At 39.5% G+C, this 57,617-nt stretch overlaps 1 protein-coding gene and 2 long non-coding RNA genes across 7 annotated transcripts; all 3 read right to left on the reverse strand.

Annotated features, from left to right (window-relative positions):
* Positions 1 to 11,289: 11,289 nt before the first annotated feature.
* On the reverse strand, positions 11,290 to 18,281 carry LOC145442413 (uncharacterized). 4 transcript variants are annotated; one of them, XR_013916064.1, is made up of 5 exons: positions 17,002 to 18,281; positions 14,645 to 16,876; positions 12,777 to 12,912; positions 12,621 to 12,714; positions 11,290 to 11,744 (listed from the first exon to the last, which is right to left on the reverse strand). It is a non-coding gene; the product is annotated as an uncharacterized LOC145442413 (long non-coding RNA). The 4 variants fall into 4 exon arrangements; XR_013916067.1 differs by adding an exon at positions 13,193 to 13,327 and having other exon boundaries at positions 14,645 to 18,208; XR_013916066.1 differs by adding an exon at positions 13,193 to 13,327 and having other exon boundaries at positions 14,627 to 18,208.
* A 1,475-nt stretch (positions 18,282 to 19,756) lies between these two features.
* Positions 19,757 to 36,607, reverse strand: LOC145442655 (uncharacterized). 2 transcript variants are annotated; one of them, XR_013916110.1, is made up of 11 exons: positions 36,373 to 36,606; positions 35,584 to 35,664; positions 33,797 to 34,003; positions 32,291 to 32,387; positions 31,052 to 31,317; positions 30,342 to 30,412; positions 26,255 to 26,365; positions 24,301 to 24,443; positions 21,984 to 22,115; positions 21,270 to 21,347; positions 19,757 to 20,075 (listed from the first exon to the last, which is right to left on the reverse strand). It is a non-coding gene; the product is annotated as an uncharacterized LOC145442655 (long non-coding RNA). The 2 variants fall into 2 exon arrangements; XR_013916111.1 differs by lacking the exon at positions 24,301 to 24,443 and having other exon boundaries at positions 36,373 to 36,607.
* Positions 36,608 to 37,521: 914 nt separating this feature from the next.
* Positions 37,522 to 54,978, reverse strand: LOC145442571 (glutathione reductase, mitochondrial-like). Its single transcript, XM_080320520.1, has 8 exons — positions 54,393 to 54,978; positions 52,934 to 53,073; positions 52,012 to 52,141; positions 50,083 to 50,179; positions 48,889 to 49,048; positions 47,166 to 47,301; positions 42,000 to 42,116; positions 37,522 to 37,852 (listed from the first exon to the last, which is right to left on the reverse strand). Exons 1-8 carry the CDS (start codon positions 54,903 to 54,905, stop codon positions 37,724 to 37,726), a joined length of 1,422 nt encoding a protein of 473 aa, XP_080176646.1. The 5' UTR covers positions 54,906 to 54,978; the 3' UTR covers positions 37,522 to 37,723.
* Positions 54,979 to 57,617: the final 2,639 nt, after the last annotated feature.

The raw sequence follows: 57,617 nt of genomic DNA on the forward strand, positions 1-57,617 counted from the left end.
GGATCATTCGCTGACAAAATACAGTGTATTTCGCTCTTGATGTCATGTGATTGAGGGTCAAGCTCACAGCACAGAGACACTATAAATATGCACAAACGGAAAGCTGGATATTTCGAGTAAACTTGTAACAATACAAGTAAATCTTCGAGATTGTCAAGGGCATGCTCGTTTAGTGCAGTTGAATGTTTATGCTGCCAGCTCCATGCATAGAGTAGCCCGCAGTTGAAAGTCAATAAATTGAACCAAAGATGTTATAATGAAGTGAAAATTGCAATATATGAAAAAGGTTCACAGTGCAGAACCTACCAAGGTTCTGTTGTGAACGCGAACCTCAAATTTTCCGAGGTTCACACACAGAACGCGAACGTGAACCTCACGTTCACATCATCCCTAGTGTTTACTTACTATTCTTCAAAATTACAATGAAATGTCGGGCTTGGCCGTCTGAGTCTCGAGTCATATGATTTTGTCAGAATCATAAGCAATGACCCAGATCCGAGTCAAATCATTACACAGATTGACTCGAGTCGAGTCATTTCCTTATTTTGAGAAAATGACTCGAGTCAAGTCGAGTCATCAGAAAATCGTTGTTCTGTATCTCCAAGAAGCTGTTCGAATTACAACAATTACGGTTTTAAACAATGTGATACGTGTATTTGAATCAAAGTGCCCTGCCGTGATCACAGCCATAGTTTACATATGACATCAATATCATACCTGCATTCAATTTCACAGATATTGAACCATATTTTCTATTTATCTTAGCTATAGAAAATGACAATAAAAGTCGAGGGGCAAATCAACGAATCGTTGCTCGGCAGCGCGCGGATCGCAAACAATACACCCCAACGATTCGAGAGACCGAAATCCAGCGATGACATTACAATAAAGAACAGAAACCCTATAAATGAGTTTGTCAGCTCATCCGTGGGAAACCATGCCAAATTGGAACCTATTAAAGAGACACCGGAGCCGTCCAAAATCCCAACCAAGCAAATCCCAGACCGCAGAGAGACCGGCTTCACAGGCCTGTCGACATCGGCAACACCTGCTTTATGAACTGTATCTTACAATCGCTGGCTAACCTGAAAGAGTTACGCGACTACTTCCTGACCGGTCGGTTTCGGAAGGATTTGAATTACTCCAACCGGCTTGTTACTGGGGGCGTTCTGGCGGATAAATATCACACAACGCTAAAACTCATCTGGTCCCAGTCATTCGAAACTTACCCGCCTTATGAGTTGAAAGCTGTCGTTTCAAAGCACGCATCGCAATTCTCCGGCTTCATGCAGCACGACGCTCAAGAATTTCTGGCCGTTTTTCTGGATTTATTGCACGAAGACCTGAATTGGGTCGCTGACAAGCCCCTTTTCGAGACGCCCGATCTCAGTAATTTTTCGGACAAGGTCATCGCGGAAGAACTATGGAAGTTGCACAAGTCCCGCAATGACTCGTATATAGTCGATTTATTTCACGGTATGCTAAAATCAATACTGACTTGTTCGCAGTGTGACAAATGATCGACCACTTTCGATCCATTCGTGTTTTTGTCAGTTCCCATTCCGCACGGGAAAATGAGAATCGGTGTTACGTTTTGCGGTGAGGAGACGGGACCTGCTACGTTTGACGTGCTGGTTTCGGGTACAGAAACGGCGTCACACCTACTGGCGGCAGCAAGCGTCAAATATAACGTTCCGTTTGAGAGTTTGAAATTGCTCAACATCACTTCGACTTGCGAATGTGAGGAAATGTCAAAAGCGTCATCTCTGTCATACTGTCGCTACGCAACTTTCATCGTGCTACAAAATGAACGCATGTCAGGCGACGTAGATACACGTACAGTCGTGGTTTTACAACGCCAGAACACGAGGGACGTATGCCGGAATTGCGACAAAACCGCGAAAGAACATAACGTAAAAGTAATGAGGTGTAAGAACTGACCACAAACAACGAAAACGCAGGGAATGTAGGTATAGCTATCACATACCACAATTAGGGGGAATAGGTATTGCAGCCGAACACAGCATAAAGGACACAAACAACGACAATGCAGCCTATGGAAGTAGCTATCACATACCACAATTTAACGTAGCTATGGATGGAAAATACATAACAGCTTAAAAAAACGTTGAAGGCGTTGATCAGAGAGAGGACGTAGTTTATTTTTGTCCTTGATGTTTTTGCGGCATATACACCGACTCATGATACACATACACACGATCTGCGCATATGCATACCATGAGTGCATGATGTGCATATGCCGCCGGACAAGGAAGTGCAGATATAGCCTTTACGACTTTCTAAGTCATGCACCACCCCTCCATGCTATTCCAATAATGCATGAGCGCCAAGCAGGGCAGCCATGGATACCAGTGTTACTAATCAGGTATTTGGTCTGACTCGGCCGGGAATCGAACCCACGACCTACCCGATCAAGAAGCCGGACGCTTAACCATTACGCTATCTTGTCGGCCACAGCTACTTAAGTAAGGGAATGTATTGGCTCTGCACTACGTATTGGTCGTCGTTACCATACAATTCCTACAAGACAAGAATGTTGTATTCCGAAATCGATAGCGCGTTTCACTGCGCTTCGATTGTCCAATTGTTAGCGAATAGTGCATGAGGCAAATTAGTTTGCGCCTCACCTGGCCATTGTTTCTCTGCGATGGCATTCTCTGTAATAAAGCCGAATATCACCTTCATTGGTGATTTTGAGGGGGTTCTGGTGCTCTGACACTGTTAATATTTGGATTTTCGGAATCAGTGTGACGATAGCAATTGATTGATACCAGTTATTATGAATTCCGAGTTATTTATGATGAATTGCATCGTCGCAGGTGAGGCACGACACGTCCATGCCTCACCTGTGCCTCACCTTTCCTTTCGCGCTGTATTTTTGAATAATAATTATATAAATTGATGATGTTGGCTGAAAAATAGGTTCAAATTTAAATATTTATGAACATCGATGTAAAACACCAATAATCATCGACTCATCAAGGGTTTTCACAATTTTCACTTACTCACCCAGACGACAGGTGAGGCACTGCCTCACCTGCCTCATTGGACCGCACGTCACTGGCTATCCCCGATAAAGTACAGAACGTGGGCACCAAACCGTGTAATCATTTGAATAGACTTAATCCTGAGGCTTCCAATGTAAAAGTACCCAGAGAGAAAGACACAGAATTGGCGTGTTGCTCACACTACATCAATTCCAGTCCAAACGCAGATTCCTACACCGATATGGATGTGTTGGATTGAATACTTCTGTAAAGTCACTTGGTATTTATTAGGGATTTTAATATTTACCGTATTGTGGTCTGCCTTGGTGTACTTGCTTCATCGGGTGACGAATTTCATTGTTTTTATATGAAATGGTTTCATTGAGCGAATAGAACTCGTAATGTCTCGAAATGTGTCGGTGGGGATCTGGAAATCCACGTGTTCTTTGAAGGGGAGTGTTTTCTTCTAGAGTGATCTTCAAAGTAGAACTTAGTTTTATTATCACAGCAGGCGGCTTAGCAAAAGGCTGGTACCAGGTTTTGCATTACCACAGCTGAATTTTAGCCAGGGGCGGTCGATAAATTCCGCTTTACTTGGGTGCTGAAGTAGCTATGTACTATACTATGTAGCAGTGTACTATACTACTACTATGTATGCAGTTATATTTTTGACCAATATGTTTTAGCCAAAACTACATACATTTCTGTGTGCAAAGATTGGTTTTGCGATATGTTTGCAATGCTGATATGAGTGAAATTGTCATAGCTACAGGCAATATAGCATGTGTGTGTTACGCAATTGGCCAATTTACGTCAAACGCATCATGCAATCCTGAATGTAACCTTTGACCATCTAGATTTTTCTACTGCAATGTATACTAGTGCCATACAGGTATATTTATAGAAGCATTTTTCCTGGTTACAATCGTCAAATTTTTAGCGGCTTTGAGACGACTCGAATCGTGACTTGACCAGATTAAACTTGATTAGATGACTTGACTTGAGTAACTTTGCAAAAATAATTTGACTTATTAGAGTTACAAGAGTGTGCATCAACTTAATTTCAAGTAGGCTACTCGGTGTCAACAAAGTCGCTGTCCCTCAAAAGTAATGGTAAAAAAGTATTCACAGTAATTTTCTAATTTTGTAGAAGTAGCGATCTACAAGTAGTTAAGAAATTTATTCGATACATGTTATGTTCATATCAATGTCTATTGACTCGAAGAACTTTTAGCGTGTCTGTTATCACGATAAAGGACACAACAAAGTTAGATTCAAAACAAGATAGCTAATGATGACGTAATAATGTAGAATGCGTAAACAGCATGAATGGAAACTGAAGAATAGCAACAATGCAGCGTATAACAGGTGTTTGGTCTAGGGATGGTGTGAACGTGAGGTTCACGTTGGCGTTCTGTGTGTGAACCTCGGGAATTTAGAGATTCACGTTCGCAAACGAACCTTGGTAGGTTCTGCACGGCGAACCTTTTTCATATATTACAATTTCCCACGCCATTATAACATCTTTGATTGATATTTATTGCATTTCGACTGCGGGCCGCTCCATGCATAGCACTGGCAGCATAACAAAATCAACACTAGACTAGCATGCATAATTGCATATGACAATATCAAAAATTTTACTTGCTTTGTTACAAAGTTTGCTCGAAATATCCAGTTTTCCGTTTCTGAATATTTAGTGACTCTCTGCTGTGAGCTTGACTCGCAATCACACAATATCAGGAGCGAAATACTATAGATAACTGACCTACGGTTAGATGCGCATCACATGATTCACGGTCGAGTGATGCTGCAGTCGCAGATTTGTTGTCGCTTCATAGCAGAAAAAGCAACGTAATTGCTAATCCCATAGATGACGACCCGAGCGCTCAAATTTATTAGAGTTGGTATTATTCAAAAGCTACAGTCGCGTTGATTCTGATAATATACATTACATTTTCATCAAGGCAATGGAACCACCCCGAAATAGCCTTCAAAGTCTGAAAATCGGCATTGTTCTAAACAATCGCTACGACGCAGCACAGTGACAATAACGATGGTCCTTGCGTGGTTGCGATTGTTTACAACAATGCCGATTTTCATACTTTGAGGGGTATTTCAAGGGGTTCCATTGCCCTGATCAGATTTTGATCTATATTATCAGAATCAGCGCGACTATAGCTTTCAAATAAGACCAACTTTATTAAATTTAAGCGCTCGGGTCGTCATCTATGGGATTAGCAATTACGTTGCTGTTTCATGCTATGAAACGACGACAAATCTGCGACTGTAGCATCACTCGACCTTGTATCACGTGATGCGCATCCATCCGTAGGTTAGCTATCTATAGAAATACGCTGCAGTTAGCGAATGATGCTTATCCAACCAATCAATGAAATTCATATAAAAAATACACCATTGTCTAATGCAGTGGTTCCCAACCTTTTTGTCTTCATTCCCGACTTCATATTCCTGTCTTGGCAATCTGAACCTCAGAAGATAAATACCATCCCGCAGGAAAAAAATATATGCCCGTGAAGAAATACCAATTTGAAATTGTGTGCGTCTTTTAGTTTAGTTCGCATGGGCGATTCTATATTTTTTGATATAGCAGACAGGAGGTAACGAAATAACATCATGCTACGGAGTCATAACTACGGGCCCTACAATTTCCAAGACACCTCCCTCAGCTCTACCTGTAAATCTGATTACGTGAGCAGAGAGAGGATAAAAATTGATAGCAAGATATATGAAATTCCCGATCATATTGACCGATTCCATAATGTATTATAGAAATTTTTCGCGCTTAGCGCGTTTAGGCGAGAAAAACTGACTCAGTAAACGGCCCCCAAAGTAGATGATAAGTAGCGGTAAACAGCGTGTAGCCTGAGGGGGTCTGGGGGTGAATCCCCACACAAGTTCGATTTATCATCATATGGGGGGGGGCAAGACCAACGTTTTTTTGGGGGGGGGCAACGAAGTGCTGTTACGGCCCTGATTACACCTCACATGGGCCAAATACGTGATTATGACGTCATGAATGATGGAACTTGAGTACAGGTGGTACGCGAGCACTGCATAAAACCGCTAAATGGTACGTGGGTGGAAAAAGGTTGGGAACCACTGGTCTATAGGAATAGATATCTTGTTTGAGGCCAAGATCGGCATCATTCCTGGTTCGTGAACATCACCCGCACCTCAACTCCTTCCAACGGGTCCGCCCGCCCGAAGATGTTTAAATATTGTTTACGGGCCCTAAAGTTTCCGGTAAATCTGATAACGTGAGCATAGAGGACAAGAAATTGATAGTAAAATATGCAATTTCCGATCCGATTGTATCATGAATTATCAAAAATTTTCGTGCATGGCGCTGGCTCACTAAACAGTGCAGTTAATTTCGTGGCAAAAGCGAACACTGTGATGAGGGGGGCGGTTTATCACCCTATGACAGGGGTTCTCAACCCGCGGCCCGCGGGCCGCATGCGGCCCGCAGACGGTTGTTTTGTGGCCCGCGACATCTTTCATTACAAGCGCAATTGCTACTGGCACGATATTGTTACATATTACTTTAGCTACTTAACTTTCTTATCGCACCGTCTCTGTCTCGTTTGATTACTCATTCGTTGACGTGTTCTGGTTTCTTGATATGTGCTCGCGTGTAGATTGTTATTGTTTTGAATCAATTTTCGGCTGGACTCTGGTTTAAGACAATTCTGTTGTGTTGTAGGCCTACACTTTTAAAGTGTTTCACTCACCGCGAATGGTTTGAACAGATGCAAGAACAAGGAATGGTAAATTAAACGGCGGAACTTGGTTTGTAACTCAGAGTGAAACAATCAATTTGGTTTCTCAGATATAAATGGAAAACCGATTTGACATATTTGTCGAAGATCAGTTGTCGTAACGAAGCGTAGAAGCATAAAATTATATCACGGCAGTTTCTTCTGAAGTTATACGTATTGCCTGATGTTAGGAAAATTATTGCTAGCTAGGTGTCAATCCCACCAATCCATATTTCGAGGCATTGTTAAAATTGTCGACGATGTTACAGAAGCATGGTTCGAAATTGCTCGGAATATCGCTAACTCCATGAAATCTGCCAGAGAACGTGTCAATTCAATAAAACTTTAACACACTGTGCGAATATTCCGGAAGTTAACAGCAAGGACAACATCACCTGACAAATTTTGAAGCTACATTTGTCTGATTCAACCGTGACCAGAAGAGTAACAGCAATGTCAGTTGATCATTCATCGCATCTTGTGAAATACGTTGCCGCGTAGCCTACTTTAGCCTAGCATCGGACGAACCCACTGACATTGCATAGCTAATTATCTGCTGGGTGCTTTTTATCAGAGTGGAAATGCTGGCAGGGCAAATGCGGGGAGGGGCCAGCGAAAAGCATCAACTTAACAAAGCTAACTTTTATCTGTATGACTATTGCGTCGCAGTGGAATCAAAGTGTATGAAAATTTTTCAATGTTTTCCGGCCATATCTTGGCCACTGTTATGTCTGTGTCATTAATTCAAAGTTAATCAGGGCCAATATATGGCTGAAAGAAGATGAAAACTTCACGTTAAGTCAATTTTCTCAAAATGTATAAAATGGACATAAGTCACTTTGATTCCATAGCGACGATTGGTGAAGGCCTCCAGTCATGGAAGGAAAGGAGTGGGGTTGATTGCTGGTTTGTTCATAAATGTCCCGAACGCCAGACTTCTTCTCATATCACTGAGAGCTCAAAGTGATAAGGACCTCTGTAACGAAAAAGTTACCGTAATTTTTTACTTGCCCACTCACGCATTGAAACAGAGAGTTCGGTTCTCTCTCTGGTTGGTGGAACGGTTTGAAGGTGCATAAACGACTTGGAAACTAATGCAATGCACGCTTAATGACGAGATATACTTGCGCCGCTGGAAGATAATTATTATTCTCACAAAAAAACTGCAAACATACGAACTCGGTCCATTAATGCTTTAGAATGCATAAAAATGTACCAAACGCCCGTGTACGACTGGTAAATAGGCTACGGTAGCCTAAATTTAATAGTAGCCCACAAATACATGAAAAAATAATGATCTGCGGCCCGCAGCGTCTTTTACTGTTAAAATGCGGCCCGTTATACAAGGGAAGTTGAGAACCCCTGCCCTATGAGAACCCAAAACGCAAGTTTTTGTATGTGTGCTGACGAACTGCGGCTTCGTTCCTGCCGACGGGTATACGCCCGAAGATGTTTAATTATTATTGGGCGGTCCCACGTTTTCAAACACACGTCGCTCAGCTCTACCGGTAAATCTGATTACGTGAGCAGAGAGAGGATCAAAATTGATAGCAATATATATGTAATTCCCGACCATATTGACCGATTCAATCATGAGTTACTGAAATTTTTCGCGCTTCGCGCGTCTAGGCGGGAAAGCTGACTCAGGGGAACGGACACCCAATGCAGATGTCAAATTGCCGCAAAAAGCGGATAGGCAAAGGGGGTCTGGGGGGCCCCCCAGAAGTCCGGTTTATCACCCTGTGGGGGGCCCAAGGCCAACGTTTTTTTTTGGGGGGGGGGGCTGACGAAGTGCTGTTACGGCCCTGTTTATACTCCCAATTTTATATAGTGCGGCGCGGATGGATTAATGTGTTGAATGCGCCCCGTGAGCTAAAAAGTTCGCCCACCCCTGCTTCTAGTAGTTTGGAGCCGCACCGAAAGCAATAACTTCTAAAACCGCACCGAGTAGAGCAGGGATGGGCAATTATTTTCCTTCGCGGGCCAAATGAGAAATATAAATACGTTGGCTGGCCGAGTGAAAAAATTTAGCTCTGTTCTCCAACGCATTTTAATTATATTTCTAAATTACATTGATAATAAATGCTGCTCAGTGAATGAGTTGATATTAGGCAATGAGGAAGTGATGGTTAATTAAAAAATATCTACTATAGCTATCATGATTCGAACCAATGTTAAACATGATACATATCAGCTATCTTTAAACACCTATCCACGTTCGTCTATTAAAACTTCAAAACAGTGGTTATCAAACTATTTTAGGCACACTTCCCTTTATGATAGTGAACAATTTCGCGCCCAGTTATCACGATATCACAAATATTAAAAAGTGTAACTGGAATGATACCAATCCCCACGGATAGTTTAATGGGATGGAATATGATATGGCTGTTGATAATAGAATTGTGGAATATCAAATTCGGACAATACACAGAGCAACAACTACAAGCTGGAGGTATATCGCGCGAAAAAATGTTCAATAAACTTCGGCTTCGCGCCACCCTTCTAGTGCTTTCAGGTCTCCCAGTTCGAGGACCGCTGCACTGAAATGTATATGCACTAGTAGTACAAAGCTTATTTTCCCGAGCAGTGTGCAGTAGGGTTAGTTCGGATATCAATAATTTTCACTATCCGGATAATGGATATATCCGGATATTTGAAATTTAGCTAACCGGTTAACCGGATAATGAATGGTAAGTGAGATAATCGATTTCACGAGGTCTGCATGAAATATAGATCGCAAAATCATTACGCAGTGTTAATGTAGATTTATACGTACACGCGCAGTACGAGCGAATACGAGAAAAATCACGCACATTTAATGTTCACTACTTCTGCAACTCGCTCCTTATAAAGTACACTGCATCAATAGCATTCTGTAGCCGGGACTGGAGTTTTGTAATGAGTCCACACGTATTAAATCTATATGCCCTTTCTGCTTCCATAAAATGGGCTGAATATACTAAGCAGCGCTTCCTTTTTGCCCATTCTTGTGTTTAGGTGTCCACTGTCCAGTACTGTAAGGACGAGTAGTTGATACAGGAATTGAGGCCGACATGATAGCTCGCTCTAATTCCTCCATGGGAAATTCACATGATCAGGCCCGTAGCCAGCGGAAAAATAAGAGGGGGGTGTTTTAAATAAAAGAGGGGGTTTCGATTTTTTTTTAGAATTTAGTATCGGAGGAAATTAATTACGCTTGCACGCACGAACATGTTTGCGAAATGCGAACATTCGATGTCATTAAGTTACGCGATGTCACTCATTAATCACAATCGCTGATCATAATAGTCTTACTGGCATATTGTCTCCAAGTCGCCAAGAGATAGGAGTCAACGCATGCCAGGCCCGAGACTCGATGGTTACGCCAGCGATGATATGATATCGTTCGTACCATGCCTATTGCAGATGCGATCGTGTAGGCCAGCGATAATATCGTGAGCACCAAGCCAATGCAGGTGTGATTATGTGGGCCAGTGATGGTATAAAGTCCATAGAGCCTATTGCAGATGTGATTCTGCCAGCGGAACTATATAGGCTTGTTGAAGACTCGAAAAATCAGGCCAGCAACGATAGCCGAGTCGCGGCAATCAATGACCTAATTTGGCGATCTTCACAGCGGGAGATTGCGTCGCGTTACACACTGCATTGACGTATCGCGCTAATTGGCGACACGGTTCTCGCTAATTGGCCGAGCGCAACACTGATAATACGACTTATTGAAGTTTCCTAAAAGTGTAAAACGCTTTATTACCGATACTATTTTATCCGGTTAACCGGCAGATTTATATCCGGATATCGGATAATGAAAAAACCTGCGGTTAACCGTTATCCGGATAATCCAACCCAAGTGTGCAGGATAGCCTTAATGTTGAGCGAAGCTTGCAGTTTTTCTGAACATCGCCTTCCCTTGACCGAGTTTTCTTTTTTTTTGCATGCCCGGTAATAGTTTGTGGGTGATAGTTATGATGAGTGATATAGTAATCGAGAGCACTGATTGACTGGTTTTACGAATTAGGGATTTGGAAACATATCAAGTCACAAATTGAAACACATACCGTTTAACGCGTATGTGACAATGTCAACAAAGAAGGTTTGAACTAAGCTATATGGAAAGAGTGATTGCTTGTGACTTCAATTTCTACTCACACTTTGCCTTTACATTGAATCTGGATTACGCATGCCAGGTTACGTAGGCAGCTTAATCGTGGCATATTAATGATCAGACTTCAAACTAAACGAATTTCCTGGCCATTTGATACAGCCTATGGTTTTGCTCAATCAAAAAGCAAGTTTTTTGTTTTGAATTCCAAGCAACCTTTCGCGGGCAGCACTTTGCCCAGGTCTGGAGTAGAGTTTCCTTTCACAAATCCTACAACTTTGTAGAGTACTTTCAGCACGACTGACCGTTTCCTGACCATTTCACCCTTTACATTTCATTCAATTCTTCACCACCAAATTTTAATCTCTTTGCAAACCCATGAGATTGAAGCCAAAAATGAAAGCGAACTGGTATATTTTCATATGGAAATGCTACATAATGGAAATCAGAAATTATACATTGAACAAAATCAGCATCATAGAATGACTGGATGACTAGCAAAATAGCTAGAAAATTTTTTCGCAACGTTAGGAGGAACCACCACTGGAATGTACAACGAAAAGATCAACGTTGCGTTCACCAAGGAGTAAACGATTTCGACCTGAACTGAAATACGCCCGAGAATATGTAAACGGTAGAGGAGGATGCCAAAAGCCATCTACACATGTCCAGTCCGACATAGTCGATTAGCATAATGTATCTAGGCTGCGTTAGATGTCGATCAGGATATGGTCCCATTCAGATATAAGATAGAGGGATGGTTTCTTTGCCGAGGAACATATCTGGTAATGGTTGTATTCGATTTCAGAAGATTCCTTCATCAGTTCAGTACGGAGGAAGATTTTCCAATGCCTTAAAAAAATATATGTGAGCAATAAATTCAAATAAGTATTTTTTTTACTATTGCCAAGTAATAAAACAGCGATATGTCACATTTTTGTATCTTGACAATCCCGGAGATTGTGCTTTGGTCAACACAGAACACTAAGACAAGAACAACCCATGCCGACGAATAAGCCGTACCAAAAACTACGGACCTTAGTATAACAATACATGGCTTGACATAACACAGCTCAGAGCCACTGGGTTGGAGGCATGGCTGAGTTTGACAAAATCACAATGAACGGTACCTATAAACAGGACCTGAGAAGGACTGGGGCATGATGATTCGAGTAGGCTACTCGAATCTGAACTGAGTACTAACTAATGATTTGAGTCAAGTAGTGAGAGATCATTTTTTTCGAGTACTGAAATGACGCCTCCCATGCTACAAAGAGTTGATTTATCAGCAAGAATATAGTTTCGATACCATTTTCCACTGTGGAAGGCTGTAAGCCTTGATTGGTCATATCGCAGCATACAAAACGTCTAGTAAAAGGCTACGCACATTGGTGGAGATGACATATTTGTGAAGTTGCGATCAACTCACAACTTTGTTACAAAGTGCAATAAAGAGCTACGGTCGAAACTTAACATATCATTACTCATACTGGCGTGACGGCATACTGAGTGATACCCGACGCTCAATACTTGAATCAGCATCGAATCCCTTATGTAAACGATTTTGCTCAGACCTAGTGAAAAATAAAGACGAGACCGCGCTTGTTTCAATGTACACAGCAACTTCTCTTAATCATGTGGTGTTTTGTAAAGATGAAATATTAATGAACCGAACGGATGGCCAGCGGCGCATACGCACGTCGCACAGCTATGATAAATTCACTGAACCTCCAGAATCTTGCTTTGGTGTTGTCCCCACAGACCATTCTAGCAACCTCGCCAGCACAGATTGCTCTGCCAGATGCCAAAATCTCATGCATGCCTACAAAGTACAAATTACGTAATTTGTTACTATAATTATTATTGAGAGAGATTATTTCATACCGGAAAACACGTGCCAACTCCTTTCTTACTCATGCACCTTTCTTCATATCTTAGGTCTCGGCATGCTTGTCTTAACGGAAGTCTTTTATACTCTTGGTAAATTGCAAGGTGTTCCATTGAATGCGATGACATCATCCTAAAATTCATCGGTGTATAGGAGGTGGGGATGAGCATATTAACAACAGAATTCAATTTTAACACACCAGATGCACGTAAAGCGTAATATTATCAATATCGCTAAATGTAGAGCAAGATTTATTTCAACATTACCAAGCAAAGTCAAAAGATGTTCTTTTTCGTTTTAAAACCCAAAAAGATATCCAGAATGATCATTTCTTTACAAATCAGTTGTGTGTTATAATAGATTCACATATGAATAGTTATAATAGTTATTATCGAAAGTAAATTTTTCATACCGGACAACACACGTTGACTTCTTTCTTACTCATGCACCTTCGTTCACCTCTTAGATTTCAGCATGCTCGTCTTAACCGAAGTCTTTTGTACTCTTGCTAACTCCATGGTGTTCCATTCAATGCCATGATATTATCCTAGAATGCATCAGGGTTAGGTGGTGGCGCTGACCACTAAGCATTAACAACAGGAATCAAGTAGAAAACGCCAAAGCATTAGAGAGTAATATTATCAAAATCACTAGTATAAAACAATGATGAGCAACTTCTTCAGTTGGCGGGCCTGATATGGGAAAGAGGTACTTGGCAGGCCGGATTCCCAAACAAATTCCGATGAGAAGTCAAAAGATGTTGAGTGTTCATTCTGTTTCGTTTCAAATTTGAAAAACATAACCAGAATGATCATTTTTTTTACATAGAAGGAAATCGTTTGGTTATATGTTATAATAAGAGCGATTTTTGTTGACATGACAAAATGAGTCAATATTTTGTCAAAATTTAATTGAATTGGTCAAAAAATGTCAAAATTGTATACAAAGTCAAAATTGTTTTGACCCCTGCATTTCATTTGTATCGTAGATTTTGCAATGTCAATGAACTCGTTATTAGATATTTTAAAGCTTGTAGCCTACTTTATAGGCCTACCGTTGTATACGGCCAATTGTCTGCTCATTGTGAATCATAAACGGTCAAATGAAACAAATGGGTTGACATGGTGTTATGGTCAACGTAACGTAATACCCTAACTGAAGCAAGACTGATTAGGCATTGCATGGTTTTTATATCAAGAAGCGCATGACATAAAATTGTGATTCAGACAACATGGTCAGAACGAAGCAACACGGCTTGTCAGCCAACAACTGCAGCTGTTGAACGTTTTTTCTCCATTCTTGGCAAGCTACTTAGTAAGGACAGAAGACACTTTCTAACCGAGAATGTAGGAAAGTATCTTTCGTCGTATTGCGACAAATTTAAATCATTTCTACCATAATACATTATGTAACTACTAGAATTCTTCATAGGCCAGATTTTGTTAAAATAAAGTTTTTTCATGCAAAAATTTGTCAAAAACGTTTTTTCAGGCCACACTACTTCGTAAAGACAGACAGTTCCAACCAGAAATGTAGATAAGTACAACACAATTTAAAATTTATGGGCGAAAACACCTAATTTGCATACGCGAGTCCAACACTAATTTTTTTTAGATTAAAAATGTCAAAATTTTGATTTTTTTTAGGTCAAAATCTTACGTTTTTGAGGTCAATCTTGTTACAATACATTCACAAATAAATATTCCATTATGTGTTCACCAAATGCATACTAATGACGGATGATACCATAGCTAACTGATTGATATCAATGGCGAGGACTAGCTATGTAATATAGCCATTGGAAGAACATAAAGTAGCGTGTAAACAGATCAAGAACAAATCTTACCATGGATAGAGTTACCACCTGATATGAATCATTCTGATTCAAATTGGATACCCGGTGACAGTGTTCTGAAAGTCTTTTTGAACTTATGATTCATCCTTGGTAGAGATGTGGTACGAAATCTTGAAATTAGTCTTCGTCATCTTCATATTTCCATGTTAGAGCACTAAAAAAATAACTACAGCAGCAAAACATGTCTTGACAAATAATGTTTGATATATCTCTGGTGAAGAGAAGCAATTCCAGCAAAATATCAGTATTTGAACAGAATAAGACTCTTACAAGCCCCATGTTTTGGTATGCCCAAAGAGTCGATCGAATGCTAATCTCTTTCAAGTTGAGAGGAAAAGGACACGTTATGGTATGCCCAAAGAGTCAACAGAGTGCCGAACTCTTTCACAAGCCCAGTGTCACGAAGAAGACACATTTTGGTAAGCGCAAAGAGTCAGCAGAATGCCAATCTCTTTTACAAGACCAGTGCCGAAAAGAAGGTGGCACATTTTGGCATGCACAAAGAGTAGACTGAATGCCAATCTCTTCTACAAGCCCAGGGCCGAGAAGAAAAGAACTCGTTTTGGTATGCCAAAGAGTCAACTGAATGCTGATCTCTTTTACAAGCCCAGTGTCACGAAAAAGACACATTTTGGTATGCGCAAAGAGTCAGCTGAATGCCAACCTCTTTTACAAGACCAGTGCCGAGAAGAAAGAGACACATTTTGGTATGCGCAAAGAGTCAGCTGAATGCCTATCTCTTTTACAAGTCCAGTGTCGATAAGAAAAAGACACATTTTGGTATGCGCAAAGAGTCAACTGATTGCCGATCACTTCTGCAAGACCAGTGTAAAGAAGAAAAGACACCTTTTGGTATGTATAATGAGATTTTTCAGTACTATCCTCTCATGCAAGCAAGGTGTTACAAGGAAAAGTAATGGAGCAAGGAATATTCAAGGCACCACTGCAGTATTTGAGTGTGTTGTGCCATAGTCTCCAAGTCAAGATTTATGAGGAACAGACACATTTTGGTATGCGCAAAGAGTCCACAGAAAGATAATCTCTTTTACAATCCCAGTGTTGAGAAGAAAAGGACACGTTTTGGTATGCCCAAAGAGTCAACTGACAGCCGAACTCTCTTGCAAGCCCGATGTCACGAAAAAGACACATTTTGGTATGCACAAAGAGTCGGCAGAATGCTAATCTCTTTTATAAAACCAGTGCCGAAAAGAAGGAGACACTTTCGGTTTGTGCAAAGAGTCGACTGAATGCCAATCTCTTTTAGAAGCCCAGTGTCGAGGAGAAAAGGACACGTTTTAGTATGCCAAAAGAGTCAACTGACTGCTGAACTCTTTTTACAAGCCCGGTGTCACGAAAAAGACACATTTTGGTATGCACAAAGAGTCAGCAGAATGCCAATCTCTTTTACAAGACCAGTGCCGAGAAGAGACACATTTTGGTATGCACAAAGAGTCAGCTGACTACCAATCTCTTTTACAAGTCCAGTGTCAATAAGAAGAATACACATCTTGGTATGCGCAAAGAGTCAACTGATTGGCGATCACTTCTGCAAGACCAGTGTTAAGAACAAAAGACACCTTTTGGTATGTACAAAGAGATTTTTCTGTCTCATTCTCAAATTCAAGCAAGGTGTTATAAAGAAAAGTAATGGAGCAAGGAATATTCAAGGCACCGCTGTGGTATTTGAGTGTGTTGTACCATAGTCTCCACATCAAGATTTATAAGTAACTGACACATTTTGGTATGCGCGAAGAGCTAGCTGCAGACTCGTACAAACTACTGGATTTTCAAAAAGCGCAAATAGAACTACAACTACTCACTTTTCAAAACTAGCAACTACAACTAAAACTAGAACTACTCAATTTTCAAAACTCTTAACTAGAACTGAAACTAGAACCAACGACATTTAAAAATGAATACACCGCACAGTACAGTGCAAACTTTCGACTTAGCCCGCCAACGTACTTTCTGCTTCTCATTCTCAGAAAATTAATTGCCAACCTCTGGCGTAGAGGTTCCCAAGTCCTTGAATGTTAAGACCCGTACTGAACTGGATTTCATTCTCCTAGGCAACACATTAATTTTTATTTTATCGGAAATATTATACCTAGAATCGACTTCTTAAAACGACGGGGTTTCGAGTTTGAAATGGGAGAGATTTCGACCCCAAAACTCACCCGTTGGGGACGCCACTGTTTGGACTGATGACTCAGAGCTAGTAATGGCTGCACGTGCACAAACCTCATTAAACAGCTTCTTGGAGGTAAGGAACATCAATATACAATTGACTATTGCTGACGATTACCCCTGATGAGTGTCAGCCGAAAATATTCGGGTTCATTTCAATATGAACATACTATTCAAACCTCATTAAACAGAACACCGGTATATCGATTCAGGCAAAACGACGGTACCTGCTTTCTATTTGTTCGGCAACTAATATGTTTTTCAAATGTGAAACTAGAACTAGCACTACTTACTTTTCAATATCCGCAACTAGAACTACTCACTTTTTGAAATCCACAACTAGAACTATTAAAAAAAAACGTTAGTCGACCATCAAGTCTGGTCAACTGAATGCTAATCTCTTCTACAAACCCAGTGTTAAGAAGAAACAGACACGTTTTGGTATGCCCAAAGAGTCAACTGAGTGCCGAACTCTTTTACAAGCCCGGTGTCACGAAAAAGACACATTTTAGCATGCACAAAGAGTCAGCAGAATGCCAATCTCTTTTACATGACCAGTGCCGAGAAGAGACACATTTTGTTATGCGCAAAGAGTCGACTGAGTGCCAATCTCTTTTGCAAGTCCAGTGTCGAGGAGAGAAAGACACATTTTGGTATGCGTAAAGAGTCGACCGAGTGCCAAACCCTTTTACAACCCAGTGTAAAGAAGAAAAGATACCTTTAGGTATATAAAGATACCTTTAGGTACATTTTTAATAAATCATGCTTACTCTCAATAACAGCGGTTCTCAAACTTTTTCAGACAAGCCCCCTTTATGATAGTGAAAAATTTCGACCCCATTATCATCATATCACAAAATGTAACCGAATGCTAGCAATACCAACAGATAGATAGTTTAATGGCATAGGTTATGATTGTTGATGAGAGGAATCTCAAATATAAAATTCCAAGTATAGACACAGCAATAAGTTTAAATTGTGGGTAAATCGAGTAGGCCTAGAGTGCGAAAAATATTTTCAGGTGACCACAGCTTCACCCGCTCGCCCTTTCCCCCAAGAGGGGCACGCCACTTAGTTTGAGAACGACTGCTCCAATTTAAAAATCTTATTTTTTTCTTCGTTTTTCTTATATATATATCGACTGTAGCAAGAAACCGAACACCAGCAAAAACAGAAAGATGCGAGCGTTGTACACTATTGAATGAGGTGTGACATAATACTTGGGGTGATAGTATCTTTTTCGCCGAGTCTTCGATTCAGAATTTCTTTCAAAATCTTCGGCACGCACTTGAACAACGTTCTTGATGCAGTGCTTGATGACTTTAGGTCACAGCTAAGTCGTAATGAAGAAGTGTTTTTGGAAATTGATTAAAATCAAAATTCATAAATATGAATGCAAATAATTCGACTTCTTGCATAGAGGGCAGTGGTTCTCAACACTTTATTCGACACGCCCCCTTATTGTCATATCAAAAAATATTAAAGAGCAACCTTGACCCTTTCGCCGCGGGTGGATCCTAGAGGATCCATGCACAGTTTTTCACAAACACGCTTCAATCAATTAACGACATCTTGCGTTGTAGGGGTCATAAACAGTTACAATGATCATCTATAAATAGCGTTTGTCGATAGGCATACGACCAGCTATATATAACCCATTGCCTTATGGCATAACCTGTTCAAAATGCAGATTGAATACAGAAAAACGTTTCCCACAAAATACAATGTGTAGCTCAGTTCGCCTGAATGAACGCTAATCTTATAATTCCTTATATCTTCCGTTCTACACGTCGTAAGCAGAGTTGTCGTTTTAGAGTAGTTGTTGATCGCAAGAGTTCATTGCAACCATAATATCGGGAATTAGTTGGATAGAACACGCTTCAAATTTGTGTGAAATAAAGCAATATTCTGTTACATGAAAAATGCCGCGCACGTATGAGCATTGCCGCATAAGGCCATATACATTCACTTACGATTGTCTTATACAGTTGAATGTTACACACATAGTCAGATGCAGTCCATAACACTTCAACAAGATCAGTATCACGAAGTTTGGTCTTATATAATTTACACGACGCCAGTGCTAAACACTGCAGACATGGGTGTGTAAGTTGGCGCGAGTGTATGGTACTCGCGCCTGTAATAACAACATCATACAGACAGTTGAATCATCCGTTTTATATGTTATACGAAGTTACTGTGGACTTCATTGAATAGATGTTGATCATATGCCCATATACTGACGAACCTGTATCGGACATTCGATGTGTAGAACACGTTTCAAATTGATATGAAATGAAGCAACAAGAGAAATCGCGCGCCTATGAGAAGTGTCAAACTAGGCAATATATTTACTTACGATGGCCTTGTGCAGTTGCAAATTGAACATTTTGTTAGTTATGTACGATCAATAGTATCTATAAGATCAGTAACATGGATTTGGACTTATATAACTGGACCAGGCAAAGCCAAATAAACACGAATTACATCGCGCGTTGCCTCTATCGCGATGACGTAATCAGCGGCGGCCGTGAGTAACGCTTATAACGAAAACTTCCCAGTCGCGGTGCGCTCGGCTGCGTAAAGATTTCAAGCTCAGTAATGTCTTGTTTGAATGCCGAAATTGATATGTAAGACAACCACGTGGTCATTCACCATGGGAAGGATTATGTATCACGTCATGTGAAAACGAAAAACAAATTTCTCTTTCACTTTTGAGAAATCGCGTAGACTGGTTTCAATATCATCGTCACCTCTCTCGCCTGAGCCTTCCGAGTAGCTCAGTTGGTTAGGCTGCTATTTCCTGATCACGGCGATATATTGGGCGTCGGTTCAAGTCCCGTTGTTCGCGTTTAATGAACTTTTTGGTTGATGCATTAAAATTTGGCCCGGAGGCCGACCGAAAAAATTTCCAGCTGGATATCTTGTTACACATAATCATGTGCAATGATAGCAAGTAGCTCATGAATATTTTAGGGTTTTGGTGCCTAATCCCTTTTTACTCACGTAATCAAAAGACATATGCTCATTGAGTAGCCCAAGTCCAATCCAGTAATGGAATAAATGATAGACCAATTAGAATATTCACAGAAAACTGTGGTACTAAAACAAACAATGTGATGTAAATACGTTAAAGCAGCTTACCTATATGGGTCAATGGCTACGCATCAAGGCTGCAAGTATCTGCAATCATTTCTAGTCAGTAGCAGGACTCATCTTTATATACCACTCTTCGGTCGGGGACCTTTTTCATCTGAAGAGCAATATTTGCCCATTTTTCTTTCCATTTCAACTCTCAAAGAGCAATACATGTCAATCAACTGTTACATCACAATTGAAAATTTGTGATGTCATGGTAGCACCTATACAATCTCACTACATGGGATTCATCGTGTTGCGCCTCATTTTATCTGTAAAAACTCGTACTAATCATGCTTGCATAACCTAATTTGAGCATGTGAACCTCGAGTTACGAGAACTTGGCTTTGTAATGATCCTCCTTTTAAATGCAGGAACCCATGATCACGTGCGTAAGTGGAGCCAAACATGGTCACTACAGCAGTATATACCTAATGTATGGTGTGTTACATCAGTGACGTGGGGTCGGGGGAAGCAAGTGAGTCAGTTCGTCACCTGTCGCCACGAAAATTGTGAAACCTTCAATTGCCATTGGTATTTTCTATCGATGTTCATGAATGGCCAAATTTTAAACATTTTCCTTCCTAAATCAGGCGATTTGCATATTTAATATTTGAAAATAAAGCCTGAAACGAGAGGTTATGCACCGACGGGCCAAGCTTCGCAGTTGATACCGTAATCCATCGTAAAAGCTTACAATTTATATAAACTGATAATAATAGAATGTATGATGATTAATTGCATGTCGCAACGATTCCGAAAATCTAAATACTGCTCGACTTCACAATTATCCAAGTATTTGGAGGAAACATATAACGCTACGTCACATGCCTACATATTATCGCCGGTAGTACAAAGCGACTTATCATTCAAGCTAGCTATGGCATTGTTTGATATTCGAGTTTGTAATTGAGAATGTCACTTATTCCACAGCAGTTCATTTCGCGCTGTAGATCAGGAAGACTGCATATTTAGTTGATAACTTCGTTGTCATATGGACGATGCCAAGTCTGCTATTCTCTTTCATCAATCAATGTATCGTGCAATCCAAGATTTCGAGTCGGGTACATCAAATTCGTGAGCGATATTGGTCGCCAGCGCGACAGCAACTTAAATTTGGGGATTTTGAAAAGGGGGGTTTGAGCCCCTAACCGTGATGACGGCAATTGTCTTTACCTCTCACAAGACATGTTTATACTGTCACGAGAATAATTATTTTGGTCGTGATGAAAATTAACTACCAAGTTGCTGCAATATTGATCAATTCAATTAATTCAATCAACTGCACAGAAACCAACTTCAAGCTCACCTTTATGCTGAACTTGTAGTGGACGGTCCTCACTATCTTCGAGTGACTAAGGGCTTCCAAGTATATGTAGTACACAACCTGTAATCAAGATACATATTCAAAACACCCCCCATCATGAAAATGGCTCGGTTCTAATTTTCTGATTGGACTTTTTGAAGAATATCAGGTCATTTTTCAAAGACTATGAACCACCAGGGATACGAAGTCAGAAATGAAGGTACCATTCGAAAGCAAGTTTCCGGCCCTAACTAATAAATTCACCTAGAAGTAAGTTTGAAATCTTGAAAAATTTATCAGTTTATAATCTGAATGTGACATAGGAAATCACACATTTCAGTATGGCAAACCAGCCCCACTACTCTCCTACAATATATGGACATGAAGAGCTTCTTGGAGGTACAGAACTTCAATATACAATTAAATAGTATATTCATATTGAAATGAACCTGAATATTTTCGGCTGACACTCGTCAGGGGTAATCGTCAGCAACTAGTAGAGAATTGGAAAGAACATTGTATATCAACTAGTTGCTGACGATTACCCCTGACGAGTGTCAGCCGAAAATATTCGGGTTCATTTCAATATGAATATACTATTTAATATATGGACATATAATAATGTATGCGATGACTGTACACTATAAAAAAAACAGAAATATGCCGGGGTTGTAAACTGTTAAAAGAGGTTTGACATGATATTTGGGTCGAATGTACCTTTTTTTCTGGACCTTCAATTGAGCGGTTCCTTCAAAATCTTTGTCAGATAACAAACTTTCTTCACACAATGTTGATGCCTTCTGGTGTCAGAGACCATTGTCAGAATGGAGAGGTCATTGCGAAAATTGTCTGTAATCAACATTGCTCAATATGACAACAGATATTTCTGCATCTTGTATATAACGGAAATCGCTTACATTTCATAACAACTGATGAGAGATAATATGGCATTATTTTCGTAATTGCCACGGCAAGAAACAAAATACAATCCTAAATTGATTTCACTATGCCGATTCTACTCACATTATCAAAATACATATGCTTACCGAGTAAATCCAATTCATCATTGGCATAAAAAATACACCCATTGAAATCTTCACCGAAAACCGCAACACTAATCCAGAGCAATTTCATGTGCATATTTCCTAACAGGTCGCAGTAGGATGCTATTTATCAAGTCTGAAAGTATCTGCCATTTCTTATATGAATTTCAAGAAATGAAGCATATATCAGTAAAAAATTTCATTTTTCATTTTTCATAAATCATGATATTCTAGGGATGTGTACCAAGCTAATATTGTGTCGTCGGAAGCTAAGTAGCGGTTATAACAAATTGTGCCTGTGTGAAAGGTGACCATGACCATTCACCACTTTTGATTGCAAGCCCTTATGTTACAACCGTTGAATCGTGAATAGGGCTATTATTTTTTGACATTTTTTGACATTACCAAAAACTACCGTAATTTTCCATGTATAATGCACAAAATTTTACCGATTTTTTCCCCTAAAATAGGGGGTGCGTATTATACATAGGTACAGCAAGCCTTGAAAAAAAATCTTTCGATCAAAAACTTGAAATCACACCTTTGTTCATGCTTGTTTAAATCGAGCATCACCTCTAGCCATTGGGCCCGGTAATTCGTATTATAGAGTGTAACGCGCCGCGAAATAGAGAAGTGTGTTGCCAATTAACGAAAGCGTGTTTCTAATTAACGAGAGTCGTCTGCAAAGCACGCGATCTCTTGCTGAGTTGGTTTGCCGTTTGTATGCGAGCGAAATTAGGTCGCTGATTGCTACAAGCGTGCGTGGCAATCCATGTTGATTCATCGCGTCAATGCCAGGCCTCAACAATCGCATACCCAAGAGGCCATGTGCGCAAGATATAATCGCTTGCGTAATCAGTCGCATCTCCAACAGGACTGGTGCGTCCGACATAACCGTTAGTCTGAGCATCTGTAATGTAATGTAATGTAATGTAATAGGCCACGTGCGCAAGATGTCGTGTGTCGCTAGCCTGAACTATCGCGTCGCCGACCTCACAGGCTTTGGCTACTATCTACTCTAGTTTAGAGGCAATGCCGTTAATTGTATTATGATTAGCGATCATTATGTCATGATTGTTCGACAGTGACATAGCAAAACAGAACAACATCGAATACTAAACCGCAACTATTCATGTACTCATGCACTGCGAATACAGGATGCGTACTATACATGGGTACAGGCTTTTTCCCAGAATATACACGTCATTTCAAGGGTGCGTATTATACATGGGGGCGCACTATATTCGGAAAATTACGGTAGTCAAAGTTATAGCGTTAGGTCAAAAAATTGTCAAAATTCAAATTGTTTTTGAAAACTGCATTTTATTGGTATCATAGAGGTTACACAGTCGGTGAACTCTTCATTTGATATTTTACACCTTGTCAAAAAAATCGCCCCAGTTATGACTAAAGCCGGACCAGCACCTTCACCGATAACAGATATTCAATGGATAAGACCAAGAAAGACGACATCTGCAGGCTACAAGATATATATCAATATTGTTACTCTAGCAGTCGTAGACTGTAGTTTTCTGAGTCCCTCCTACCATGTGACATCACGAAAATTGCTGATACTTCTACTTCCGACGGCCGATAATGATTGTTCTTTCAAAGTGTGATGTTGACCCGATATTCTGCCAGGCTCAAGTTAAAACATCGCACTAACTTGCATGAGGACTTTGTCAATTGTTTGCAGATTATTGTAGCATTAACGCTACTTACTATAGTCACGGATTCACGCTGTTCGGCCTACATACAGTAAGCAGAATTTGAATTATTCCAAGTCTCGTTTGAATACATCTAGTGACGGAGTCGTTTCTCAAAATGTCAAACTGCCATTATTTTTAAAGAACACAATTTGCCTGGGTGTTAAATGCAGATACATTTTTAAAGAATCTGCAGTCATTTTGTCCGGTCAAATTAACCAGCATTCATATAGCGACTTCACTATACGCAGGTTACTACATCAAGAAATAATATCCTCAACTCACTGACGAAGGATATTCTCCAAATCCATAAATGCTGAGTCCTTAAAATGGTGCGGCTGAGCGAAATTATGCATAGCTCTTTCCGTGTCACTTTTCACACACCAATACAGTGATGCTAGAATGTAGGCATCTCATGCAGACGTCGTCTGTCCACGAAAAACGCAGATGAAGTATTGAGCATTGGAAAATTGCTAACATTTGGCGAGCACAGAACCAGATCTAAATTGTGACCGTGATAATCAAAAAAAAATTCTTATCAAGCTTTGAACTGATTTTTTTATTCATGGTCAAGTTCAAAGTCATCAGTGTGGTAATTATAAAACCAAGGCACAGAACTCGTATAGCTTAATGGCAAAAAATATATATTCCCAATCCTATGAATCAGTGGTTCTCAAAGTGGGGGGCGTGAAAGCATCTGAGGATAGGCGTGAAGCCGCCTGAGAGAAATTATGTTGATACAACTCGGAATGAGTTCAATTTGTACTGAAACTTCCACGTTCCAACAATGAAAATAATCTTAATTATATTTCGATTTTAAATATCATAATTGTGTTGTACCATCCACACACTGATGCTAGATTTTGACTGATACCTGAACGTGCAATAATCAGAAGATGTCTCTGAATGAAGTGTAATGGTGATAGATGTGCCATTGGTTTATGATTTAGCGTATGGTTAGGTATGTTTGAGCTAAGCTCGGGTAAGGTAATATAAGGCATTAGGCACAAAAATCGCAAAAATATCCATGTGCTACGCGTTACCATTGCATATGATTATGTTCAAAAGAATACTTAACTGAGAAATATTACGTCCATCACTTTATGTATAGTCCGAATTCCCTATTTGAGAAAGTGTCTAACACCCAAAACACCTTCCATGCCAGCAAATATTGTATTGGAATTGCAAACATTCTGGATGAACTTTTAAATATTTTCTGATATCACAATCGCGATCACGATCAGTATCATCAAATGGGGCACGTCGGAAAAGGTTTTCTTTGTTTCTCTTGTATGCCAAGTTTCTGGTATCAGCTTGTGTAACTCCCAGAATTTCAGCACACGTGTGCATTGATTTAGTTGTGGCTAAAGCAGTTTTGAAGATGTTGGCCAATATAAGGTATTTTGGGTATAAAAAAATGTTGCAACCAAGTTTTCTCTATGTCCCCGAGGCCGTGTTTACGATGACGTATAATACATCTTTAAGACCACTTACTCGGAAGAGGTGTACAACAGTACAATACGAAATTAGGACAATTTAACAAAATAGGCTATTGATTTCAACCAGATTTTTATGGCAACGAAAAAATGAGGTTTCATTTTTGATCAAATATTTCGGATTTACATTGCAGCAGTGCCGGCCTAGCCAGCTTACTAATGCAATTGATGGCAAACTTGAACAAATAGCTAATTATAGTTGAGTAATTTAGGCTAATTAGAGCGATATGTCGGTAATCTAATTTTAATTTAAATTCATAAATGTTTTTCTTCCTCTAATTCTAAATCTAATCTAATCTAATTTCTGGTTTTCCTGAAAATGTTACAGAACTGTAAACCGGTAAACGTTTGCTGTACAGACATTTGCCATTCTCAAGCTTTTGAGAATGAACTCTGGTTTAGCGAGTTCGTGAATTCAAATTCCAATCTAATTTAGAAAAACCTGTATAGTCTTAATTTAAAAAAGCTGAAAATATTTTAGTCAGCCAAGTCTGCTTGACGATAGCGGTATCTCAAACTATGGCGTTATCTGAAGTTTGTTTGATTAATTGACACATTACATGCCAATTAGAATCATATTCAAATTACAAATACAGGTTTGTACAAAACTCGCTTCAAAACGCCAACCCTTTATTATTAAATCAATTCAATCTTCAACTCCATTCAAAATGTAATCCAATATACTCAACACCTTCAGAAGAGCTGAATTTTTCTGCTACATTGGCAGAAAGATGAAGGCTCACCTTCAAGCTGTCATTTGATAGAGACAACAATAGCAATATGTATGGGATGTCCCGGCCTTCGTAATCTTCCTTATCATGACGATATTCTTCCGAGTCAATGCAGTCATTGACCTAAACATAAAATCACATGTAAAGACACATATTGAAGAAAAGGTTTTTAGTAGTTATAAAGAAATATTTAAAAACTAGATATTGATCAACTAATACCTGAGGTCAAATTAGGTCAAAATTGTAGTGTTAGGTCAAAATATGTGAAAATTGTAAACAAAGTCAAAATTTTTTTACAACCTGCATTTCGTTTGCGTCGTAGATTTTGCACTGCCTGGGAACTTATCATTTGACATTTTACAGCCTGTTGCCTACTTTATATGCCTCCGTTGTAGACAGCCCATTGTCTGCACATTGTGACATTCAAATAAAACAAATACGTTCGCATGGTCTTATGCTCAACGTAGCCTACCGCAAAATCCTAACTGAATCAAGACATCGCTTGGTTCTTATAACGAGGAAGGATAGACACTTTCTACACGAGAATGTTGGACAGTATATTTCGTTTTACTGCAACAGATTTCTTTATTTCTACCATAATATGTGATGTAACTACTGGAGTTCTTCATAAGGTCAGATTTCATTAAAATCAAGTTTTTCGGTAAAAAATTTGTCAGTTTTTGAGTCAAAAAAGTTTTTTCAGGATAAACTTCTTCGAAAGGCAGACAGCTTACCATAAATAAAGATAAGTAGTAAATCTCTAACATTACCGTAATTTTCCAAGTATAGTACGCCCCCATGTATAATACGCACCCTTAAAATGGCGTGCAAATTCTGGGGAAAAGCCTGTACCCATATATAGTACGCACCCTGCATTTCAGTGCACAAATAGTTGCAATTTAGTATACGATGTCATTCTGTTTTGCGATGCCACTATTGAACAATCATTATACAATTACCGGCATTGTCTTTAAACGATAGTAGATAGCAAAGCCTGCGAGGCCGGCAGCGCGATAGTTCAGGCTAGCGACACGACATCTTGCGCACGAGGCCTATTACAGATGCGATTGGTCAAGCCAAGTTAGCCAACGGTTATGTCGTCCGCACCAGGCCTGTTGGAGATGCGACTGATTACGCAAGCGATTATATCTTGCGCACGTGGCATGCTGTATATGCGATTGTTCAGGCCTGTCGTTGACGCCATGAATTGGCGAGGATTGCCGCGCGTGTGCAGCAATCAACCAATTACCTAATTTCGCTCGCGTCAAAACGGCAAACCAATTCAGCAGACCGCGTGCTGTGCAGACGACTTCCGTTAATTGGCAACATGCTTCTCGTTTATTGGCCGCGCGTTACACTGATAATACGAATTACTGGGCACGATGGCTGTGAAATTGATGCGCGATTGGAAACAATCATGAAGAAAGGTGTGATTTCAAGTTTTTTATTGAGGGAGATTTTTTCACGGCTTGTTGTACCCATGTATAATACGCACCCCTCTATTTTAGGACAAAAAATCGTGAAAATTTTGCGTATTATACATGGAAAATTACGGTATGTGGAAAAACACCTGATTTGCATTCGTTAGGTCAAAATGTGTTCAAAATTAAGTTAACCAAGGTCAAATAATGTCAAAATTTTGATTTTTTTGGTCAAAATCTTCTATTTTCAAGGTCAAAAAAATTGCCCTACCAATAACTCAGGCCCACAAAAAAAATCAAAAGGCATCATATGCTAAATCGATACAGGGGTATGTCAGGGACGCTCAGTCCGAAAATGTTATCAGTTTGAGCCGAATTGGCACTAATTTTTCAGATATTGCTTCTTCCTACACAAACCATGAATATATCTCTTATATTGAGTAACATTGGTCATATCTAGCTTGTGAGGTAGCATAAGCCTCAGACTAGTTAATATCTTCCAACACTATCATAAGCACTGCAGTGTACCAAAGCGATGATATAGTAACTTTTATACTGAAAGACATGAATTAGAGGCTATTTTGCTGCATAGCCAGCTCACCCCAATTAGTACTCCATTTGAGCTGCAATAAAACAGAAAAATGACTGATATAACCTGCTCAAAGACAACATATTCTATTGAACTCAGGCTGTGTCCCACGTTAACATTTTCAGAAATTCTAATTCATGGGTGTTCAAGAATATTTTATAAAAAGGAGCGATACAGCAAGACGTAGACAGGGCCATAATGACTCGGATTTGTTTCGACATCTGTGACCGGTACACGATAAACACTTAGCCATTAAATATATGAGCTTTCACCAAGACAGCTTACAAAGAGTACCTTGGCACTTTTGGAGATCAATTCAAATGCTGGGGACCTCATGCAGTCTGCAAGCATTACACTGAAACTTTGCTCGTGTGGACTCGAGGAATTGAGTCAAATCGATGAAATTTGGAATTGCCGTTGTTATGCCCGAGCCAGAAAACCAACATGATGATTTTAAATTGAAAGAAGAGAGAAGGAAGAAGCAAAGTTATTGTAGTAGGAAATTTTGGATTTGAAAAGATACCTGAATTATCAACGAAATACTCACATAACTTCGCTTCTACCGGTTGGAATTGTGTTAAATTTGCTTTGCATTGTTTTTGTAGACAACGTATAAATTTTATGGGGAGGGGGGCAGTAAACTTTGAAAAAATTATTTTGAAATATTTTATAATAAATTCTAAATTTTAGATCTGTAACAGCTTCACGATTACCGGATGGAATTGATTGAAATTTGGTGTGCATCCTTCATTTATGCAACCGGACGACTTAATTACCTAGCAACCAAGATTGGAAGCTGTTAAAAAAATTTAATTTTCAAAAATTCACCAAAATATGAACAAAATGTAAGGTTGCATTAAAAAATGCAGCATACCAAATTCGACTCCATTCCAAGCACTGGCAGTTGTCCAATTCCAACGTCAAGTTTCGATCATTTGACAGAACGTACCGTCATATTTCTGGTGACCAATTCTGATCAAGCGCCGTGTACCAGGCAAGAAGGAAAAGCGACACTTCTTTATGTGTTTCATCTTGAAAAGGGCCTGCAATAGAGTTTAAGCAAAGACATCACAAATTGATATTAAAATCCATTATGAGACTTATTCGTCGAAAATTGGTAAGCCATAGTTAATATAATTTGCATATGAATGCTTGCCACATAGAACGGAGAGGAAATATGTTTTATAAGTGATAGTCAATATCTGGACCTTCTTTTGTCCGTTCAATGTGAATGATTATGAAACGTCACAAGCTTGTTGTAAGTTTCCTCAGAATTTATCCAATTGTTTTTTCCGTAATGTGGGAGTGTCTATATAGCAAGATAATTACTACTTATAAGTCATTATTGTCGGCGAATATCAATCATTTGAAGAGCTTCTTGGAGGTGCAGAACTTCAATACACAAGTATATTCATACTGAAACATTACAATAACAATCAATTTTCCATAGTTCCTCGTGGTCGTTCTCTTCTTCATTTAAAGGTTCTTGACTCAACCATTATAAAGCTGCTAAAGCCGATCCTCTATCGCCAGAAGGAACATCTCTACACGCTGGGAATCTTCCATTAGTGTTGTTTTGTCAATCGGCTGTTTTACAGCTGATTTTGTGTGCGTTGTACCGTAACCGTGCGTTGTTTACTGCCGCTCACGACTCTGTGTACTTGTCATTATTACGTCACAAAGACAAAATTCCTTCTGTATTTCGAACTTGGCTAACCTCATTTACTGGCGTTCACTCCTGAAGAGGGCCAGTCGAAAAGCTTCGACTGGAATAAATTTGCAATATGAACGTATTGTTTGCTGCAATAATGGTTATATTGCAGTGGATTCACGCTGTTGGGCCTACTGACAGTAACAATAATTTGAATATCCCAAGTCTCGTTTGCAGATGCCTAGGCCTGGGCCAAAGTTGTTCCTGATGTTGACAAACGACCAATTTTATTTTTAAACGACAAAATAGGCCAGCGGTTTACGCAGAATTAGTTGCAGATAATTTTCAGGTATTTTGTCAAGTACAATGTATCAGTATGCATATGGCGACCCCATTATATGCAGGTTACTACGTAAAGAAATAATATTATCAACTCACCGACAAAGGATATCATCGAAATCCATAAGCGCTGCGTCTTGAAATGGGTGTCTCAAGTAGACGCCATCTGTCTGGAAGAACATGCTGATTAAGTATTGAAAATTTGCAAAAATACATTTGGCGGGCATACAAAAGGCTGAAAATACTTCAAATAAAGTCGAATCAAGCTTTGAAATGAATTATAATTCAATTTCAAGTTCAAAGTCATTTTTGCAAACAGTTTTCTTCTTTTCAAAGCGCTCAACTGAGACAATTGTATACGCGAAGCACAGAGCACGTATGGCTGAAATTCGAAAAAGTGACGGTCTCACACCTCTAATAACGAAGTGTTTTATGGCAGACTTGTAAAACTTGAAAATTTTCAGTTTCTCCAAATTAGATTAGAACTACAGCTAAAAGTCTTTTCCAAATTAGAGTAAAGTAGGAATTCTAGTTAAAGTAGGTTACAAGATCTAAAATGTCAAATGAAAATTCACCGACAGTGCAAACGTCTACGATACAAACGAAATGCAGGTTGCAAAATAATTTTGACTTTGTTAACAAATTTGACAAATTTTTTGACCTTACGCTACAATTTCGACAAAATTTTGACAACTTAGGACTTGTCAAAAAAAATGGCACTAGTTCTGACAAATTCAATAAGTAATAAAGTAGAAACAGTAGGCCTAATAGTAATAAACAACTACTTGAATAAGTTGTGTATTATTTACCATGAAACCCAGTGGAGGGCCGGACCAACTTCCTTTAATCATCCTGAAGCTGCAAGTCCAAGGTACATGAGCTCGTACGATAGATGCTGTTGCGAAACGTTCATCCCGTCTGATAACCTGTGATGGTATACAGCGAGTTGGGGCGTCTACGGATAGCGGCTAAAAATATACTTAACTGGCAGTATAGCTGAGAAGCACGTCCTGGGTGACTAGCAGTTCCACAGACATTCATTGCCTTTTCCACGAGCTTGCGGAACAGCGTGTAACTTTTAACCAATGAAGAAATATTCATTAACAAGTGGACGTTAAATAGGGTGTAGAAGCTGCCAAGGACTTACGTTAATAAAATATAGTGAACTGAATTGTCAGAGTTGGAACGACTCGAGTCCTACTCGAGTCACGATGGCTTATTGATGACTCAACTTGACTCGAGTTATTTTTACAAATGCATAAAATAACTCGACTCGAATCAAGTCATATGAGTCGAAACTAGGACGGCCGAGAATAGCGACGTCACCACATTATTGGTATTACGTCTATCAGTCCTAATACTTGGAAAATAGCAGGGTTGTAATGACTCGACTCGAGATTTTCTGGTGACTTGACTTGAGTCATTCTCTTGAAAAGGAAAAATGACTCGACTTGTACTCGAGTCATTGCGCACGACTCGGACAAAGTCATATGACTCGAGACTAGGTCTACCAAGACAGGCATTTCCTTGTAATTTCGAAGAATAGTAAAGTTATCAAACCATTATGATTTCGTCGATCAGTAGTCAGGACCGATGCTTGAAAATGCTACCAGAAACTGTTAGAAGTGAGAAAAATTAAGATATTATCAATGCAAAGCAATCGATATCACCAACCAGAGTTGAAAAAAGTGGGTTTTACATGACAGTATCTGGGAAATGAACTGTCAACACAATGACTTGGACTCGGACTCAATTCAAAACACTATGACTCAGACTGAAAACTCTACTCCGTGACTTGGAATCGGACTTGACTCGGTGATGAATTGAAAATGACTCGACTTGACTCGAGTCAAAACTATAGAAGTGAGACTGACTTGTGACTTGGTTACAATCCTGCTATAGGCCTAATACGAATGCAAGCCATTTTATATCACTCGAGCAGAGTTGAAAGAGTGGGATGGACTGGAGTGCACTCAAAACTGAACTGTGAACACAATGACTTGTATGCAGATTCAAATTTGAAATTTGGATAATTTGACAAAAAGTACCTGGTGGCAAATATCGTTGCATTGTCATCATCAAAAATCGTGTCCCAGGCATGAAAGGAGAGTGATGCTTTTCCACGTGTTTCATCTTGAAAAGGGCCTGCGATAGAGTTTCGACAAAGACATTACAAATTGACAATATAAATATTCATGAGACTGATTCACTGGAAACTAGCCAATCTCACAGTTCAGTAAGATTGCTATTTTAAAATTGGCTGGCTTTAAATAGCCCTACTACTCAGCAAGTAAGAGGTTGTGGAAACCAGTCATATATATATATATATATATATATATATAATTATTAGGGTGAATTTTTGGACATTTCAAAATAAGTCAAAATTGTAGCGTTAAATTTTTTGATCGAAGTCAAAATTATTTTGCAACCTGCATTTCGTTTGTATCGTAGATGTTTGCACTATAGGTCAATCTATCATTTCCATTTCACATCTTTTAACCTACTTTATAGGCCTGCCGTTGTACACGGCCCATTATCTGCTCATTGTGAATCAAAAACAGCCAAATGAAACGAATAGATTTACATGGTGTGATGCTGAGCGTACCGCAATATCCTAACTAAACAAGACTGCGTGGACATTGGTTCTTATATCAAGAAGCGCATGATGAAAAATTGTGATGTAGACAACATTGTCAGAATGAAGCAACACGGTTTGTCACCAGCAGTGTACGCACAACTTCAGTGCAGGCAGCCAACAACTGCTGCTGTTGAACGTTCTTTCTCCATTCTTGGCAAGCTACTTAGTAAGGACAGACACTTTCTACCCGAGAATGTAGGAAATTATCTTTTCTTGTACTGCAACAAATTTTAATTATTTCTATCATAATGTGTGACGTAACTACTGGAATTCTTCATAGGTTGATATTCGTTAAAAAAAAGTTTTTTCATCTAAAAATTTGTCAGTTTTCAAGCCAAATAAGTTTTTTCAGTCCAAACTACTTCGTAAGGACAGACAGTTCCAACCAGAAATGAAGGAAATTAGTAGTGGAGTCGTATGATTGTAATTTTGAAGAATAGTAAAGTTACCACACTATTGGTATTTTGTTAACTAATACTGGTACTAGAAAATGCGTTCAGAAACTGTGAGCGAGGAAACTTAGTATAGGCCTATTATGAATGTGAAGAATTCAATATCACCGAGCAGAGCTGTAAAAAGTGGGCCTAACAAAACTTCAACTCGTAACTGAACACGTGAACAGTCCGCACAATCACTTGAACTCGAGTCATAACCGCCCACTTGGACTCGGTGCTAAATTGAAAATGACTCGACTTGACTCGAGTCAAAACTATAAAAGTGAGATTGTCTTGCGACTAGGACCCTTGCGACTTGGTTACAACCCTGTCGATACTTCCGTGAAACATGGTTTTTACTCCATGTCGATTTCGCGTCTACATTATGCACTGGGCAGATTTTTGCTAGTTCCAAATGCTTAGGGAAGCACCCTAGTTTGGAAAACATATTGGAACATAAGATATAGATTCATGTACTATACCTGCAAGGAGTTGATTTGGGATCTGGTGATGTCATGCTAATTTCCAGAACACAAGAGAGTAGATTATATATTCAACTTCTGCTGGTGGTGATGATTTGAAGAACGCGAACGTGCTGAACCTTGTGAGGTATGCTGTCGGACTGATTGCAGACGCCGTGTGGGATTTCGACATTGCATTGTCTTGCTCAGTCACCGCCACATTGATTTCTGAATCCAAAGCAATCTGGTTCAAGTAATAGATTAATGTTTGCACTGTCACATGCAGGGCGCATTATCAGAATTTGCTCATAATATCCAAGTAGAGGCCAATACATAGAAATCAGATATTCTTCAGTACGGACAAAAATTAGCTAATTTGAAGTAGTTGGCAGTTGAATCTAGACCACCGGTTCCTAACTAACCGTACGCTGAATTCGAATGAACATCAATTCACAAAATAACCGTCCGAAATTCATAACGATTAGATTACTTCAACGAACTTGTGCGGAAAATCCAGAATTACAGTAGCGTGCGAAATTCGCCAGTCCTTGCTGATACGAGCCAATATATCAATTGATATAATTTACGGTGGGCCGACGAGCTTACTCAACTCATCCTGTTGCCAGTCTAAGGATATTACCTCGTACAACAGGTGCCGTGTGATTATGTGTGCCACGGACACCGATTCAATGCTGTCTATTGAGGGCTGGTCAAATCGAGCATTAGCCTAAGCTAGGAAGCTTCAAGCAGTGTTGGGATCAAGTCACTACCTTCGAGTTACGAGTCATTTCGAGTCATTGCACATTTTGACTCGAGTCAAGTCAAGTCAATCGCTTTCGAAGGTGACTCGAGTCAAGTCAAGTCACTCGAATTTCGGAGTCAAGTCAAGTCAAGTCACGAGTCAAGTCACAATTCAAGTCAAGTTGCCTTTTCGAAGTATGAGGCATGTTTACGTCATTGCATTTTGCTAGCTGTCTGAAATACATATTGAGTGGTTATTGATTCTGGACCTATGAACGAATATAGAGTTAAATATATACGCAAGAAGGCGCTTTATTGATCACATATACGTAGAAATGCTCAACTACGTTAGTAATTGCATAGCCAGAGATTATAGTTACCAGCCAAAATAGAGAATAGAGAAACGAATTGATAAGATGTGATACATTACTCATTTACAAATTGATATGATACAATTCCAACCTTCGCACTATATTGGAATTCAATTTCAATAAAGCAAAAGGTTTGGTTAAGTTAAGAACAGAGAACAGAAATAGACATTTTGCTAAGAAATTACTTTACTATACTAGTTTACGACAACGTAAGCTGTAAGCTTCGATCACTTCGTTTGCGATCAATTTATTTGTGAGAGAACAATGGGGTCTCAGTAAAACGAACGATCATTGAATGATTGGTCGCTCTCATAGGTTACACCACTCACCAGCATTTCGCGTACAATCCGAACACATGCAAGATACAATGATTTTGATCGACATCGATTGCTTGATGACTCGAAATTGACTCGTGAATTTTGCTCCAAGTCACGAGTCAATCCGCATTTTTTATACGCCGAGTCAAGTCAAGTCAAGTCATTTTAGCAAAGTGACTCGAGTCAAGTCAAGTCATACGAAAAAGGTGACTCGAGTCTGACTCGAGTCAAGTCATGACTCGAGTCATCCCAACACTGGCTTCAAGATGTGCCAAGTATTTGAATGCCACTCATTAACACATTATACTTAGTAAGAGTAACTTTAAAAGTCAAAATACGTACACCTTTTTGTGACTTTATGAAAGATAATGCCACTTACACATCATCCATAATAACAATTTCGTGCTTTGTGTCCATGATCGTTTCATCGTGCTTTGTGACAATGCAGTCAATGCGCAGGCTAAAACATAGTAATGTCGTTGTCAAGAGTGACGGTAGCATTATGGTATGTGGTAAGCCTAACTGATTTGGACATAGGCATCATTGATAGGGCTACCATACGTCCTTCTTTGGAAGGATTTGTCCTCCTTTTTCAGGTTTTTGAAAATGTCCTCTGAGGACGCATAAATGTAAAATGTCAAATTTTTTGAGAATTTGTCCTCCTTTACAGCTTTTAGAGTCAAGGAATGGGCATAAATGGCGCTATATAGGAAATTTGTGGTTCGAACGAAAGAGACAACCTCAATTTTTTAGTCGTGAAAAATTCACCATTTTTTTCCGAATTCTACGTCTGATATGACCCTGATATGACCAATCAAAGTTTGAAGGCTTCCCTAATGGGGAAGGCAGTACACAAAGACAATGTCAAGCTGATAAAAACTCTTCAGTAGTGAGAGCGTATAGAGGTTGTTGCCTCAATTTGGATTTGAGTACTCGAATTATTGAGCTCATTCTCAACTACGGTATATAGTGCGTGCTATAAACAGATTCATATTCTGAAAGCGGTTCTAGAGTTCCACCCGCTCACCCCGTTAGCTAAATCTATAGGCTATATAGCCAAGAGCCTACGAGAACTGCGGCTTATACCGGTGCGCATAAAATCAGAAATAGTCGGGTGTTGCACTCGACTTGAAAGAGGTTTGATATATTACTTGCGCTATCACTGTACCTTTTTCCGTCGGCCTCTATTTCATCACATGTACGTCTGTCTACGACGATCGAACCGATTATTTCCTCAACAACTTGAATTTCCCAGCGTTAACTTCATTTGACCGACTATCGCAGATCAACTGGGAACTAGCGACCCACGTTCCGGCGTAAGTGATTTCAGAAATCAGCTGACCTGCTGAGACACTAGTGTTGTTTTATGGGTATTGGGTATTCATCCATGGCGATTGGCGAACATGCCGAGCCGACTTTATTAATCGCTTACGAAGTTATGAAATGCTATCGCCGACGTATACGAAAAAATTAATCCAATATACGTACCCTGATCTTTTCATGAAATTTTTCATAAATCAAGATTTCTTTTTAGACATTGACTATTCGTCAAGTACATTGGCGTGACGTCATGTACGTAGCGAATGGTGTGCTACGTCATAGTCGCTCGGAACGCAGTTTTACGCCATGTAAGATGTAACGTAACAGGCGAGTCCAAGAAGTGTGCCAGAACGATGGGCGGTGAGAAAACCCGGGCCAAAAGGGACTGCTCTTATGCTAGGGTTACCATATTTTGTAAATCCGAAAAGTGGACACTTTTTCAAAATCTTCAGACTTACAATATTGGAGTAAAATCCTGAAATAATTGTAAATTTTTCCCGACTTTGCAATCGGTTGACTATAAAAAAATGTCATCATTCCGGCTCAAATCCAAAATTACCGTCTTTCTATGAGACTTTCCGTGGGTTGACTATAAAAATGTCAACTTTTCCGGCTCAGCTCCCGAAATACCCGCACGGCGTTACTTCAGTGCTGATTTACTGTATCTCAGTCGAATTTTACCCCATATTTAGCCAATATTCTCAAAAAAGAGGACATTTGGGCGTCCTCCGAGGATACTTTCAATTAAGCCACAAAAGAGGACAGATCCTCTCAAAAGAGGACGTATGGTAACCCTACCTCTGAGGGACGAATTTTCAAAAAGGAAGACATTTTCGATTTCCTGAAAAAGGACAAATCCCCCTAAAAGGAGTATATACCGTATCCCTACCCAACTAGAAATGCTCTTTTCTTAAAATCTGCAACCAACTACAACTAGATAGATTCCTAGCTTGCTAAAGTTCGATCACGCTCCTCATTAACACCAGCTAACACAATATTGAAATTAACCCACATATATATAATGCGCGAGGGTAGTAATTGGAATTGCAAGAAAGATCAGAAACCATATCAACAATAACGTATCAAAAGGAACTGCATGATTACTAGGATGGCACTATATTTTCTAGTTTAAATCCGCTACGCAGGTACTAAATCTTCGACACAAAACGCCCTTTCCTGGACTCGGCAATCTGGTCTAGTCATCGCAGAGTGACAAGCTCCTCGGAAGAGGTGGGATGTATAGCGACGCAACTGTCGAAATCTTGTTTGGTGGCGCCCATCTTGATCGCGACGCCAAACCCTTGCAGCATTTCATCACAGCCGTTACCCTGGAATATAATAGAGATAAATAGGTGTGTAGCAAAATTGTAACCAAGTCACAAGGCAGGGTAATGACTCGAGTCCCTATTTTTTGACGACTTGACTTGACTACAGTCATTTTCTTGAAAATGAAAAATAAATCGACTTGGCTTAAGTCAATTTGTGTCTTGACTTGTACTCGAGTCATGTGACTTGATCCGAATCAAGTCACATGACTCGAGACTTGGTCTACCAAGAAAATCATTTCATTGTAATTTCGAGGAATAGAACAGTTATCACTAGGGCGTTTTTTTTTTTGACATGTCACAAAAAAAGTCAAAATTGTAGAGTTAGGTCAAAAGTTGACACTTTTTTGCAACATGCATTTCGTTTGTATCGCAGATTTTGAACTTCTATTTTATAGGCCTACCGTTGTAGACGGCCTGCCCGTTGTGATCATAAACATTCAAATGAAACAAATAGGTTGACATGGTGTTATGCTTAAAGTACCGCAATATCCTAACTGAAGCAAGACTGCGTGGGCATTGTATGGTTCTTATATCAAGAAGCGCATGATGAAAAATTGTGATGTAGACACCATTGCCAGAATGAAGAAACACGGTTTGTCACCAGCAGTGTACGCATGCACAACTTCAGTGAGTCAGCCGTTCTTTCTCCACATTCTCGGCAAGCTAATTAGTAAGGACAGACACTTTCTACCCGAGAAATGTAGGAATGCATCTTTCGTTGTACTACAATTTTTTAAACTATTGCTACCATAATGCGTGATGCAGCCTAACTACTGGAATTCTTCATAGGGCCACATTTCGTTAAAATAAAAGTTTTTTTTCAGGTAAAAATTTGTCAGTTAATGAGGCAAAAAGTATTTCATCAGGCCAAGCTACTTCGTAAGGTTAGTCAGTTCCAACCAGAAATGAAGACAAGTAGTACAATTCTAACATTATGTGGGAAACACCTAATTTGCATACGTTAGGTCAAATTTGGTCAAAATTAAGATTGAGGCGAAAAATCTCAAAAATTTTATTTTTTAGGTCACAATTTTCCGTTTATTAGGTAAACAAAAATCGCCCTAGTTATCACACTAATATCATTTCGTCTACCAGGACTGATACTTGAAAATGCTACCAGAAACAGTTAAAAGTGAGGAGAATAAGTATATTATGAATACGAAGCATTCGATATCACCTTGTAGAGTCGTAAAAAGTGGGTTTCCTCGGAACAGAACAGCAAACACAATGACTTGACTCGAAGTCGACCCCCTACTCACCGACTCGGTGGTGAATTGAAAATGACTCGACTCAACTCAAGTCAAAAGCATAAAAGTGAGATTGATTTGTGACTCTGAACCTGGCGACTTCGTTACAACCCTGGCACAAGGTTCACAAGTTTATTGTATTTTTATTGTTCAATTTTTTTTTTTTTTTTTTTGACGAAGTCAAGTTAAGTCATTTTCAATTAACCGCCAACTCTATGTCAATATTAAACGATTCGAGTCCGAGTCGCAGTGTTGTGACTCGAGTCAAAGTCATCATGTTCAGTTTTCAGTTCAATCTGGTTCAACGCCGTTTTTCAACTCTGCTCGAGTGATAGAGAATGTCTCTCATCCATAATATAGACATTTAACTCAGTCTTGAAGGGGCACTGCACTCTAAAAATGCTGTGGTCTCAAATTGAAGGGCAGAACGAAATAAAAATTTTGGCCGCAACCGTTACTTCAGAACGCCACCATAATGGAGCTGCAATTTATTGAAATTTCGATAGCAAGATAACGCTCCAGCAGTCACGCAGAGATTAAACTTTATATAGTTGTCGGCCGATGCTACGAAGGAAATATATCGTACACGCCCTATGTCCTAGGGAAATAGAATACACTTGGCCCAATTTTGACATAAATCTTCTGACTGAACATCTTCCGTTGAACGCGGTATCTAAACCATCTTGGCGACATATTTCCTTCATAACATCAGCTGACAACGATATAAAGTTTGATCTCTGCGTGACTGCTGGAGCGTTATATTGCTATCGAAATTTCAGTAAATTGCAGCTCCATTATGGTGGCGTTCTGAAGAAAACCGCTGCGGACAAAATTTTCATTTCGTTTTGTCCTTCAATTTGAGACCACATCATTTTTTGAGTGCAGTCCCCCTTTAAAACAGAGTCTGGCCTTATTTTTCTAGCATCACGACTGATAGACGAAATACCAATTATGTGGTAACTCACTATTCTTCGAAGTTACAATGAAATGTCTGTCTTGGTAGTCCTAGTCTCGAGTCAATACAAAAATTGACGCGCGTGGAGACATTTTCCGCATTTGAAAAAATGACTTGAGTCAAGTCGAGTCACCAAAATTTCGCGACTCGAGTCATTACAGCCCTGGTACTATTTCTAGCTGCAGTTTTGCATATTCGAAATCCCATTAGTTTGTACCAGTCTGGGTTCAACCGTAGATAGCTGACCAACAGATAGATGTAGGCTCCAACTCCCATCGTCATGCTTGCATACCGAGAGGTCTGCTGCTAAGCAATTGAAAAGCAGCATGATTAATAGTCCTCCAGCTGGCTACCCGAGCACTAAAACTTAGTAAAACTAGTCTTGATCGAAAGTTAACATCGCACTGATATCGAAAATACAGATTAAAGTCTTGTCAGGGTAATGGAATCACCCCGAAATAGCCCTTAAAGTATGAAAATCGGTATTGCGCCAAACAATCGCTCGATGCAATTGTTCATTGTTATGGTCATGATGCTGGAGTTTCCCGTGTTTCGGAACAATGCCAATAATGAGACTTTGAGGGCTATTTCGGAGTAGTGCCATTGCCCTGACTGAATTCCAGGGTTGTAATGACTCTCAAAATACCGAAATGACTCGACTGAAGTCCAAGTTGAGTCATTGCGCACGACTCAAATCAAGTCATACGACTCGAATCTCAGAAGACCAAGACCGATATTTAATTGTAATTTCGAAGAATAGAGAAGTAATCACACTGTTGGTGTTTTGTCTATCGGTCGTGATGCTAGAAAAATAAGGCCAGACTCTGTTTTAAAGGGGGACTGCACTCAAAAAATGATGTGGTCTCAAATTGAAGGACAAAACAAACCTATCGGTACTGTTACTTGAAAATGCGACCAGAAACTGTTGAAAGTGAGGAAAATTAGTACATTTGAAATCCGAACCATTCGGTGTCACTAAACCGAGTTATAAAAAGTGGATTAACAAGACTTTAAAGGGGCACTGCGCTCTAAATATGATGTGATCTCAAATTGAGGTGCAAAAAAAAAATTGGCCGCAGCCATTTTCTTCAGAACGCCACCATATTGGAGCTGCAATTCATTGAAATTTCCACAGGACCATCACACTCCAGCAGTCAAGCACAGATCGAACTTTATATCGCTGTCAGCCGATGTTATGAAGGAAATATGTCGTGCACGCCAAGGTGGTTTAGATACCGCGTTCAACGGAAGATGTCCAGTAGGGCTCTTCAAAAATGAATACACTCTTCTTTCTTAAAGAAATAGAATACACTAGGCCTGATTTTGACATAAATCTCCTGAGCATCTTCCGTCGAACGCGGTATCTAAACAACCTTGACGTGCACAACATATTTCCTTCATAACATCGGCTGACAGCGATATAAAGTTCGATCTCTGCTTGACTGCTGGAGTATGATGGTCCTGTGGAAATTTCAATGAATTGCAGCTCCAATACGGTGGCGTTCTGAAGGAAATGGTTGGGGCCAATTTTTTTTTTGCACCTCAATTTGAGACCACTTCATTTTTAGAGTGCAGTGCCCCTTTAACCTGAAAATGAGCATTCAACAGAATGGCTTGGTATTCGGGTCATAATACCATGACCCGAGTCAAAACCATAAAATTAAGATTGACTTGTGACTTGGAGCTTTGTGAATTGGTTGCAGCTCTGCGCATAGATTCTAATTCGTATTTTCGGAATCACAGTGACACTAGCTTTCGATCAAGATTACTTTTATTAAATTTTAGCTCGGATCGCCAGCTATAGGACTACCAATTTATGCTTCTTTGAGATCAGTCAGCAGTAAACCACTGGGTATTCAAGCGTGGCGACGGCAGTAGCGCATCTATCAGGAGGTTAGTAATATATACTATACACAGCAAAAGTTACTCCGAGAGACAAAATTACCTGCATATGGAGCCCGACAACTTTCTCGCCAGGCAGAGAGCAAACCAGCTTCATGAGGCAACGCGTCTTTCTTTCGGTCATCTGATGGTACATGGGCAGGAAATTGGTTTTGTAGATCTGATAAATCAATAATAACGGCATTGAAAAAGTGCCAAGTCACATTCGAACATACAATAAAGTAGGTTGCTAGCCAGTGGGTCGTTGTGCTATGTCAAACCAATGATGTCACTAGGCCAGTGCTTTTCAACCTGTGTGACGGTTCGCACTGGTGCGAATGAAAAAAATTGCAGTGCGAATGACGAGCATGGTGCGAACGGTGCGAATGAAAATTCCGGATGAGTGCGAATGACGAAGATGGTGCGAACGGTGCGAATGAAAATCCCGGATGAGTGCGAATGGAAATCGTTAATAATAATAATTGTTAATTTTTCTGACCCGGAATAATTCAAATAAACCTTATAGGAAATTCAAGGGCAGTGTAACTTTTGTTGTTGCATGCGACGCAATTGTAAAAACTTGTTCAACTTACAACGCACGACTAGTCGTAGCTCTCACAAGCCGTAGTGAATTAATATTTTCGAACTGTAATTATTAAGTAATCAAAAGCCTGGTTTGGAAGCTGCATGGTGTAGTGGCGGATATACCGTACCGTATATCAGCACGTCTGAGCCTTCGACAGGCTGGGAAAATGACGTTAAATTGACTTTCTGCTTACTTTCGCTAAAAAATCATCATACTTCCGTAATACCTGTTCGATTAGTGCGAGGTAATGATAGTAGTAAATGCCCTCATTACAGACTCCCATTTGCAGGTTACTGTAACGCAAGTTTTACCCCTTTAATGGTTATTGAAGTATGGACTGCAAAAGGTATAATTTTGGCTCGACATTCGACACAGTGCCAGAGCTAATATGTATGTAATATTTGTTTAATTTATGCAAAAATTCTGCTATAGTTTTTACAAATCCAAGGTCACGGTGTTGGGTACTGGAGCGAATAAGCGAGATACGCAGAAAATATGGTTTTATCATGAGAATTCATGATAACATTTGCCCGACTGGTTTTTCTGGAAAACATGGTCGAATACCGTTGGGATGAACTACTGTAGGGACTATGGATGTGCAACGAGCGAGTTCAGGTCTATGAGACTCGTTCATTTCGAGGGCAACCCCTTCTGCGTCGGGTCACATGACGACGGAAAGTTTTGGTCATCAAACGGCTGCTAAAGTGCGGTGCCAAAACATAATCGTCGACAAAACCTTGGCCAAAAAATGACCGATACTGCATAGATGGCCAAACCATTTGATATGGATATGCTCCATTGTCGGCACGGAATAGTCCCGTTCTTGCAACTTGAGTAGAGCAGGGCTGTCAAAATCAACTGACGTCGCGGACGGAATTCAACACTTCAGATCGCTCGCGTGCCGCACCTAAATTCGCCATTCCCAAAATACCTCAAAATCCATCCCTTATTTTTCATTTGAATACTCCATTAACCAGCGTATATACACAATAGTGTTTTATATTATATTACGGATCATAGGGGTTCTATTCTATAGCTGCACCTTTAATTCGCAAACAGTGGAATTGGCAATATTATGATGATTGGCGGATGAGTGAAGTTATAAGCCTATAAAGCAGTATGGCTCTAACGATTGTTTAAGTTGGCATATTTCTATGCTCCCTTCGCTTTAGTGATATATTGGCATCAACCCTGCAAATGCGTTGTGAGGAATGGAAACACGGACGTTGGAATTTGTTTCATAGTATTATATCGCGAATCGAGTTTCCTAGAGTCTGGAGACCTCTAATAAATATATTTTTCATGTAACTTGCATATCAGGATTCTTGGCGTTTTCCCATCTGCGAATAACTAGTCTTTGGTCAGTGAAATGAGTTCGCAATTTCTTGCCTTCTCCGAATTGGGTGTCAATGTCAGCGAACTGGTGATAATGGTGACTAGAAACCACAAAACCATAGTCTGGTGGTTATATTGTTACCTGTAAACATGCTCGACATGTGCTATCTTGAAGGACCATTTCATGGAGATATTTCCTACTAAAAATCTCAACATATTTTAGAAATGTTCTGGATATGACATGCATCTTTCAATCTATACTCAGAATTGCTTCGCGGGCCGGATGAAATCTCCTGGCGGGCCGTATGTTTGACACCCCTGGAGTAGACAGTAGTACAACTGCCACACGCAAAGGAATTTAATTCACCCTAATTTGAAATCGCGTGCGTCAGACATATTTTGTAGAGCTGTGTTGGATAGAATTGTGGTGTGAGCGTTCTGTTTGTCATACATGTCCGTTAAATAGTAGCATACAACTGTAATATTAAAAATGAATTCCTTTACATGGGTGAGGATCGGGTCGCGAGGTGCCACAAAAACTCAAATTTTGGTGGCAGTCTAAAATCTGCTTTAACGTTATTAAATTGTCATGAATTCTCAAGTTTGATTGAGCTAAAGAGCAGAACACTCAGTATCGTGAGTTTATTTGCTCTCACCACATACTCGCGAGACAGAAAATGGGAAATCGAAAAAAATGTGGAAGCAATGTTTCATAAGGTAGCGAGCTCTGATGTCCCTACTCTCCTTGATCATTTGGACCTTATTCCCCAAGTTATAAGGCACAAGCAGGTGGGTTTTTCACACTTTCGACATACTGGAGCCTCCTAGACCTTTTTGTCAGCTCTCAAAATCGATTTTTCTCCAGCAAGCATTTTTCACTATTGAAAAATACGCTGTATGTTGGATAGGAGTGCAGAACATACTTCAAGAACTGGCCATCAAAGCACTTGTAGAAGGGTTTAGTGAAATAGTTGAAATCAAAACGAGCGAAATTAGTAGCCTTTTTATTGTTTTTAATGAGACACTTAATAGCTTAAGATACACAGTAGCCAATTTGTTGCACATCTGAGCAAATAAATGTTGTCTTTTCATCTTATTTTTGTATAACAATATTCGGTTAGTTTGTGCGAATGAAATTTATTTTACAAAAAAAGTGCGAATGAAGCTGAAAAAGGTTGAAAAGCACTGCACTAGGCTATACAGCTCCAAACACGGTTGTAATGACTCGACTTCAGTCAATTTGTGTATGGACTCGACTTGTACTCGAGTCACTGTGCACGACTCAAACCAAGTCATATGACTCGAGACTAGAACGGCCAAGACAGACAGTCATTGTAACTTCGAAGAACAGTAAAGTCACCAAATCATTCGTATTTCGTCCATCAGTCCTGATACTTGGAAAATAGGGGACTGAGGGAAACTACGATATTATGAATGCGAGCCATTCTATATCACTGGAACACATTTGAAAATAGTGGGTTGAACCGGATTGAACTCAAAACTAAATAGTGAGTACAATGACTTGGACTTGAGTCGCAACACTATGACTCGGACTCGACACTTCACCGACGTGGACTCGGTGATGAATTGAAAATGAATCGACTTGACTAGAGTCAAAACTATGAACTATGATTGACTTGTGACCCGGAAACTTGTGACTTGGTCACAACTCTCTATAGCAATGTTCACAACACATAACGATAACCAAGGCCACATTATGCCACAACACCGAACTGACTTTTCAAACATCACCGAATGTATCAACTGGAACAATCAAATCCTATAATAACACAGGTCAACAAATCTCAAAATTATAGTAGGTGGGTGACATAAAACTGATTGAATTAATGCCACGTGATTTGAGTATCTAGGTCAGTGGTTTCCAACCTTTTTCGACCCATCGCATCCTTTTCAAGCTCAACACCGATCCTCGCCCCCCAAATTTTGTGTACAGAAAATTGGGCATACAAACTATAATCACCGGCGGGTTGACTAAAAAAAAAAAGGTCAACTTTCCGGCTCGAAGCCTAATTTGACACTTTTGTAACCAAGTTTCGGTGGGTTGACTAAAAAGAAAAAAAGGTCAGCTGTTTTGCCGCGTCAGCGCCCCCCTATCGCCCCCTTCGCTATTTTCGCCCCCTTTGTCCATTTTTGCCCCCCCTATCGCCCCCCTAGACCGCCAAATCACCCCCTGGGGGGCGATATCGCCCACGTTGGGAACCACTGATCTAGGTAAATACTTATATACATGACTGCAGTATATTTATGTGCATGATATCTGTGAAAGTCTGTAACTATCATAAATCTGTTACCCCTGAGTATAGTGCTGTTACTGTATTTTGATTTTTAAAAGAGTCTTCTGTGTGTAAAAATAACAAGTAGATTGGATTTTTAAACTTTATAGTACGACTAAACCGATTTTCTATCTAGTCATTACCGCGAAAATGGGAGATTTGGGGAAAAATAGCCCCATGGGTTATCTCCACAACAAGAGCCAATTTGAAAAAAACTAAGGTCATATTCAGAATCAGTGCTCTTGAGAACCCCCAAAACCGCTCTTACTTTGTTTGCCTGAAAATATGTGTTGACCAGTGTAATCCCACGAATTTAATATCTTCCAACATTTTGCCAACAATTTCAACAAGGACTTGCAAGGGAATATAAGCTTACGCCTTACCGTTCTAGGCTAGACCGGTAAATGTATTCGGCGTCTGACTATTGCTAAATTGATATTGATCAGGATGTAACACTGGTTTCCATACTGGCTATCTATCACTTGCTATACATATCATCCAAATGGATCCCGTACGCCTGCTAGATGTTTTACATCAGAATAAAATTTGAATAAAATAGTATTGACAGTGGCTAACTCTTTAATCATTCAATATAAAATCTCGGAATTAGAAACATTTCTACTGCAATAACCTCACTTCTAGCGGTTAGAATTGAGCCAAATTTGGTGTGCATTATCTTTACTGACAGCTTAACAGTATTATGGGTGAGAGAAAAAATTTGAAATTCTATTTTTAATATGATCTTCAAAATTTTCCACTGCAAAGAATCTCGCTTCTACTGGTTGGAATTGAGCCAAATTTATTGTGCAGCGTTGTTTTAGCCAACCTAATAATTTTATCAAGTAGCAAGTGAAATTCAAAAAATAAAATTGATTTTGAACAGACCTAGTACGCACACAGAAAGGGAACCTCGCGTTCATACTATCCCTAATAAATAAGTCTCGAAATTTGACTAGCATCGGAACAATTCCCACGTAGTCTTCTGGATCTTACCAAATCCGAGAGAATCACCCACCTTCACGTTATCGTCGCCGAATTTTTTCCTGGCTTCCGCCTCCGTCAAACCGACCGTGCCGATAGGAGGGTGGCTAAACACCACTGTAGGAATGTCGTCGTAACTCAGCTTCAAATCAGTCTGCCCGTCGAACAGTCTGTGGAAAGATGAAGTGAATGAAAAACATGCAATTTCCTTTGAGATTTTCAGGGTTGTGTCTGGCTAATTCCATTATAATTTAGCAATTCTAATTCTTGCTGTACAATTAGACTAATTAGACTAATTAGAACGAAATGCCGATAATGTAATCACTAGGGCAATTTTTTTACCTAAAAGACAGAAGATTTTGACCTAAAAAAATCAAAATTTTGACGATTTTTTGTTCTTCAAAAACTAAATTTCACCAAATTTTGACCTAACGTATGCAAATTAAGTGTTTTCCCACATAATGTTAGAATTGTAGCCTACTTATCTTCATTTCTGGTTCGAACTGTCTGTATTTATGAAGTAGTTTGGCCGGAAAAACTTTTTTCACTCAAAAACTGACAAATTTTTACATGAAAAAACTTTAATTTTAACGAAATCTGGCCCTATGAAGAATTCAAGTAGTTGCATAACGTATTATTGTAGAAATAATTAAAATTTATTGTAGTACAACAAAAGATACTTTCCTACATCCGCGGGTAGTATGTCTGTCCTTACTAAGTAGCTTGCCAAGAATGGAGAAAGAACGTACAATAGCAGCAGTTGTTGGCTGACATCACTGAAGTTATGGGTACACTACTGGTGACACCGTATTTTTTCATACTGACAACAGTGTCTACATCACAATTTTTCATAATGCGCTTCTTGACATAGGCATGCAATGCCCACGCAGTCTTGCTTCAGTTAGGGAATTGCGGTACGCTGAGCATAGCACCATGTCAACCTATTTGTTTCATTTGAATGTTTATGATTCACAATGAGCAGACAATGGGCCGTCTACAACTGTAGGCCTATAAAGTAGGCTACAAGCTGCAAAATGCCAAATGATAAGTTCACCGACAGTGCCAAATGTACGATACAAACGAAATGCAGGTTGCAAAAACACTTTGACTGAGTAACAAAATTTGACATTTTTTGACTTAACGCTACAATTTTGACAAAATTTAGTAATCACCATCTATTATCTGGTTTCCATGAAAATGCTAAAAGAGAATGCGCAACCAGCCAAGCTTGGTGTACGTATGCCATTTTCACGCTTACAAGAACGAATGCTGATTTCATGCAAATTAAACTTGACTTTGGTTGTATGTCTGTGCGAGGCAGAATCAAATCAATTTCCAGGTTATTGTGAACCAGGTTATTGCGAATTCAGTGAGTGTAATTTCAATCAAATTACAAAAAAAAACTGTAGCTTTATAATTCTAATGCTAATAATTCCAATTTAAATTGGAAGAGCTGAACATTTTCTAGTTATCCCACTCTGCCCATACCTAGTCTAGACCAGTGGCTTTTAACTGCCGGTCCATTAGGGTGGAGTGAAAAATAGAAAATGTCCAGATATTTGGTGCCAAATAGCAAATAAATAAATTCCTATCATAATTTCGGGTTCGTACACCTTCGTACCTGAGTGATTCGATCATGCGGTCAAAAGATGTCAAAATTCTGATTATTTGAGGTAAAAAAATCGCCTTACTGATAACCTTGGATATATTCGGCCGATCTTCAAAAGACATGAGACTACCGCTGTATGTGAATTTACCTATGAGCCAGTTTCCGTCCAGCGGCAATGGCAACGGGGGTGAGAAGGGCTTTCCCCTGCACGTCACCCACAGAGTACACGCCCGATACGTTTGTGTTCTGGTAGTCGTCCACTTTGACATTCTGGTGCGCGTCGAGCTCAACGCCGACCTTGTCAAGGCCTGAAAGCGATAATTTAAAATCAATGAAACGGAGTGGTATAGAGCAGTCTGAAAAATGAAGCTATTTATAGATTAAGGATGTTATGAAGCAGACTGTTTTATGTTATCATGATGCAGTGGTTCTCAAACTGGGGGCGTGAAAGCGTCTGAAGGGGGGCGCGAGGCTGCGATTTACTCCAGTATTAGTTATTGCTCTGTGTATAGTCCTAATTTCATATTCTCCCATCAACAGTCACAGCCTTCCATGCCAGCAAACTATCCGTTGGTATTGCTAGCATTCCGGTTTCATAATTTGTGATACGATGATACGGGGGCCGTATCTAAATAAGTTTGAGAGCCACTGTCCTGATATATTCAAAGACAATGTGTGACAACCAGAGGTCAGTAACAGAGGAAATAATCAAAGAATTGCGAGGTTGCCAACTCTGCATTTTATCAACTGGCTAATTCTTGATGCATTAAAGTCCAATTTGAACCAATTTTATATCGACCATGCACCTTCAAAGTGTACTTTTTCTTATTTTTTATTTTGGTAAAACAGAATGCCACATGTATTTTTTTATTTTAAAAACCGGCCCTCTCCCCGATTCTTTTCCCAGGTAAACATTTTAGTCAAGAGCGAAACAGTCACTGTGAAAACATCACTGTAGCGCAGAATATTTATTTCAAACGTTTCCCCCATGCGGCGCCACCAAGTGACAAGAAAATCTCAAAATGCATCAACTTTGGAACCTCTGAAAATTTTTCAAAATTTTTTTATGAACTCAGAATTCAGAAAAGAATAACATGTGTAAATATTGGACAATTCTGAGGGTATGCATTAGAAGTGTCAAAAAAAAGCTAAGTATTAATGGAATTAGTATGTAGTTTCACCCAAACTAGTCTAAAACATATCAATTAGGGTATGAAGTACAAGTAGGGCCAAAAACCAATTCGAGTACTTCATATTGACATATTGAGTGACTGACTAACTCTGGTCAGGAGAGACTTGAAAATAAAAATTTGCTAGTGCTCAACAAGGAGTAGATTTGTACCGATATCGGAACTAGGCTTTCTTCCAATCGCCCAAAGGAGACATTCGACGTCCGCTTCCACAGTTTCGCCAGAGGGCTCACTCGATTGAATCATCACCTGCATGCAAAATATGTTTTCATACGCACAGTCATAGTCAAGTCTGCAGTTATTGAATGAGAATAGCCGAGTCATGCTGCACTATTGATAATTACTATGAAGATAAATGAACAAATATTTGATTGGATATTTAAAAATGAAGGTATTTCCCGGAATTATGCACAAAATCGAATTATTTGCATGATTTTGGAACCAGAAAAAGGTAATGCTTACATAACCTAGCTTGTATGATATATTCATTTCGAAATGAACCAAAATATTTTCGGCCGACACTAGACAGACAAGACTGTGTCAACAAAAAAATTTCGTGTACCATCTCAAAATAGTGCAGACACTCTGGTATTTGACATTTCATGCTGGTGACGTCATATTTTGTGATACGATTGTTGATATACGATGTTCTTTTGAATTCTCTACTAGTTGCTGACAACTACCCCTGACGAGCGTCTGCTGAAAATATTCGCGTTCATTTCAATGTGATATAGGCTACCATTCAATTGTTTACCGGTACTGCAGTTCTGTACCTTCAAGAAGCTCTTCAAACCTAGTTTGTGTAAACACTCACTTACAAATACTGTTAAGGACCAGGATCAACGAGGCTGGATCATACCATTTTTGGCACGAAAATAACATTACGGCTGCTGGCTGAATGAACTAAGAGCTGCAGTGTTCCATTCATACATTGGAACTCTCAAGGAGTTTTCTGCATTGTTCTTACAGCAGTAGACTATTGGTCGAGCTACCATAAGCCACGTGAGCAAAGAGAAATTTCGCCATGATGAAGAGAAATCGACCTGATATGGATGCACCTCTGCCGACATTAACAGCAGAAACTTCAGCTGTACCAGCATGAACCATGATATATTTTAAAGAGCTTCTTAGAGGTACACCACTTCAATATACATATTCATCGAAATTCGATATCCATCGAAACGAACCCTAACATTTTCAGCTGACACTCGTCAGGAGTAATCGTCAGCAACTGGTAGAGAATTGGAAATAACATTGTTTATCAACGATCGTATCACAAAATATGACGTCACCGGCATGAAATGTCGAATACCAAAGCGTTCAATGTACTATTTTAGATGCTACACGTACTCCATTCAGAAGTCGCCAAAGCGGATCATTAATCCGCAACATGGTTTCATGAAGTTCAAGCGGGTATCCCTCTACCGCAAACCTATCAAAATGGTACTAAGTCGATGTAAAAATCATCTGATAAGACTGCCAAACAAGATTTTGTTGTTAAAGCAGCAACGTAACATATTGCCACATGCAAATTGGCATTGCAAACTTGGTAACACAAACCAACGTTTTCAATGGCGGTCTAAAAATCAATAATTTGCTTGTAACTTTTTCTGCACATTTTATAGACAAAGTTCTATGGAAGTGAGATGAAAACATGTTGATCCCGCAGATTTTAAGCCCAAAACTGGCATTCCAGCATAAGGGGTTATCTAGCTATCTATCTTAGAAATTAGCTATTTTTGGCTCACTCGGTGGAATTGTCCGGTCACTAGAGGGTGCAAAAATCTGAAATCATGATAGAAGTAATTCATTGGAGATTTGGGATCAAATGTCAGTGTTACATTTTGAAATCCAAATTTTTCTTTTTTTTTACTCTACCCGAATAGCCTACCCTATTCCCAGACTTAGGTCCGGCACAGGTATGAATTCAACTTGACAAATGCGAAAGGCTTGGTTTTAATGTGATAGCGATAGAATTGAACCAGGACCTAAGGATTGGAAGACCAGTGCTCTTACTACCGAGCTACGATCGAACAAATACGGAGCAACAGCTTGACGTCACACTCAGTGCAATATCTTACAGTCATTTTTCCGCCGCTTTTTTCTACTTTCTTCACGTGTGAGAACTTGTGAACTTTTATGCCGGCATCTTCCATTTCTTTCGTGACGTTTTCGCTGATCATCGAGTCGAAATTTCGGAGAGCTTGATGTCTGAAGAGGAGTCAGCATTACTCAATTGCAAGAAAAACTCTCGATTTACAAAACATGCTATAACTACATCAAGCGGAAGTAGAAAATGTAAGGCGTAGAAATAAAAAAATGTAGATTTGGGAACTTTGGTTGACACCAGGGCTGTAATGACTCGACTCAAGTCCGACCCGAGTCGCTAATTTTTGATGACTCGAGTCAATTTTGTTTTGACTCGACTTATACTCGAGTCATTGTGCATGACTTTAACCTAGTCATATGACTCGTGACTAGGAGAGCCAAGTCAGGCATTTATTAGATTTCGAAGATTAGTAAAGTTATCACATCATTGGTTTTTCGTCTATCAATCCTGATACTTGGAAAATTGGGTCAAAAACTGTTAAGACTGAGGAAAATAATGATATTATGATTAGGAATGCGAGTCAATCTATACCACTCCAGCAGAGTTGAAAATAGTGGATTGAACTAAAAACTGAACAGTGAACATAATGATTTGGACTCGAGTCAAAACACTATGACTCAGATTCGACCCTATACTAGGTGACTTGGACTCAGACTTGACTCGGTAGTGAATTGAAAATTACTCGACTTGACTCGACTCGAGTCAAAACTATGAAAGAGAGATTGACTTGTGACTTGGAACCCTATGACTTGGTTACTTGAATACTGTACTGTACATACGCAATTACGCATTTTCCACTTCATTTTCAACTTGCTATTACAGACATACATGCTTGCCTGCTTGTTTTGTTCGGGGTTCAATCTATAGCACGATTTACAAACCATGTTACAGACCTTCTAATTATAAGATGTGTTTCGCATCCCAGACCGTTGAAAATTCCAGCCATCTCCACGGCGATGTATCCCGCACCGACGACAATGGCTTTCTTGGGAAGGGCTTCAAGTTCGAAGAAACCATCACTTGTGATTCCATACTGAGAAAAAAATTATTTTATTTTCATGCAAGGAAGTCGCAGCATTAGGCCTAAAGAATAAATAATTGGTACAAGAGTCACTCATTGATCATGGATTAACGCTAAAGGTAAACAGATAGGTTCACACAGTCCATAAGTAGTACTTGCATTTTGGCAGATTCATGTAATTTACCTTGATATCTTTGAGATCCACAGCTAAATTACGAGATACCAGTAGGCCTACAAATTTGTATAATAACAGGAGTGGACAAAATGGTAAGAAAATCGTATTATCGGGCTTTGGGAAATTTCGAATACCAAAACTTCATAGTTTATACCAAAATATATATAAGCCACTGCTTTAATCAGAGTTCGTTCAGACTTCAAAACAAATTTGTACCAAAAATGATTGGATGGCATTCCCTTCAGGACAATGCTATTTATTTTGCAATGGATAAATAGTATCATCAATTCTGACACACGCCAGATACGATCGTCCAATTAGAAAATACACACATTGTATTGAATTGTGGAAGAGCAATCCGCCTGACTTGGCAGTGTCTAATACACAAATACAGTTCCGGAGGTACATAACTTCAATATCCCAACGAACATTATGTTCTTATTGGCAGAATTATTCCGCTTCAAGTTTTTTGACTGACTGTTATTAGGAATGAATATCGGTAAGTGTGATTAACCAAATTCAAAATATAGGAATACTTTTTTCATTGTATCGTCTAGGCCTAGGTAACAATGACATGCAAACAGGGTCGGGAATTGCATATCATATCAAAATGTAAAGGTAACAGTATAACTGTAGTAAATTAGGCTCTAAAAATAACGGACTAACATAACTAGGGTGTCTGATATTGAAGACTACACCAAGTCGTTTCGACACCTTCCTATCGTTCATGGTATCGCAGTCTTGTGCTGTATTGAAATGATGAAATTATTAGCAATAAATCGAATTTGAATTGCTTGTGGGGTTCTCTTTTTAATTAAAATGTAATCAAGAATCCAACATTATGCACCTGCAACAGCCTGCTGCTAGATGGAACGGAACTCTATACTCTGTGAACATATTATTAATGTTGTGTTGTTATTGAGGTATTCAGTATGTCAATTTGTCAAATACAATTTGGTTAACGCCTTTCGATTTACTGACACTCGCTCCTGATTAGAGTGCGTCGAAAAGACGAAAAGCTGACAGAGGAGTAAATTTTGCAAAATGAATATAATGTTTGTAGCAATATCTAATATCCTGATTTAATATTATCAAATAACCAACAAGCCTAAGATCACAGTCAATCCTGATGTCAACACAGAAGTATTAATCTCACCTGCGCTCCAGGTATTTCGCCTTCTGACGGTATAACAGGATATCCCCCAGTGGCAATCAGGATATGGGGAGCTGTGTATTTTTTCCCTGCCACAGATATTATCGGATACGGATCTTTCTCCCCAGTGAAGACGCCGTGACCCAAAATCTTTTCTACTTTCGCGTTGCCGAGCATCGTATCGTAAACTCCGTTCAAGCGTTGTATATACGCGTCGCGCCGGTCTTTGATGGCTTTCCACGTAAATTTCGGCTTCCCCGACAATTCAAAACCATAGTCCTTAGCGTCGTGCAGCGTTTCGGCAATTGAAGCGGCCGAATACATGATTTTTTTCGGCACGCAACCGACGTTGACGCAAGTGCCACCCAATCGTCCGTGCTCGATTACTGCGGCTTTTACGCCGAACTCTGTGGCCCGCCTTGCGCTGGCAATCCCACCCGAGCCAGCACCCAATACCAAGTAATCAAATTTGGTAACGTTAGACATTTTTCTGATAGATGTCAATCCACGAAGCATCAGACGCTGAATGAGCTGCTACGATACGGGAGCCAAATAATTCAAGCCAGGCTGAAGCAAATGATGATGAGTAACGATGAGTCTGCAATGTTTGCAAATGCGTGAGTGACCGAAAGTAACCTTCTATCAAAACCTCTTGCCATTTACAAAAACAAATTGAAAGCAGACCACCGAGAGTGCAGTGCACTGAGCATGCCTGACTAAATACATCGTTTTAGTTGAATAATTACACTAGTTGTAGCGAAATGTCAGTAATATAACCCTAATGTAATATTTGAAATGCTTCTTAGCTCAAAGTTTCATTTCAAATCCGAACTAATTTCCAGGGTTGTAATGACTCGAGTCACGTTTTTCAGATGACTCGACTTGACTCGAGTCATTTTCTCAAAATACGGAAATGACTCGACTCGAGTCAATTTGTGTATTGAATCGACTTGAACTCTAGTCATTACGCATGGCATGACTCGAACCAAGTCATATGACTCGAGACTCAGAAGGCCAAGACCAATGTTTCATTGTAATTTCGAGGAATAGTAAAGTAATCACATTATTGGGATTTCGTCTATTGGTACTGATACTTGAAAATGCGTCCAGAAACTGCTAAAAATGACGAAAATTAGTAATTATAAATGCGACCCATTCGATATCACCAAACAGAGTTATAAAAAGTGGATTTAACAAGCCTTTAACTGGAAACTGGACAGTCAACATAATGACTTGGACTCGACTCGAGTCATAATACCATGACTTGGACTCAACCCTCTGCTCGGTGACTTGGACTTGACTCGGTGGTGAATTGAGAATGACTCGAGTCAAAACTACCAAACTGAGATGGACTTGTGACTCGGAGCCGTGTGAATTGGTTACAACCCTGCTAATTTCTGGTTACCCCAGTTAATTTTAACAAACCAACACACCACGAGATTGCAATATAATGAAAAGATAGGACGGTGCCTAAACGACTTGGAGTAGTCTTTTAATCCGACACCCACCTGGGCCAACAGCCATGCTCATGAGAATGAACTGTAATTTGATGTCATTTCGATACACCAAAAGACTGCGATACGATGAAAAGAGAGGAGTAGGAAGGTGTCGAAACCGAGTGGTCTTTGAAATAAGACACCTGATTCAAGCTTTGGCGAAATCAGTAATTCCAATTGTGATCTAATTTTGAAAAAAAAAAACTGTTTAGATGTAGTTTTAGTCCAATTTTGAATGAACTGTGTAGCTATAATTCTAATATAATTTGGAAAGGCGGAGAACTTTCTATTTGCCCAAATCCATCATGTCCAGTATTAAGGCTGGGAAACAGAACGTACTCAATTTCCTGACCCCCTTATTAGATGGGCGGTGAGAATTCATATCCTTGATATTTTCGCAGCAGCTGACAACCATGCCATCTGCATCCACCAGTCTACAATACAACACATCGCCTGGGATGAGTGATATACGCTCATTGCTTTTCTGAAAAATTCCATGCCATCACCCTACCACTCATATAACGAACATGAACTGGGTATGACTGACTCCTGTCTGATCAAGCTACAAGTTGATTATCATCACACAGTGGAATTTGAGTTAACAGTGTTGTTATCGAACATAAAAATTTACACTTACGGAAAAATAACATGGCAATATTTCAACTCGAAAGGAATGTTGACCGTACATCAGCAAATGATAAGGTAATCATTAGCCTACTAGTTATCAAATAAATTGTGGTATGTTTCAAAGTGGCAAAATCCCGCTACAAATATTCAATCATGTCTGGTAGAATAAACAAAATGCAATGAACAAGCACCACATAATATTGTCTTGTATAAAGCGTTTATCAAAAACAAAAATATACTCGGTGACTACTTTTACGTCAGGTAACATTACCTTGACGAGGGAGAGCCCTGGTAAATAGCATATGAATGAATAAAAGAATATAGGCGTATTAAGTACATAGTTGATGAAGCTTGCAGCCAAAGAATGAATTTGATAGCAACACATTTTATTAAACAATACTCTCATTATTAAATATGATAGATTAAAAGTTCAAAGGATGAATAGGCAAGCAGTTATCTAGATTAATGGTCGGGTTGGTAAATTAACTCATCAAAGAACACTACGGCTCTGCACAAATACTAGCCAATTCGAAAGTTGGACGAAGTTAAGATCAGTAAAGATGAGCAATGGAGCATGGTTTTGAATTTGAAATTTAGGCATAATTTCAAATTCCAGATTTGAGCTCATGTTACAGAAAAAAAATAATACGAGTCAGCACAGCACATGACACAAATGGAATTCCGGGGTGGATATGAATATGCCGTAGATCAGGGACGGGCAAAATACGGCCCGAGACATGATTTCGAGCAGTCCGCAGACAGATTTTGCTCTTAATGATTAGGCTATATGGCCGGCGATCATAGTCTTCGACAATTCTCTACTACTTGCTTACTACGTCAAATTGTAGTGATTGTAGGTTAGATTTCTTTTTTTCTGGACACAAATAACAGTTCTTTGTCTTATTCTCTGTGTCCTACATGCAGCCATAGCAGGGTTGTAATGACTCGAGTCACGATTTTCAGATGACTCGACTTGACTCGAGTCATTTTCTCAAAATACGGAAATGACTCGACTCGGAGTTAATATGTGTATTGACTCGACTTGGACTCGAGTCATTGTGTATGACTCGAACCAAGTCATTTGACTCGAGATTCAGACGGCCAA

This window comes from Botryllus schlosseri, chromosome 1 (genome assembly GCF_051294905.1).
Source record: "Botryllus schlosseri isolate E-star chromosome 1, Bs_hap1, whole genome shotgun sequence".
Taxonomy (NCBI): domain Eukaryota; kingdom Metazoa; phylum Chordata; class Ascidiacea; order Stolidobranchia; family Styelidae; genus Botryllus; species Botryllus schlosseri.

Excerpts from the sequence above, each read along its gene's own strand:
- LOC145442571 (XM_080320520.1), bottom strand. The coding sequence starts at position 54,905 with ATGCTTCGTGGATTGACATCTATCAGAAAAATGTCTAACGTTACCAAA. Across the intron at positions 53,074-54,392 it reads GCGAAATACCTGGAGCGCAG|TATGGAATCACAAGTGATGG; the intron begins GTGAGATTAATA and ends TTTTTTTCTCAG. Across the intron at positions 50,180-52,011 it reads AAAGCGGCGGAAAAATGACT|GTGATGATTCAATCGAGTGA; the intron begins GTAAGATATTGC and ends TTTTGCATGCAG.